At 41.0% G+C, this 72,089-nt stretch overlaps 3 protein-coding genes across 3 annotated transcripts; all 3 read left to right on the forward strand.

Moving 5' to 3' along the window:
- The first annotated feature begins 4,008 nt into the window (after positions 1–4,008).
- Positions 4,009–29,780, forward strand: LOC131254358 (taxadiene 5-alpha hydroxylase-like). Its single transcript, XM_058255348.1, has 7 exons — positions 4,009–4,403; positions 11,317–11,885; positions 13,944–14,134; positions 25,902–26,041; positions 27,380–27,679; positions 29,436–29,517; positions 29,715–29,780. The coding sequence occupies exons 1-7, from the start codon at positions 4,009–4,011 to the stop codon at positions 29,778–29,780; spliced, it is 1,743 nt and encodes a 580-aa protein (XP_058111331.1).
- Positions 29,781–35,425: 5,645 nt separating this feature from the next.
- Positions 35,426–36,820, forward strand: LOC131254107 (beta-amyrin 28-monooxygenase-like). Its single transcript, XM_058255117.1, has 2 exons — positions 35,426–35,687; positions 36,479–36,820. Exons 1-2 carry the CDS (start codon positions 35,442–35,444, stop codon positions 36,788–36,790), a joined length of 558 nt encoding a protein of 185 aa, XP_058111100.1. The 5' UTR covers positions 35,426–35,441; the 3' UTR covers positions 36,791–36,820.
- Positions 36,821–61,684: 24,864 nt separating this feature from the next.
- Positions 61,685–64,980, forward strand: LOC131253594 (phenylalanine N-monooxygenase-like). The gene is made up of 2 exons (XM_058254649.1): positions 61,685–62,846; positions 64,143–64,980. Exons 1-2 carry the CDS (start codon positions 61,800–61,802, stop codon positions 64,773–64,775), a joined length of 1,680 nt encoding a protein of 559 aa, XP_058110632.1. The 5' UTR covers positions 61,685–61,799; the 3' UTR covers positions 64,776–64,980.
- Positions 64,981–72,089: the final 7,109 nt, after the last annotated feature.

Genomic DNA, 72,089 nt, shown 5'->3' on the forward strand with positions numbered 1-72,089 from the left:
TAGGTAAGATAACTGATGGAATTTCCAAGCAACTAGGCAAGAAAGCTCCATTAGCCTTCTGCTTGAGACCCGAGATTCTTCTTAATGGTCTAGTGGTATGATTGTAGACATATGATAGAGGGATATAAACAAATCTAATCAATTCATGTTTTTTTTTTTAGCATTGTACTAACTATCAATGAAGGAGTTAGATCGAGACTAAACTAAACTATATGAAATTAAAATAAGCATCCACAAAAGGATGAAAGATAAAACAAATTTGCATTGGATAAGAAAGTTGTGTTGGATTGGCGTGAACCTTGAGATATTCGGTCTCTATTTTATTTATAGGCACACGGGACGATTAAGGAAGAATTGTATTCAGAATCAATCTTCATAATTTTCTCTCAATTAATTGGCTAATCAATAGACATGCTCGATTATACTACTATCTTAAGGACGGTTTCTTACCATCTTTGTACTTTCGGCAAGTCATGAGTTAAGTGTAGCCAATCACATTCCACCATGTGTTTTAGTATATAAGTGTCAACCAACTACTGGATTGTGCATACTCTCTTTAGCCATTATGTAAGTTATGACTTCTCATATTTCATCATGTGTCAGTGAGATAATTAAGTACTTTTTACTCTGTTTACTTATTAGACACGTGTCCTACGGAGACGACCATCTTAATCGAACTATAAAGCTCTCGTCCCTATGGCGGTGCTACCACATCCCAGCTTTCTAGTCATTAGGTATACCTATGCCAGATTAGGTGTAAACATACTGTCCTTAGTATCTATGGACAAATTTAAAACAGTAGAAAGAAAATGAATGGTGTGATTTCAACTCTAGAAATCAACGGATAGGATCATCACTGAATCGTGATAACTAAAAGATAGCCGCCTATCTTAGCGAGGAAATGGACGTTTCAGGTCCTCGGACCATGAGCATGAAGGCCTGCGATTGGACAGAGCGCATGTGTGGCTGTCTCACCTGATGAGTAGCTTGTTTTTGGTGAGGGGGACATTATGCCGGCATTTTTTATTTATTTATTTTATTTTATTTTTGCGGGCATGAAGAACAACGAAAAGCTCGCACATGCACTTGTATTACCTTGGCACGTGTGGGGTTAGGGAATCTTAAACGTATGTTATGCTCTTGAGAATTGTAATCTTGTACGTTAGATTATCGCCCATAGCCTTCAGTTACAAGACAGAAAGCATAGGGGCTTTTGGAGAGTGTGTTCCAGTCGTAGCGAGGAAAACAAGAAGCGTTTTGTCTCTCACTCTTGTACAAATGGTTTTTGTTTTCGTTTTTTTGGGACACTCCAATCAAATGATCCGGAGCCTCCATTTCCTCCAACCTCATACATCATGGGGAGGATGGTTCATTGAATGTTTGGTTATTCTGTAGTGTCGTGGCATTTGATTAAAACACGAAAACTCGGACTGAGTCGACTCAAAAACTTATACTATATATATATATATATATATATATATATATATGGAAAAGGTACTATGCGCTCGACCTCACGATAAGCTCCCGTGAGGTCGAGGTGTGTGGGCCCCACCGTGACGCGTGTTGACCATCAACACCGTGCATTTGATGGGTCCCCTTTAAATTATGGGACATCCCAAAAATCATCCGTATACGGAACTCAGGTGGGCCATACCATCTAAAATCATGTGAAGACACCGTTAAAATATATAAGAGCACTTGGTGGGGCCCACCTGAAATTTGCATGCGCCTGAAACTTGGTCTGAACCCTCATCCAAGTGGGACACACATAATGGATGGGCTGGATTTGCAAACCACATCTCGGTGGGCCCAAAAAATGATTATGAATGTTTTAATGGTGCACGGCCCCTCTCCACTTCTGTATGTGGTGTGGCCCACACAAGTCACGGATTGACTTGATTTTTGAGACCTAGGCCCACGATGGAATGGTGCATCTGACTGATGGGGTAGATGTTCGAAACGCATCATGGTGGGGCCCACACAGCTCGACCTCATGGGACGGACTCATGAGGTCGAGCGCATAGTACCTTTTCCCATATATATATATATATATATATAAGGAGAGAGAGAGAGAGAGAGAGAGAGAGAGAATAATGGTCTCCTGTGAACCATCCCGCAGGCTACCTTGGTGCGGTCCAATTCCCACCGCAGGCTACCAAGTTCTGTGGACCGCAGTACTATGATGTATGTGTTGTATCTCCAACATCCATCCATTTGGAGATATTATTTTAAGCCATGAGCCAGATAATGAGGCAGATCCGAAGCTTTAGTAGACGCCACCATAGAAAACAGCGGGAAGATTGATGACCACCGTTGAAACCCGTCTAAGGCCCACCATGCATGGTGTTTTTTCGAAATCCAACCTGTTCAAAAGTTAACAAAGACATTAAAGAAGGGAAAATACAAATATAAGCTTGATCAAAAACTTTTATGGCCTTTAGAATTTTTTAACGGTGGCGTCACTCTCACCACTGTTTTCTGTGGTGGGCTCCACTAGAGCTTTGGATGTAACTCATTCTTTGGATATTACCCTAAAATGATCACTCCAAATGGATGGACGGTGTGGATACAAAACATATATCATGGGGGGGCCACAAAATTTGGTGACGTCACTTCTCACCCTTTCAATAGCCATATATATATGGGAAATGGTTCTATGCCTTCGACCTCATGGGAAGTGAGCTGTGTGGGCCCCACCATGATGTGTATAAGGAACTCAGGTGTGTCATACCATTTAAAATCATGTGAAGACATGCCTAAAACATATAAAAGCACTTGCATGGCCCACCTAAATTTTTTATGCATCTGAAACTTGGTCTGACCCCTCATCCAATTGGGACACACATGATGGATGAGCTGGATTTGTGAACCACATCTCGGTGGGCGCAACAAATGATTATGAATGTTTTAATGGGAGGGTAGCCCCTCTCAACCTTTGTATGTGGTGTGGCCCACCAACTCATGGATTGACTTGATTTTAAAGCCCGAAGCACACCATGGAATTGTGCATCTGACTGATGGGGTAGATGTTCAATAAACATCATGGTGGGGCCCACACATCTCGACCTCATGACAAGTTCCCATGAGGTCGACTTCACAGTACCATTTCCTATATATATATATATATATATATATATATATATATATATATATATGGGAAAAGGTACTATGCGCTCTGACCTCACTATAAGCTCCCGTAAGGTCGAGCTGTGAGGGTGCCACCGTGATGCGTGTCGACCATCAGCACCGTGCATTTGATGGGTCCCATATAAATTATGGGATATCCCAAAAATCATCTATATACGGAACTCATGTGGGCCATACCATCTAAAATCATGTGAAGACACCATTAAAACATATAAAAGCACTTGGTGGGGCCCACCTGAAATTTGCATGCGTCTAAAACTTGGTCTGAACCCTCATCCAAGTGGGACACACATAATGGATGGGCTGGATTTGCAAACCACATCTCTGTGGGCCCAAAAAATGATTATAAATGTTTTAATGGTGCACGGCCAACTCCACTTTTATATAGATATATATATATATATATATATATATATATATATATATATATATATATATATATATATATATATATATATATATGACATGAATAAAACTACGATTTAGACCCATCCATGCAAGTGGGCCCATGACTAAGTGATCAATACCGTTGATAAGAATATCCCAAAAGTTCTCGAAATTACATGATCCCAGCCATTTTATCGCTGTTAGCCATCTCCTCATAGGTAACCAAAGGTTAGGATCTCCGAGGTGGGGCCATCCAATCGATGGTCTGGATCAAAAGAGCAGTTAAAGAATCTATCCACGTCCCATGCATTTAAATCACTTGCTTGAGAAATTGACCAAACTGCCCTCCATCAACGTCCTATAAAAGCTCCAGCATGTCTGTGGCTTGAAAGACTGTAATGCATTCCACAACACTAAGTTCCCCAAAAGGCTAACAAACTCCTCCTACTTGCAATCCAACCGTCCATCATGATCATGTTCGGCCCATTCGAGTTCGAATCATCTCTACTTATATTGGCTGCAGTCACTTTGATTTCCTTCTCCTCCTTCATTGTCTTCGTTCTTCGCAAGGACTCTAGAGGGACAAAACTCCCTCCAGGGTACCTAGGACTCCCCATTATTGGGGAGTCCTGGAGCTTCTTCCAAGCTCAGAGAAAGAACACAGGGTCTGAATGGATTAACGAAAGGGTGGCCCAATATGGCCGTGTGTTCAAGACATCCCTATTGGGCTCTCCCACAGTGGTTGTTACAGGTAGAGAAGGTAACAAGTTCTTGTTCACTGCAGGTCATGGAGTGCTCTCGGCGAAACAACCGTTACCAATCAGAAAGGTTGTGGGAGAGAAACAACTCTTTGAGGCCCCGGAAAACAGGTGAAGATGATGATAGTTTAATAGTGTTAGAACTTGGTGCTCGACTCGAAACTCGGCCTAGTCAACTTGACTCAGTCAGAATTCGAGCTGAGTCACAAGGAAATTAATCACTTCTGACCATGATTCAATCTAGTCTCTTGGCTTGATTTCTGGCCGATTTGAGTTAACTCGGCCAAGTTTCAAGTGAAGTCACCTTGTTTTAGAATTATGCCTGAGATCCCTCCGGGCCACCCATAATTCTATGGTTATTATTCATTAAAAGTATTTTTAATTTTAAGTCCTTAAACAAAATTAGAAAGGGAGTATGTGGTGGTGCAATGGTACGACCAATGACTGTGATGATGGCCTAACCATATTGTGATGGGGTAAGCCCATCGCCTTACTACCGCTCATGTGCCTGGTTCAAAGACTCAGCAATTTGAACCAACTCGTTAGGTCCTAAGTTGAGTTTGGACTCAGTGCAAGTTTTGGACTGGACCCTTAATTACCCCAAGTATCAAAATGAATCAGGCCTTACTGAGCCTGAGTCAACTCGAACGAGACTCATTCAAGTTTTAAATGAATCAGGCCTAGCTGAGTTTGAGTCAACCCGAATGAGACTCATTCAAGTTTTAAATGAATCAGGCATAACTGAGTCCGAGTCAACTCGAACGAGACTCATTCGAGTCTTAAAACTATGCTCATGAGTCTTAAAACTATGCTCATGAAATCATGAGCATCATGATGAAAGTTATGATAAAAGTTTCATGCTCGCTGCCAGCCTAACACAATCCTTCTTCGATCGGGCTTGAGATTAGCTAACAAGAGTATCGAAACATTCCTAGGTGTTATGTAATAGTATAGTCGGAACAGGAACACTCGCCCAATTAGTCGAGTGTAACCCTGGTTTGTGATCAGGCCTAACCAAGCCCAACTCAACTCAAACTCGTCCTAATCTTAAAACCATGATCCTATGACCCATGTTTTCTAAGACCCATATCTTGGATTAATGAATTCATCATCATTATTATCATCAAAATTACACCAAAGTTTCAGCCAGCTGCCAATCTAATACAACTCTAATTCTTAAATATAGGCTTGGGGCTAGCAACCAAAGCATAAAACCTCCGCAGGCGTTGTGTGATAGTCTATTACATATATAGGTTGATTAAAATCAACAAATCTGATGGTGAAGTATGAAACGGATATGTGTGTGTGTCACACCTGATAATTGGGATGGATTTTGTTGGGTCTAAACCCAACTCCTTCCTACTGACGTGTGGCTGCAGCCACCAAAAAAAAAACGGAAACCTTTGAAGAGAGGAAGAGAGAACTTGCTGCTATAGCTTTTTATTGAATGAAAACGTATTACAGTGTTGCATTTTATAGGCATTCTTATTCTATGAAATGACTAATTTATCCCTGTCTAGATTCATCCTAGGGGCAGCTAAAGAAAGAAAAAATCTACTGTTTATCTTCACCCAGCTAGCGAACTAAACTTAGAAAAAAAATCTTATCTTCACAGCTAGCTCACACGGTATGCACACGGTTTTGGATTTGCACAATCACCGTATCCAACACTCCCCTTCAAGTCAAAACTAGGTTCATTCCGATCATCGTTCTTAGTCGTTTGAATGCATCTATCGGCAATGCCTTTGTAAAAATATCCGTCACCTGTTCCGTAGTATGACAATACTCTAATTTCATCATTTTCTGCTTCACATGATCTCTCAGAAAATGATATCGGGTATCAATGTATTTGCTTCTTCCATGCTATACCGGATTTTTGGCTAGCTTGATTGCCGACTTGTTATCCACATATATGACTGTAGATTCCTCATGTGGATGCTTCAGCTCCTTCAGTAGATTCCTTAACCAAATTTCCTCACAGACGGTGGATGATGCTGTCATGTACTCTGCTTCACATGTGGACAGGGCTACCAGACTTTGCTTCTTCAAATTCTATGTAAAAGCAGTCGTTCCGAGATAGAATACATAGCCAGTGGTGCTCTTTCTCTCATCTTGCTCACCTCCCCAATCATTGTTTGAGTATCCATACAACATTGTTTCATCATCATATGGATAAAAGAGACCGAATTCAATAGTCCCTTTGATTTACTTCAGTACTCGTTTTGCAGCTAGCCTGTGTGACTCTTTTGGGGCTTCCATATAATGGCTTAGAAGCCCAACACTGTAGACTATATCTGGCCTAGTGATTGTGAGATACCTTAAGCTTCCGATTAGGCTCTTGAATAGGGTTGAGTCGACGTTTCTTCCTTCTCCATCTTTTGTGAGCTTCAGGCCTGTTGTAACAGGTGTACTTATAGCTTTACAGTCGACCATCTGAAACTTCTCAAGAAGTTCCTTTGTGTACTTCTTCTGGGATATGTAAATGTCGTCAACTTCTTGCTTCACTTCAATGCCCAAGAAAAAGGACATCAATCCACCATCAGTCATCTCGAATTCTTTAAACATAGCCTGCTTGAATTCTTCAAACATTGCCTAGCTATTCCCAGTGAACAGCAGATCATCAACATATAAACAAGCGATAAGCATATCACCATGAGCATTCTTTTTTGTGTAGACGGCATGCTCATATGGACATTTGACGAAACCATTCTCTTGAAGATAACCGTCAATCCGTGCATTCCAAGCACGAGGAGCTTGCTTCAACCCATACAGGGCTTTCTTCAGCCGATACACCTTGTGTTCCTCCCCTTGCATGACAAAGCCTTCAGGCTAGTCAACGTATACTTCTTCTTCGAGTACCCAATTTAGTAATACAGATTTCACATCCAGTTGGTAAATCATTCAACTGTGATGAGCTGCAAGGGAGATAATCATTCTTATAGTGTCAAGGAGAGCAACTGGGGCAAAAACTTCTTCATAATCTACCCCATATTTCTGTTTGTAACCTTTTACTACGAGCCTTGCTTGATATCGTTCGATCATACCATCGGCATTCCGCTTGATTTTTTACACCCATTTAAGACCAATGGCCTTTTGGCTTTTGCGGAGTGAGGTCAACTCCTATGTTCGATTCTTCTCGATGGCATGAATCTCTTCTTCCATAACCTTTCTCAAACATTCTTTAATCACAGCCTCCTCGAATGTGAGGGGCTCATGGTCCGCATACGAGCAGAGTAGATTCACTTCCTCAGTTTCTGCATAGATGTCATTGAGGCTTCTCATTTTAATAGGAGCCAAGGGTAAAAGAGAATCGGATGAAGATGTGTTGGATGAATTCTGATTTGATGAAGTACTTCCAGGAGAGATGGAGTGTACTCCTGGACTTCTGCGATCTGAAGGGGGTGATGTGGGTGTCTGCTCTTGCTTCTTATGTCTCTCTTCTTCGTATTCTTTGATCTCAACCTGCTTTTTTTTGGCCGAGTTTCCCTCGTTCCATTTTCACGCTTCTTCCTCACAAAATACCACATCTCTACTCACCACCAACTTATTGGTTAGTGGGTTGTAGAGCTTGTATGCCTTTGACTCTTCGCTGTAGCTGATGAAGATGCACTTCTCACCACGATTGTCAAGCTTTTTCCTTCTCGCTTCTAGAACTTGAGCGTAGGCGACACACCTAAAAATCTTAAGGTACGCCACGCTTGGCTTGTATCCACTCCATGCTTCTTGTGGTATCTGGAATCTAATACTTTTAGTCAGACACCTATTGAGCAGATAGGTAGTACATGCAACTGCCTCTACCTAGAAATTCTTTGGCAGACTTTTCTCCTTCAGTATGGTCCTCGTCATATCGAGAATGGTGCGGTTCTTCCGTTCCGCAATTCCATTTTGTTGTGGCGTGTACGCTAAAGTATGTTGTTGCTTAATGCCATATTCCTTGCAATGTTCTCGAAAAACATTTGAGGTATACTCTCCACCTCTGTCAGATCGGAGGGTTTTGATTTTAAGACTACTTTCTTTTTCAACAAGGGCCTTAAAGTTTTTAAAAATAGTAAAAGCAGCAGACTTCTCTTTGATTACATCACCCACAATTTTCTATTGAAATCCTCAATGAAGGTAATAAAGTATTTATTACCTCCAAGAGAGATTGGCTCCAATGGTCCACAGATGTCAGTGTGAACCAACTGCAACGGTTCTCTTGCTCTTCAGGATACTCCACTTAGAAAGGAGTTCCTTTGTTGTTTTCCAAGTGTGCACGCCTCACACACTTGATCTGGAGCTTCAATAGCAGGTAAGCCATGCACCATGCTTGATGAAGACAGAAGTTTCAGGCCACTGAAATTTAGATGGCCAAAGCGAAGATACCATATCCAGGAATCATTCTTTGCTTTTCCATAAAAACACTTCTCAAGCATTATGTTTATATGGAGAGGAAACATACGAATCTTCGCCATCTGAACTTTCACAATCAAATGTCCATGTATATCTCTTATAGAAAGAGAAGAGTTCTCCATATGTATGACATAACCTTTTTCGAAGAGTTGTCCGAGACTCAGTATATTACTTTTCATGTTGGGCACGTAGTATACATTGGATATATAGTTTGGAACACCATTCTTCTGAAAGATTTTGATTTTGCCTTTACCTTTCACCGACGTTTTTGATGAGTCTCCAAACATTATATCGACATGAACTCCTGTGAGTTCCACAAAGAGTTTCTTGTCGCCGCACATGTGATTGCTTGCATCCGCGTCGAGATACCATACATTCTACTGATCACTACCTTTCTCTTGTGCAAGGAGAAGTGTGGAGCTTTCTTGTTCATGGCCTGATGCTTCGACATAATTGGATAGCTCGTCTTGAGTCATCGGCTTGCTCCAACAATCAGATGCATAGTGGCCAAGTTGTTGCAATTATAGCATTGGATGTTCTTTGTACTTCCTCCTCCACGCATAGATCTACCTCTACCATTTCCTCTTCTATGGAAAGTGGTATTTTTCTGCTGGTTTTGGCCATGGCTTTGTTGGTATCCGCGCCCTCTGCCTCTTGCGCGATTGTTAGCAAAACGTCCACCATGTTGTGAACTTTCACGTCCACCATCGTTATCATTCAGAGTTAATCTTGACTCTAAAGCTTGTTCCATTGGCATGGAACTGGCATTCTTCTGCATTTGTTGCTCGTGAACTTACAACGATCCCATCAACTCCTCAATGGAGAGTTTCTCAATATCTTTTGATTCTTCGATCACCACAACCACATGCTCAAACTTGGTTGTGAGGGATCGAAGTATCTTTTCAATAACTTGAACATCTTCAATCTTCTCACCATTTCTTTTTAAATTATTAACAGTTACAAGCAAACGCGAAAAATAATCAGTAATATTCTCACCTTCCTTCATGTGAGTCACTTCGAACTTGGCTCTTAATGTTTGAAGGCGAACCCGCTTTACTCGATCTACACCCTTGAAGATGGTGCCAAGGGTATCCCATGCTTGCTTGCTTGATGTTGCTTCGACAATCTTTTCAAAGGTTGATTCATTTAACCCTTGATAGAGAAGGAACAAAGCTTTGTTGTCTCTCTTCCTTTGATTTTTTAGAGCGATCTTTTCTTCATTGGTGAAGGCGGCTTCTTCTTCCATAGTGGGTTTTTCATACCCATCGGTGACGATCTCCCATAGTTCTTGCAATCCGAACAATGCCTTCATTTGGATGTACCATTTTTCATAGTTGTCCTTTGACAACTTAAGAACCTGTGGCTGGATTGTGCTAGCCATCTTTTTCTTCTTTTTTTAATAAAAAAAAAGAGAGATGGATTAGAAGAACAAATTTTGTTTTTTTTTTATTGAAAACAAACCGTTGGCTTGACAAGCTGATTTTTAAAAATAATTTTTTATTGTTTTGCTGCAATTTGATTTTTTTGAAAAAATAGATATGTTTTTGCTACAATCTGAATTTTTTCAAAACAGATTTTTTTGGAAAAAAAGAATGATCTCTTGTGGCTGGAAATTGCTGGAAACTTTTTCCGAAAAAAATTCAACCTCCTCACGGTTGATTTGGTTTCGGTTGTTGGGTATTTGCAGACCCAAAACAGGGAGTGCAGGACCTTCTTCTCATGGCTGATGAGGCCCAAGGATCAGCGCTCTGATACCAGTTTGTTGGGTCTAAACCCAGCTCCTTCCTGCTGAAGAAGGCCAACAAACTGGTATCAGAGTGCTGATCCTTGTGGCTGGAAATTGCTGGAAACTTTTTCCAAAAAAAATTAAACCTCCTCACGGTTGATTTGGTTTCGGTTGTTGGGTATTTGCAGACCCAAAACAGGGAGTGCAAGACCTTCTTCTCACAGTTGATGAGGCCCAAGGATCAGTACTTTGATACCAGTTTGTTGGGTCTAAACCCAGCTCCTTCTTGCTGACATGTGGTTGCAGCAATCAAAAAAAAAAAAAAAAACAGAAACCTTTGAAGAGAGGAAGAGAGAACTTGCTGCTATAGCTTTTTATTGAATGAAAAAGGAATGAATGAAAACGTATTACAGTGTTGCATTTTATAGGCATTCTTATTCTATGAAATGACTAATTTATCCCTATCTAGATTCATCTTAGGGGCAGCTAAAGAAAGAAAAAATCTAAAGAAAAAATCTACATTTTATCTTCACCTAGCTAGCAAACTAAACTTAGAAAAAAATTCTTATCTTCACAGCTAGCTCACACGGTATGCACACGGTTTTGGATTTGCACAATCCACGTATCCAACAGATTTAACATTAACATCACCCTAGCCCTCACCCCTTTTATAAAATTATTTTAAATAACTTTTCCTCTGGACATTTATTGTTATTGATTACTTCTCAATTAATGGAACTAGTTGGACTTCCAACTAATTGTGTATGAGCATCCATCTATCCATCTAGCTATCTATCTATCTATCTATCTATATGTGTGTGTGTGTAGAGTAAGGATGCAATCATGGTCCAATACCAGGGTGTATTTTATATTTTCCTCTTCTTTATTTTCAAACTTTTATTTATGCAGGTATAAGCTTGTAAAGAGTGCAATGATGAGCTTCTTAAGGCCTGAAAACCTTCAAGAATACATAGGAATTATGGACGATTTGGTGAAAACTAGATTATTAAGTGTAACGAAAGGGAAGGATATGATCAAGGCCGTCCCTCTTTTGAAAGATCTCACGTTCAATGTTTCATGTTCTCTACTATTCGGAATACACGATGAGTGTACCAAAGCAGCTTTATTTGAGGACTTCTCAGAAGCATTCAAAGCGGTGTGGTCCATTCCTATAAATTTCCCAGGCACCCTCTTCCGGCGGGGTATTAAAGCACGTTCCAGGATAGACCGGCGGATGTTGCCGATTGTAAGGATGAGAAAGGAAATGCTCATGAATGGGTTCTTGCATGCCAAAAGCGATGTGATTTCATCCATGATTGCATTGAAAGACGAAAATGGAGAACCAATCACAGAACAAGAGATTATGGATAATGTCGTTCTGCTGGTGATTGCCAGCCATGACACAACGGCCAATCTCCTGAGCTTGATGATGTGGAAGCTGGCTAGAGATCCCATGATTTACCAGAAAGTTCTCCAAGGTAACGAATTGCACCATCCTCCGTATCTTTCTTTAAGGGTTCATTTCGGTCATGTGTTACCCCAAGGGCCATGTGATGAGATGGTCCCATGATTACAAACGGTCTATCTTCGGACTATCTTCATGATGCTCCGGCAATGAGCTACATGGATGTGTTTGGTGTCCGCAGAAGCACATATAGATGAATCAAGCAAAGTATTCCAATTGCACAATCAAGTCCAATCACAAAAACTCAGAATTTAACGTGTAAAAATTCTTTCAAAATAAATAAATAAATAAATAAATAAAAAGCCATACCTCGAAACAATAGTAATACACTATGAAAGCAGGAATTCCAAGAGATAGAGATTACCCGATTCAAACAAGCCTCGAATCATCCTTACAAGCCCTTGAAATCCTTTGTAATGAATTAGAAAGCTCTAGGATACTGCATATTCCCGATTTTATATATATATATATATATATATATTCTCTATAAGAATCAAAATCAAAATAGAAAATAAATCCCACACTTACGCATCTCTATGTAACTCTACGCAATCGTTCGATGACACTTCGATGGCACTTCGATGGCATTGGCAGACTATCGATGACATCGAACACATTCAATATCATCGAACTAAACACACAATTGTTCCAGCAACTAAACATGAAATTTTTCAGATTTTTTTGATGGCATCAAGCAGCCTTTGATGGCATCGAAGTCTATTTGATGGCATCAAGCTGTCAATATACAAACCTAATAATTTTCAGATTTAAGACATCAACAACAAGATGATCATGACCATCGTTTTTCAAAGTTGAATGCGATCCTTCTTTTCCAACGTTCCACATTTATCTGCATGCCTGGATGGCTAGAGTCATTTCTTATGGGGGGAGATAAATCATTACATCATAAAGATGGACAATTGAACTGATTATTGGATCATCTCACCATGCTATTGACTCCAGAAAAAAATGATTCTTTTATGTAGTATGATAACTTTCTTAGTAATCAAAGAGCGTAAAAATACCTACATAGAACCTATCTACTGTAAGCCTAAGCCCTCCTATCTAGGGTTGTTGATGGGCTGGGCTGGCCCACCTCAGACCTAGCTTAGGCTTAGACCCAAGGGATAGGCTCGGGCTTAAAAGTCAGGCCAGTTTTTAAATAGGGTTTGGCTTGGATCATGTAGCAGCCTGTCAGCCCATACCAGCCCAGCTCATTAGAGTTCACGAGTGCAATTTTATAATACACACCAACATGTAAAAATTCTTATTTATCCTCATGTCATTCCTCCACCCCTCTCTCTCTCTAAGAAGATCAATCTCTGGGCTCGGCCCCAGCATAAACATTTCAGTCTGGGCTCCAGTTAGACTATTTTCATTCCACTGTAGGCTCAGGTTAGACTTGAGCCTATGCTAAACAATGCGAGCTGGATTTGGATAGAGCTTGGCCTAGCCCTAAGTGGGGCGCAGGGATATTCCTACTTGTATAGCTTCTCATAGCATAAATTTAAACCAGGTGAGTCAACCAGGTCCCCGGTTTTTCCTTGAGTCACCCCTAGTTTCTCATTCCTGAAAATTTATCTTCTTTTCTTTATATATATAATAAAAATAACTGAAAATAATTTCTTAATGATTTACCCACGAGTTGTTGGATATTTTCAAACTATCAAAATAACATGGGTTTATTTGTCAAAATAAAAGGTGTAACTTTCAAAATTGGAAATATTTTCTTTTGGAGTAAAAATTTCTTTTCTCACTGTTAAAACTCCTTGGCCAACTTAGCTTACATGCTTTAAAAAAGTTATTCTTTTTTGTAACAAAAGTCACTTATAAGTGATGTTTGTGGAGAAAATCTATAAATCACTTACAAAACTTCATGAGCTGAGAGTGAGAAGTCACTTCCATGTATGTTACTTACAATTGAAAGTCACAACTTAAAAGATTACAGCATCCAAACGACTTTTTTTGTTTTTTTTTTTTTTAAATGAAAGTTAGTTAAGTCAGGGCATTTTTCTGTTGTATACAACAGTTTGAGTTCTCTTTGTCTCTCTTTTTTTCGGGTGGCTACCAGAGCACATGGAGATTTTGAAGGAGAGAGAAACACAGGGAGGAAAGCTTACATGGAGTGAAGTTCAAAAGATGAAATATACATGGAGAGTTGCACAAGAGCTGATGAGACTCATCCCTCCTGTCTTAGGTAGCTTTAGAGAAGCTCTTCAAGACACCAGCTTTGGTGGCTATGACATTCCTAAAGGATGGAAGGTATGTACATCCACATCACATAGTTATTTAACAATCTAGACCGTTGAATTTTTTGTGGATGGAGTATAACCCAACAATTACACTGAAAAATAGAGTAGCCATCTAATTTTGTACTTGAAATTTGGGCCACTTTCTATTTGAATTCTAACCCTTGGTTCGATAACCATCTGATTGAATGGGTAGGATTGTTTGATAGATGTGTTTTCTGGGATGTGTTCCATCCACAATGTGCCGCACAATTTAAAATATCTGGACAGCTATCATATGAATCTAGCCGTTCATATTGTGCATGAGACGTGCTAATCTGTGGTGTGCGTTCGTGACTCATACATCCGTTGGATACATGGCATCCATGGGCATCAATATGGATGGACGGTCCAAACCATAGGCCTGACTGTGAACGGACTGTAGCCCAAGAATCATGCCTGATCTGACGATCTCAACCATTTGAATTGTCTGCTTAACTTAGATCACCTATCTTCTTCCCTTTAACCGTTAATTTGATGGCCGCGAAACAAATGGATGGGATACTTAAAATCTGCGTGGTTTTTTTGGGGATACAGTCCATCTGTGATAGCCCCACGAGTTAGATGGTCTGGATCAAAATACACGTGTGCCACGTGTATACTAAAAGAGTCACCACTATTTCATCTAGTGCATGTGGATCCAACGCTTTATTGTATATGGTTTAAGGTATTCTGGGCCTCATCGCCGACCCACATGGACAAGGACATCTTCGCAGATCCTGATGAGTTCGATCCATCACGTTTCCAAAACCCCTCTAAGCCGATCCCACCGTTCGCCTACATCCCATTCGGAGCTGGGGTCCACATGTGCATCGGCAACGAATTCGCTAGGGTTGAGACGCTCACGATCGTCCATAACATTATCATGAACTTTGAATGGTCACAAGTGAATCCCGAAGAAACGATCACATGCCAACCGATGCCTTTTCCATCAATGGGCCTTCCTATCAAGATCAAAGCAAGGATTACATCCGCTTAGATTTATGATTTAATACTTTGAATTGCTACTCAGCTTGTGTACCAAATATATATTTGGGAAGTGTGTCATTTTTCTTGGATCCTTGATCTTGCTGGGGTGGTAGACTCAGGAGTTTCAACACCCGGTGTGAAATCCCGCTATGGCGTCAGTGTGTGGGGGTGTGTGTGCGCGCGTGTAAAAAAAAATAAAAAAAAAGTGTGTTATTTTCTTGTTTTGATGATTACCAATATGAGTAGGATTCTCGGTTACAGTGGACCATGAATTGGGTTAGACCAAATGGATGGTGGAGATCATTGATTGGACTGAATGTGTTAATTAAGTAGAGGGTAGTTGTAGCCATTGCGGTGGGGCCCACCTTGATGTATTTATTCAAAATCCACTCACTCTCTCCCTTTTGATAGATCATTTTAGGGAATGAGATAAAAAATGAAATACATCCAAATGTGTCTGGTAGACCATCCGTAGGAAACAGTGGTGATTGACCATTAAAAACTTTTTGTGGGCCACCAAAGGTTTGCATCAGCATGATATTTGCCTTTTTTTTCCCCTTTGTCTTGGTTTGTGTGACCTTATTAACATGTTGGATGGAAAATAAACATTGTGGTGGGTCCTAGGAACTTTTTTTTTTTTTTTTTTAATGGCGTGGCCATCAATCACCACTGTTTACTATTGTATGGTCCACCTAAGATTTGGATCTGCTTCATTTTTTGTGCTCATGCCTTAAAATAATCCGACAATTAGAATACATATATTAAGGTGGGCACCATGTTAAGGGCCGCACCATCTTGGGTGAGGCCGGGATGGCATCTAATCCTCTCTCCATTTTAAATGGCCATACAAAGTACCGTCCATTGGGAGTAGAGTTGTACACGAACTGAGTTAGCTCAGTTAACTCGCTTAACTCAACTTGAAAAAGCTCGATTCAACTCCGTTGGAAACTAAGTTCAAGCCAAGTCGAGCTGATTTTTGGAGCTCGAAAAAATTTCAAGCTGAGTTCGAGCTTGTCTGAGCTTGAATTGACTCGGATTGAACCTCAACTCGAATCGAACCAGTTCGGTGACTCGATTATTTTGATATTGATATTGCTCACCAAGTGTTTGATGAAATGACTTAACAAAGTGTTGTTTCGGATGTTTACATTCTCCATAGGATTGGCCGGTGGCAAGGAAGGTATGAATATGAAACAAATCACTACCAAGAAAAGAAACATTACATGATAAAACTACCATTATATCTTGATTTTGATGCCACCTACTGAGTGTTTGATGAAATACCTGTAAATTGTTGTTGCTGTTTTGCATACTGTAAGAAATTAAAGGTGCACTCCATGTGTTTGAGAAAACGCCGCACATGCTCGTACTCAGCTCGAACTGGCCCAAGTTGCTAAGTGAATAGAATTGAGCTGGCCGGTCAAGCTCGAGGACCGAGCCAAGCCGAGTTCGAGCTGGGTGAGCTAGTGGTCGAGCCGAGTCGAGCTATGCCAAGTTTGACTTGTTTCGACTCATGTACAGCTCTAATTGGGTGAGTACCATTCACACTCCCTCTAAGAACATACGAGGACTTGGCCATGTGGGTCTGTTGAGATGCTGGTGAGCCTGAGCCACCCGTTCCATCCACAAGACTTTCTTTATAAAACAATGATGCTGCTCATATTTATGCTATTTTCTATCTTCTAACGATCATTCAGCTACTGCAACAGTTAGGGTTAAGACATGAAAGGGAGGGATGAATTTTATGGGAGGGGATTTTATTTTTTATTTTTTATTTTTCTAAAATGGCAGTAAGGTATAGGGTTGTTTTAAAAGAATAGTCTCATTTTTCTTTTTTACTTTTTTTCTTTTTAAAAGCTTCATGTATGCTTTTTAATTTTTATTGGAGCAAAATGCCATTGTTGCCTTTAAGAGTTGTGCCCGTACCTTGCTTACGAGAGAAGCTTCGTATGTACGTAGCTCCAATCACAATGCATCATCTGATCATCATGTAGTGATTCAGCTCACTTGAAGAGAGATCTAATATGTACATTCTCTTTGTGGCCCATCATTTTGACTGGAAGATTACGAGCTCTTTATAGCCCACAATAATCAATAACGGTGGTCGTTCACTTCCAAATTTTTTCTTGCGGTGTGGTGCTCCTTAGTTGTGGATATAACTCACTCTTTGGCCCATGATGTTGAATTAGATTTCTGAATCCAAGGGATAGAGTGGATTCAATACATACTATACCCCTTAACATATAACAACCATGCCTTTAACACATGACAACCTACGCACTTGACAAATGATAGCCAAAACCCTTAACACATGACAATCACAACTCAAACCCCTTAATTCATGACACCCTGATCTATAGCTCAAGTGGTAGATGAGTGAAAGATATCTCGTTTCAACACTAAGGTCTTGGTATCAATCCCTAGTGGGGGTGGCTAATTGTGAAGTGTGAACTGACACTGGGTGTACTAACAAGCTAACCAAAAAAAGAAAAAAGAAAAAACCCTTAATTCATGAAAACCTCGACCCTATGACAAGCTCGACCCTTAACACATGATAGCCATGACCCGGACCCTTAACACTACAAGGATGTTGTCTATGGGGTGGGTATATATCAAATTCACTCTGTCCATTAGAGTCAGAATTTCACAAAAGGTCACAGGCCAAAGAATGAGTCACATTTATAAATTAGGTGGACCACACCATAAGGAAATAGCTGATAGTAAATGACAAACGTTATCATTTGTTTTGGCCACAAAGAGCTTAATAGTATTAAGCTGAAGTTAGTGTATTCTTGTTGAAATATTAAGCCATGAAGAGAATGAACGGATTGAATATGCTTTCAAGTGGGCTTAATAATCACGTTATGGCCACCTCACACATATCGAGAGTGGAGCTTGAAAGCTTTTCCCACAAGCAAAAGTAAGTACACACTTAACTCTCAAAAAAAAAAAATGGCATTTTAGTACGTGAAAAAAGCTAAAAAGCTATCACAGGCTAGAAAATATGAAAAGGAAGACTATTCTCTTAAAATGGCCATAGAGTGATTTTGGTAAAAATTCCTTTTATGGATATATTACGCTAACTCTACCAATAGTTTTGTCTCTACCTTTCTCTATGGGCTCCGCAATGATGTATGTGTTTTATCCACACCATCCATCCATTTTGAACCATTATTTAAGGGCATGAGTCTAAAATTGAGGTGGATCAAAATATCAAGTGGATCACACCACATGAAAACAGTGGTGATTGAACAATCACCATTAGAAACTTTTTAGGCCCCGCTGTGATGTTTATTTTCCATCCAATCTGTTAATTCCATTACATAATTAAATATGGAGGGAGGGAAAACACAAATATTAGCCTGAAATGATTTGATTCAATCAGCAATTTTTCTCGTGGTGTGGTTTACCTGAGATTTTGATCTTCATCATTTTTTAGCTCATACCATAAAATGATATTAAAAAATTGGATGGATAGCTGGATAAAACATATACATCATGGTGGGCCCAGGGAGCATGGCACTGACATCAGGACATGCACTGTCAATGCAAACATCAGCATAATAATTTTTTTAAAAAAATTAAAGAAAAGTTTACAAAAATTACCTGATTAAAATGGAATTTTACTTTCCAATACCTTTTTCCAATAGTTTTCAACTAGCTACATCTTAATATTTTTACTCTGTAATGCTTTGGTTGATGATACTCTGTCAAACAGCACCAACTTTGGTACTCTGTGCTATTAAAAAAACTCTGTGAGCCCCGCCATGATGTGTATATTTTATCCATGATATCCATCCATTTTGCCAGCCCATTTTAGGGCACAAGCCAAAAAAAAGAGGTAGATCAAAATCTTAAGTGGAACACACACCATGCACGTGAAACAGTGCTGATCTCTCTCTCTCTCTCTCTCTCTCTCTCAAAGAATTCGCTTGGTCCAACGCCTGGTTGGCCTGACCCTCGGTTCTAAGCATAATGGGTGCACCACCGTTGGTGCACACCCGAAGATAAAGTGAGGTCCGCACTAACGATCCGTGCAATCTACTCCAGCCTATCAACTTCTACTGCACTTATTAGGACATCATACAAGCTCAGGGTAAGCCATTCTTTTAAATCTTCAGTTTTATTTGGGGATATCCATTAATCTGACGGTCAAATTCTTCCCTTTGATCAACACATCCAATGGCTCGTAGTCCAGTTCAGGCAAAAGGTTAATATATACTTTTATAATTAGATGTTGGTACATCTTGATTGAATAGATAATCGTGAATTTCAATGGCTGAATTGTTTCAGAACAAATCATCAATGGTCTTAAAAGTCCTTTAAAGTATCTACATGAAATCTAATAAATGATTGTGATGATCAAAACCCTAATCAGATGATGCGAGATCTTAATCTAATGATTGATCTTGAATCTAATGATTGATTTTCAATTTTAACAAGTCAAAGTGATGTTGCAATCATAAATTGATGATTTGTAGGGTTATTTGAGGTTATACTTGTATAAATGTATGGTCAATTACTTCAATAAATCGTCGGATTGAGTATTACAAGATGAAGGTATTCTTAATAAAATGTATAAGGTTAATCTTAATTTCGATGGTTGCTCTCCTAATTTGATAGCTAGTGGTGGATTTCTACATTGAATGATGTGAGCTAAACAAAAGATGTACCTAATGGTCCAGGTCACAAATTTTGGATAAACGGTTAAATACATTTATTCAAGGGTCCACATTCGATGGAATTTGGGTTTTAAATGGTAACATTATACAATCCAACAGTATGATCGCTTCAAGGTTTGATTATAAACAATACCTAGGGTTTTCTATTCTAATCTAAGTTAGATTTTGCAGTTGATTTGAAATAAGATGGTTTAATTGGATATTTAAGTGACGATCAAGCATCAATTATAAATTTTTGGGTGTCATGGCCTAATGAACGCTAGTTTTGATGATCCATGACCTAATATTGAAAATGAACAGCTTGATTCGTCTATTATAAGGTTTTATGATATTTTGTTGGAATCAAAATTCTAGAATTTAACCTTTATGCACACATTTTCAAGGTTTTCCAATGTAAAGTGTTTAGATGTATTCGTATAATCCATCAAAAGTTTTCTACGTTAAAAACCAAGGACTGCCAATAATTGAGTATTGAAAAGTTCGGGTTATTACAATATATACCTTCTTTTATCATTGTTCTCTAACAAACTTTTCTTCTACTTTTAAAAGATAAGAGAAAATTAGATGAAAAAAATATTATAAATATTTTACTTTTAAAAAATAGGTTCTTCTTCTTTCATAAAACATCTACTTAAATGGGTTCAAAGACTCCACTATTAAAATATGGGTTCTTCTTTCTACAAAGATTATTCACAGATGAATTTACTTAGAAAGAAACTGATATAAAGAGATGAGAGAGATCAAAAACTAAACTATTAGAAGTTGAGCTCTTCTTCTTTCTTAAAAATAGATTAGGCTTTAAATTGGTCTTTTGTCAAGGGCTGGACTTTTGGCTACTTTTGAAAGGTTGAAATGTTGTCTAAATGAGATGATCCCAATGCCTACTGTGTTGCTCAAATTATTGAAAGAAGTGCTCCCTGAGGGTGAGATGTTACCGAATTTCTTTTATGAGACTAACAATATTATTGGGGAAGTGGACCTTAATTATAACAAAATTGATGCATGTCCCAATAATTCCTAGTTGTATTGAAAGACTAATGTTACGATGACTAGCTAATGTGTTGTGTATGGTGCATCCAGATAAAAAAGGGCAAAACATAATTTTGATGATGAGGCAAATACTTTCTCTAAAGTTAAGGAGATTCTAGTGAAGACATTGTAGCATTTTTCCTTAATACTAAGACTACAAATGTTGCTCATGGAAGCGTAGAAGGCTAAAGATATGAGATAGAATGACAAAGGCCGAATTAGCGATGAGTGCATAAGGCATCCTTCTGATTCTCCTGCATGGAAATCCTTTGATGAGCAACGCTTGAATTTTCAAATGATAGTCGCAACGTCAGGCTCGAGTTAGCAACTAATGAATTCAATATAATCGAGACAATGAGTATTGCTCACAGTGCATGGCCTGCTGTTTTCATACCATAAATTTGCTACTATGGATGTGCATGAAGCACCCTTACATCATGATGTTGCTACTTGTACATAGCCCATATGTTATAGGCAATAATATTGACATGTTTTTGCAATCATTGGTAGAGGAGTTACTTAAATTATGGGAATTGGCATCGACATTTATGATGCGCCGTTGAATTCAAATTTTCGAATGTGTGCGGCCTTGCTATAGACAATTAGTGAATTTCTTATACATGCGATATTGTTAGGATAGAGCACGAAAGGCAGCATTAACTCTCTTAACTGAAATAAGGACAAACTCCCAATGGTTGATGCAAGGCCATAAGTTCTATTGCATTGGTCATTTGGTTTATACACACACACACACACACACTTGGAAATGAAGTGTGAGCTAAAGTAAATAAAATTAACATAATATTTAGAAAGAAAATAAGAAAATATTTATATAGTGGTCCTAACATGGGCCAAAAAAAGGGGAAAATGTTTCATATATATTTAACAATCTAGATACTTTATCATTTAAACCTCTTTCCTTTTAAGATAGATCAATACCTCCACCTAGAGCTGGGCAATCCTGACCCGATCTAGTGGAACCGATCCGATCTAACCCGTTCCGAACCGAACCGATAGCCTAGATCGGTGCGGATCGGGTAAGACCATTCAGATCCGAAAGATTTTTGGGTCGAATTCGGATCCATACCTACTCAGACCAATCCGATCCGGAATTCGATCCGATTCGATTCGACCCGATCTGGCCCCATTATGATGTATGTGTTTCATCCATTTTAGAGATCATTTTAAGGCTTCATACAAAAAAATGATAGTGATATAAATCTCAGGTGGAATACACCACAGGAAAACAATAATGATTGGATATCCACCATTATAATCCTCCTAAGGCCCATTGTACTGTTTATTTGACATATAATCTATTGATTAGGTCAAAAGGACCCCGATGCAGCGAAACAATAAATCTCAGCTTGATAAAAAAACTTTTATGGCCTCTAAAATGTTTTTAATGGTCAACGTTCATTCAACACTGTTTCCTATAATGTGGTCCACTTGAGATTTCTATATACCTCATTTTTTTTCCTAATAACATAAAATGATTTATAAAAATAGATAGAGGGCATGGATGAAACACATACATCATGGTGGGGCCCACAGAGCACCGACCACCGGCCATTGGCTGGTGGCAGGGGGAGTAGCCAATCCGTTTCCAGTCGAGCTCCGAGTTGTACGAACGGTTCAAAGGAGATCAAAGTTACATGGGACCCACAGTGATGTATTTGTTACATCTACACTGCTCACCTATTTTTCAAGATCATTTTAGAGCATTATCCAAAAAATGAATAATATCCAAAGATCATCTCTACCACACCATAAATAGCAGCAAAGAATGATTTTCACCGTTAAACAATGCGTGTGGTCCACTTGATAGTTAGACCTGTCTTATTTTTCGTGTGGTCCACTTGATAGTTAGATCTGTCTTCAAATTCACCGTTAAACAATTCATGCAAGGCTGGGCTGCAAGTTGTGCTTGCTTGAAAAGCAAGTCTTTGGTTTCGTGCAGTGCACGTCAACGGTCCGGTAATATCGTGAATACGGTAGATGGGAAGCTCTTTCAGAGCCATGTGGGGCCCACCTTGACGTATATGTTTTATCTAAGTCGTTCATCCATTTTGACATATCATTTTAGGCATTGAGCACAGAAAGGCGATATATTAAAGGCTGAAGTGGACCACACCACATGAAATACTTGGATCAAATTCATACGATCCGAATCGCACCCAACTCGATCCGACTCAGTTTCTCTGACCAAGTCGGACTCGGTTCGGGTCAGGCCAACCATGTATCAGATCAGTTCAAGTCAGGTGACCCGGACTCAGTCCTGGATCGGATCGAGTTCAGGTCAAGCCATTAACATTTCAGATCGGATCGAGTTGAACCCGATCCGATCTGATCCAGACCGATGCCCAGCTCTACCTCCACCTACCTTTTTTGGGCTAATTTGAAGATTTTATTGAAAATCACCCTTCCACAGTAAGGCCCACCATATATAGGGCTTGGATCATTTTGACATGAACTAAAATTCCACAATTACTGTCCTAACCTAGAAATAAATGTAATCCGTAGAGATTTACTGTGGAATGGTAGACTCGCTGGCCAACATGACAGACATGAATGACATTCAAGCCATTCATTTGAAAGCCCCACCATTCATGCTCCCTGCCATAAAATCAGGCCAGTCTACTCATCAGGCTCAAATTCATGATTGAGAGATGGACGGCTGAAATGGCATAATATAGCCAACAATTGAAATTCCACGGGGAGTACTCGTCAGTAGAGCTGGGCAATCTTGACCCGATCCGATGGGTCCGACCAGATCTGACCCGATCTGAACTGAGCCGACGATCTGGATTGATGCGGATTGAGTAAAACAGTTCAGATTTGAAGGTTTTTCGGGTCAGATTCAGATTCATGCTTACCTGGACCAATCCGATCCGGAATTCGATCTGATTAGATCCGTTCCGATCCGATCTGACCCGGTCCGGAGCGGATAAACACATGCATTTTCATGGTGGGCCCAACAGAGTTTACTCAGTACCAAGCAGAGGTGGATTTGCTGGTGTACCACACACCAGCTATATAGCTATTGTAGGTATGTGTCGTGTGCGAAGATTGGCTAAGACGGATTCGCTACTCCCCCTGGTCGGTGCTCTGTGGGCCCCACCATGATGTATGTATTTCATCCATTCCGTTCATCCATTTTACAGATCATTTTAGGGCTTTAGGAAAGAAACGATAGGGAAACAAATCTCAGGTGGACCACACCACAGGAAAACAATAATGATTGGATATCCACCATTATAATCCTCCTAAGGCCCAATGTACTGTTTATTTGACATCTAATCGGTTGATTAGGTCATAAGGAACCAGATTAAGGGAAAAAATAAATATCAGCTTGATCAAAAACTTCTATGGCCTCCAAAACGTTTTTAATGATCAGCGTTCATTAAACACTATTTCCAAAAATGTGGTCTACTTGAGATTTTGATATACCTCTTTTTTTTTTGCATAACATAAAATGATCTATAAAAATAGATGGAGGGCATGGATGAAACACATACATCATGGTGGGGCCCACAGAGCACTGACCACCAGCCATTGGCTGGTGGCAGGGGGAGTAGCCAATTTCCACTTTCCAGTACTGGCGTCTGGCACTCCTCGAGCTCCGAGTTATATAAACGATTCAAAGAATATCAGAGTCATCTGGGCCCCACAGTGATGTATTTATTATATCTACACCGTTCATATATTTTTAGAGATTATTATAGAACACCATCAAAAAAATTAATAATATCCAAAGATCATTTGGACCACACCACAAATAGTAGCAGCGAATAATTTTCACCGTTAAACAATTCATGTGGTCCACTTGATAGTTAGATCTGTCTTATTTTTAGTCTCAAGCCTTAAGACGAGCTCGCCAAATGAATGGACAGTTTGGATATAAAACATACCCCATGATCAGACCCACATAACTCGCTAACGTCGATACAAATGTCGTGCTGTGCAAGCTGTGCTTGCATAAGAAACAAGTCATGCCATTTCGTGCAGTGCACATCAACGACTCAGTGAAAACATGGTTACGGTAGATAGAATGTTCTTTCAGAGCCATGTGGGGCCCACCTTGATGTATATGTTTTATCTAAGTCGTTCATCGATTTTTGAAATATCATTTTAAGCCTTGAACATAAAAATAAGGTATATTAAAGGTTGAAGTGGACCACACCACATAAATCAATTGGATTAAATCATATAATCTGATTCGTACCCAACTCGATCCGACTCGGTTTTCCTGACTGAGTCAGATTCGGGTCAGGCCAACCATGTGTCGGATCGGCCCAAGTCAGGTGACCCAGATCCTATACCAGATCGAATTCATTCAAGACATTGAGATTACAGATTGGATCGAGTTAGCCACAATCCGTTCCAATCCGGACCGATGCCCACCTCTACTCATCAGTCACACACATGTACAAAAGAAACGTAAGGTTAAATAGGTACAGACAAAGTAGAAAGTGAATTGGATACTCCCCGCCCTCCTCTATCTAGGAAACGGACAGGGGCTCTGAGGGGGCCATCGGGATGTATGGGTTTTATCAACACCATCCATCCATTTTCCAATATTATTTTAGGATACATGCCAAAAAAAGAGGCAGATCCAAATCTCAAGTGGACCACGCCGCAAGAAGCATCGGTGATAATGACACCCACCGTTGAAATCTTCCTAGAGCCCACCTGATGGTTAATTTCCATCCAACCTGTTCATAAGGTCACATAGATCTAGATGAAGGGAAAATGCAAATATCAAATTGATCCAAAACTTGAGCCCCTTAAAAGTTTCCAACGGTAGGTGTTTAATACCGATTGTGTAGCCCCCTTGAGCCTTTGAACTGCCTCATTTTTGGGTCTCTACCCTAAAATGATATAGCAAACTGGATGGACGGTATGGATTAAAACCATACATCACGATGGCCCCTCAGAGCCCCAGCGGGGTAGTACCCAATCTCGTATTACAATAGCACGTGTGGGGTTAGGGAATCCTAAACGTATGTCATGCCATTGAGAGTTGGATTGTAATGCTGTGCTTTGGATTATTACAAATAGCCTTCGGTTGAAGACAGAAAAGCATTCGGCTCTTGGAGAGTGCTCCAACCGTCGAGAGGAAAGCAAGATGTATTTGTCTCTCCCTCTTGTTCAAATGGATCTTTTGGACACTTCAATGTCATATGGAAGCGGATTGGCTGGTGTATTGATGTCAGCGAGTCCTATGGGCCTGATCATGAGGTATGTGTTATATCCAAACCGTCCATTCATTTGGTAAGCTCGTCTTAAGGGTTTATGCGAAAAATAAGTCAGATTCAACTATCAAGTGGACCACACAGCAAAAGGAAGTAGGGAATTGAACATCTAACATTGAAACCCTTTTTGGGGTCAGAAGTTTTGAATCAATATGAAATTTGTTTTTCTTCTTCATCCAGGTCTTTGTGACCTTATGAACAGATTGGATGGAAAATAAACGTTATGGTGGGCCCTACGAATGTTTAACGGTGAAAATCATTACCTCCGCTACTATTTGTGGTGTGGTCCAGATGATCTTTGAATATGATTCATTTTTTGTATAATGCTCTAAAATGATCTCTAAAAATAGATGAACGGTGTAGATATAATAAATACATCACTGTGGGGCCCATGTAACTTTGACCTCCATTGAACCGTACGTACAACTCGGAGCTCCGCACGACACGTACCTACAGCAGCTATATAGCTGGTGTGTGGTACACCAGCCAATCCGCTTCCCAATCATATTATCTAGACCGTCCATTTCGTCCAACGCCAAGCATCATGGATAGGATGTTTAGTGATTTTCTGGAATCGTGACACAGTTTAAAACACACACAAACTCGGACTGAGTCAGCTCAAAAGCTCGTACGAGTTTTTAGGATTATTTAATAATTAAAAAATAAAAGATAAGTTGTGGTAAATCAAATCTAGTTTTTCTTATGTTTTAACCCGGAAATCTGGCCGAGTTGACTCGATATGAATCAGGTAACTCGATCAACTCATTAGGGCATGAATAATACTACGATTCAGACCCATCCCATGCAAGTAGGCACATGGCTAAGTAATCAAGACCGTTGATAAGAATATCCAAAAAGTCCTTAAAATTACAAGATCCCAGCCGTTTTATCACCGTTACTCATCTAATAGGTAATCAAAGGTTGGGATCTCCATCAGGTGGGGCTCATCCAATCGATGGACTGGATCAACAGAAATCATGGGCCACACCACCTCGCTTAAAAATCTATCAACGTCCCATGCATTAGGACCAGATTATACCCTTTTTACTAATGGCCTGGATCACTTGCCTGAGAAAATGACCAAACTGCCCTCCATCCACGTCCTATAAAATGTCATGCATTCCACAACACTAATTCTCCCAAAAGGCTAACAAAACCCTTTCTCTTTTCAATCCAACCGTCCATCATGATCATGTTGGGACCATTCGAATTCGAATCATCTTCACTTGTATTGGCTGCAGTCACTTTGATATCCTTCTCTTTCATTATCCTCCTCCTTCGTAGGGACTCTGGAGGGACGAAACTCCCTCCAGGGTCCCTCGGTCTCCCCATAATCGGCGAGTCCTGGAGCTTCCATCAATCTCAGAAGGACAACAAAGGATCTGAATGGATAAACGAAAGGATGGTCTGCTACGGTCGCGTATTCAAGACAGCCCTAATGGGCTCTCCCACAGTAGTTGTCACAGGTAGAGAAGGTAACAAGTTCTTATTCACGGCGAGTCATGAAGTACTCGCGGCAAAACAACCGATGTCGATCGTGAAGATTGTAGGAAAGAAACAACTCAACGAGCTACCGGAAAACAGGTGAGAATAACAGCAGTTTAATAGTTCTAGAACTCAGTTACTCGACTTGAATCTCAGTGAGATTTCGAGCCGAGTTGCGTGGAAACTCACTACTGACCATGACTTGATTTTGACTCAGCAAGACTTGTCGAGTCACAGCACGATGACTCAGTCTACCAGATGCTGGTATCTATCTACTCAAATATATGTCATTACTAATCACATTGTAATTTATTTATGAAATATTAGTCCAAGTTAAATAAGCCTCTGAGTCGACTCGAACCGGCTAGATATTGAGTTGAGTTGAGTTTTCAAGTTTCTCAACTATGGCGTGGTTACCTTAAATAGCTATAAATGGGCCTGGTTTTAGGCTGTCTGTCCTGTTTATCTATTCAATCCTGAAAATGGGATGCACCCCCGATGATAGCATCATCTTTAATAAACATTTGGGATATAATGATATTACCTGTGCGTTTCGTATTGCACAGGTCGGATACAAGATACATCGTGGGATATATTGGCTGATATTGTTGATATTTAAAACATTGGCCACAAGAACATTTTTAACAGCTAACCCTTGCCATGTCCCAATTGCCAGCTCCATTTATACAACACAATACTGAGAGCCATCCCTCATTCCATGTGCCACAAATTGATGCACCACTAGTCTGGCCCTCTTGATGTGTGGCATCTAGGGAGGTCAATGGGCAGGGCTCCAGGTGGGCCATGGTCTGAACAAGATTGGCCTTTTCAATTGTCAAGAAAGGAATTTAAGCGTGGACCCTGATCATGGCCCGCCCACGAATTTCATAAGCGGGCCACTCACGGGCTTCGGCTCAGCTTTACAGAAAATTCTGTGGACCTAGGCCTTTTTTTTATTCTAGACCTTGAAATCAGGCCCATTACAGACTCACAGACCTCTATTAGAGGCCCAAGCCCCACCCATATTTGGCAGGCTACCTGAGATCACAGTTTAAAAACTCGAAAAACTTGACTCAATCGACTTGATATCTAGCTGAGTTGGGTTGACTCAAAGACTCAACTCGACTTGATATTTAATAATTAAACTAGGGATTCAATTACACTAATTAGAAACCATATGAATATACAAATTTACAATTTTAGTACAAATGATAGCTGGGTTAGCTTATAAATGTTAAGACTAGCTTAGTTGAGGTCATGAGTTTGAATCACCTCACTTAAACCTCTATTTTTAACTTAAAAGTCTCTTGACTCAACTGAATGACTCGGCTTGATTTCTAGCCAAGTTGAGTGAACTCAGCCAAGTTTTGAGCCAAGTCACCAAGTTCTAGACTCGGCTCATGGTATCAAAATGACCTAATCCAAGTTGAGGGTAACTCCAACTCATGGTATCAAAATGACCTAATCCGAATCAACTCAAACGAGTCTTGTCAAAGTCTTAAAACCATGCTCACATGACCTATGTTTTTCGAGACTCATATCTTGGATTAACGAAATCATTATCATGATAAAAGTTGTGGTAAAAGTTTCACGCCAGCTTCCAACCTAACACAATCCTTCTTTATCCAAGCTTAAGTCTATCTCTACTCTAGCATAGAACTTCCATGGACACCATGTAATTACATCAATTACATAGCTCAATAAAAATCAAAGAGTTGGATAGCGACAAACAGAAAATAATAATAATAATAAGCTACTTAGGGTGCAACCATGGTCCACTGTTGCTGTGGATTTTGTATTTAATTTCCTTTAGTTTTTAATATTTGATTTGATTTTATTATTATTTTTTACGTAGGTATAAGCTTATAAAGGGCGCAATGATGAGCTTCTTAAAGCCCGACAACCTTCAAGAATACATAGGAATTATGGATGATTTGGTGAAAACAAGATTATTAAACAAAACAAAAGGGAAGGAAACGATCAAGGCTGTCCCTCTTATATATGAAAGATATAACCTTTCATATTGCATGCACTCTACTATTCGGAATATACGATGAGTGTACCAAAGCGGCCTTGTTTGAGGACTTCGTCGAAGTGTTCAAAGCATTGTGGTCCATTCCTATAAATTTCCCAGGCACCATCTTCTGGCGGGGAATTAAAGCGCGTTCCAGGATCAACAGACGGATCTTGCCGATCGTAAGGATGAAAAAGGAGATGCTCATGAATGGGTCCCTGTGTGCCAAAACTGATGTGATTGCATCAATGATTGCATTGAGAGACGACAATGGAGAGCTGATCACAGAAGAAGAGATTATGGATAATATCGTTCTGCTAATGATAGCCAGCCATGACACTTCGGCCATTCTCCTGAGCTTGATGATAAGGAAGCTGGCTAGAGATCCCAAAATTCACCAGAAAATTCTCCAAGGTAAGAAATTGCACCATCATCGACATCTTACTTTTAAAGGATTATTTCAGTCATGTGTTACTGTTAAAGCCCCTTGATATACATTAATACACCATCCCCTAACCGCTCGAGCTTTTAGAAAAAGTGGTGATTTGACATGGTATCAGAGCAGATGGTCAAGCATTCGAATTCCAAGCAGAAAATATGCCTCCCTAATATATTCTTTTCGAGGAGACATAAAGCATTACACTTGGTTCACTGGATGGGCCTGAAAATACCTACTAGACCCTGTCAAAGTAAGCCTAAGCCCTCATATCTTGGGTTGTCAATGGGTCAGCCTGGCCCACCAGGCTTTAGGGCTGGCCTTGGGATGAGCTTGGGCTGTAGTATAAGACCCAAGGGCTGGGCTCGTGCTTAAAATTCAGGCCCATTTCTCAATTGGGCTAGGTTTCGATTAGTTACAACAGCTCATTAGCCCAGCCTAGCCCATTAGGGTTTGCAAGGGCAATTTCATAATATACATAACATGTAAATTGTTATTTACTCCTTGTGTTATTTCTCCATCCCACGACCCCATCTCTCATATTTCGGGCTGGACTATTTTAGCTCACCATGGGCCTGTGCTAGCTTGGGCCTATTTTGAAAATTGCAAAGTAGGTTTGGACAAAGCCTAGCCCGATCCTAACCCGGCCCATTGGTACCCCTACTGGTATCACTTCTTATCATCTTTATAATGAGCATAAATTTAAATAAGGTGAGTCAACCAGGGACTCACCTAACTTGACCAGGCTAAGGACCTACTCATTATGTAGGCAAACTGCGAACCCCGTCTTTTGCCCGAGTCAGCCCTAGTTTCTCAGGCCGAGTTAGCACTCTATTGTTTCAATCTCTATAAACCAACTAAGTCACCGAAGGAGAAAAAAAAAGAAAATGAAGATGAAGATATTATTGGGGGGACCGCGAAAGCACACAGAGTTGAATCTAGGATAGCAATCCAAAAGCACTAAGCAAAAGGGAGAAGAACACATCGATTTAACGTGGATCACAAAGTGACAGATGATCATTATGAAAGAATAAATTACAAAGAGAAAAGGCTTACCCGATTCGAACAACCTCGAATCTCACCCCTACACCCTTTGAAACCTTACAACAATTTAGAAACTCTTAGAATACCTCCCCAATCCCGTTTACACTAGGGGTGCACACGGGTTGGTTCGGTCAAGTTCTGGGGTGAAACCGGAACCGAACCGTTCCTAACGGTTCTAGGATATTCGGAACTGAAACCGGACCGTTAGCACCCTAGAACCGAACCGGAACCGGATCGTTAAAACTGGTTCGATTCCGAATTGGTTCCACGGTTCTGGGCTTTTTATAATCCAGCCCAATTGCATGTTTTATTTTATAATCTAGCCCATGTCCATTCGCATTGTGATCCATTTGATGAATGGTTTAGATATTATATAAGGTGTGCAAAAATACATTTATGGAAACAATCAAATAGTGCATGGTAAACCATAAATCATGAGTCAAATATGAAAACAATCAAAGGGTTTCTAGTTCGGTTCTAGGTTCGGTTTCATAGTTTGGATCCACAGTTTGGTTCTACATACCCCCAAACCCAGAACCGAACTATCGTAATCGATTCTTTGATTCTTGGAACCAAAACCAGAACCAGAACCAGTACACTCTAGAACCGTACCAAACTGGACTGTTTGGTCGATTCTGGTCCGATTCCACAGTTCTACCGATTCGATGTGCACCCCTAGTTTACACCTATATATGTGTGTGTGTGTGTGTGTGTGTGTGTGTGTGTGTGTGTGTGTGTATAGCTTGGAAAAGAATCCCAAATGAAATCAGAAATAAATCCCACAAATTCGCAGTTTTGCATAAAATTTGCGCAGAATCCTGTTGATGCCATCGAAGCTCTTTCGATGGCATCGAAGCCCTATCGATGGCATCAAACTAATCATGTTGATGGCATCGAAGCCCTGTCGATGGCATTGAAAAGGTGCCTAGTTGAAGAAAATCCAGAAAATATCAATGGGATCGAAAACTGTTCAATGCCATCGAAGGTGGCATCGAACAGACTGTCAATGGCATCGACAAACCCTATATCTGACTTGATTTAAGACATCAAATACAATAATCTCTACCATGTCTTCAATCTTCAAACACGTAGCTTCTTGTCTTCTTCTCTAATCTCTGCCTTACATCATAGCTTCATCAATGCTTTTCATGCATACTCCGTCCTCCTTTTACGCCATCGCCAAGCCCAGAGAAGTTGTATGGAACTTGAACTTCTCCATACGAACGACCTTGGTGAGCATGTCTGCCGGATTCATAGTAGTGTTTTTCTTCTCCAGAGTTATGTCTTCTTCCTCAAATACCTGTCGGATAAAATAGTGACAAACATCAATGTGTTTAGTACGTGAGTGATAAACAGAATTTTTAGCCAAATTAATAACGCTCTCGCTATCACAGTTAATCGGCACGGCCTCCTGGTGAAGCCCCAACTGATTTATCATGCCTCTTAACCAAACACCTTCCTTAAATGCTTCTGTCACTGTCATATACTCTGTTTCGGTTATAAAAAGAGGCACCACGGATTAAAGCTTCAACATCCAACTGATTGCTCTACCCGCTAGTACAAACGAGTAACCTAAAGTCGACTTTTTGAAATCTACACTGCCTGCATAGTCTAAATCTACATACCTACCAACTTTTCCCGTCTTCTCAAAAGTTAAGACATAGTCTTTTGTACCTCGAATGTATCAAAGTTGTCATTTCACCGCTTCCCAATGTTGTTTGCCATGGTTTGACGTGTATATGTTCACAACACCGATTGCATGTTAAATATTTGGATTCGTACAGACCATGGCATACATTAAACTGCTAACTGCATTTGAATAAGGCACATGAGATATATCATACTTTTCCTTATCTGTTTTGGGACATTGTTCTGAGGAAAGCTTGAAGTGAGCTGCGTGGGGGATGCTCACCGGCTTTGCCTGGTCCATTCCATACTTGATCAACACCTTTTCAAGGTATTCTATCTGTGATAACCAAAGCATGCTCCTTTTTGTCTCTATGAATATCTATGCATGTTGGGAGGACTGTGGAAGCACACAGAGATGAATCTAGGATAGCAATCCAAAAGCACCCAGAAAAAGGGCGGAGAACAGATCGATTTAAAGTGAAAAAATCCTTTCAAGAAAAAATCACGGCATAAAGCAACAGATGATCACTATGAAAGAAGAAATTACATAGAGAAAGAGCTTACCCGATTTGAACAATCTTGAGTCTCACCCTTGCTATACTCTTTGAAACCCTACAACAATTTAGAAACTTGTAGAATGCCTTCCAATCCCGTTTACACCAATATATATAGCTTTGAAAAGAATCTCAAACAAAATCAGAAACAAATCCCACAAATTTGCAGTTTTACATAAAATCTGCGCAAAATCCTGTCGATACCATCGAAGCTCTTTCGATGGCATTGAAATAATCCTGTCGATAGCGTCGAAGCCCTGTCAATGGCATCGAAAAAGTACCCAGTCAGTTCAGCAACCAACTGAAGAAAATCCAGAAAATATCGATGGGATCGAGAACTGTTCGATATCATCAAAGGTGACATCAAACAGACTGTCAATGGCATCGGCAAACCCCGTATCTGACTTGATTTAAGACATCAAATATAACAGATACTTGAGAGAGGAAGACGACAGAAGAATAAAAAGAGATGGAGGAACAAGGATTCTTCAAAATTTTTCTTTTATTATTTATTTATAATAATAATAACCAAAAATTATTTCTTCATGATTGATATGCAATATTAGATATTTCAAACTATTAACTAATATGTGTTTGTGTTAAAATAATGGGTGTAACTTTCAAAATTGGAAAGATTTCCCTGTTGAAATAAAACTTTTATGAAAATTTTGAGATTGAGAGAAATTTTGGGAAATTTTATTTTGTAAATTTTCTTGTGTATTTCATTGAGACTAACATACAATATATATACAAGAGAAATGAACCCAGTCAAGAGAGATTGCAAGCAACCTAGTCACATATTAACCAAAAAAGGAAACATATACCGGAAAAAATCAAATCTTTTTTAATTCTCTCCCTCAAGTTGATATGTGGAGAACAGTGACACCCAACCTACCAAGTAAATAATGAAATTAGGTGATTGGAATGGACGTAAGAAGTGCAAAGAACCTCAGATGTTTTTTTTTTCCTCTAAATAAGGTGACAATAAATCTCTATATGTTTTGTTTGTTCATGAATAATTTGTTAATGAATTGTGGAAGCACATATAGATAAATCAAGCAAAGTATTCCCATTACACAATCAAATCCAATCACAAACACTCTGAATTTAATATGTAAAAACCCTTGCGGGAAAAAACCAAACGGTACCAAGCGACAGTAATGCACTATGAAAGCATAAATTATAAGAGATAGAGATTACACAATTCAAACAAGCCTCAAATCTCCACAAGTTATGCCCTTGAAACCCTTAGGAACAAATTTAGAAATCCTAGAATACCTCTATATCTCTCCTAAAATCCTAATTACACCCATATATATAGCCTCCATTAGAATCACAATCAAAATCGGAAATCAATTCTACACTTACACAATTCTGCGCGTGCGCTCAATGACACCTTTGATGAGAATTCGATGTCATTGATAGACTGTCGATGACATCAAACTCCTTTGATGGCATCGAGAAATCACCAAAACATTCCAACAAGAAAATATAAATTTTTTGAATTTTTTCAATGGCATCAAGCACCTGTTCAATGGTATGGCATCAACAGACTCTGTTGTTTTCATATTTAAGACATCAACAACATAATGGTATGGTGGAGATGGGTTTTGGGTGATATTAATGAGGGACGGTTTTCAATGGTGACTAGATTCGATGATAATGGCATGCGGCTGTCAGATTCGAACAGTAAGTGGGCATGGGTGACAACAAAGAAATGGTGATAATAGTACCATAGAAGATAGTGTATTTCAATAATAAACGGATCCTCAAAATGCCCAACTCATGACGGCTATAAGAAAGAGAATAAAATTAATTGTGGGAAGGGGAATGATGTAAATGAGTGCAAGGTTAGTGGAAATTGTCTATTATCTAAAAATCGCATGCAGTAGATAATGGAGTCCATGAACAAGCATGTGTCTATTCATAACAAACCTGATCTTAGCTCACCAACATATTATTGAAACGTAACAAAAGCCCTTCGGCTATACAGACACAAAAGGCCCTCTGTTCGGGTGGTCCCCCCAAAAAAACGACGGCCCACCTATCATATACGACACACTCCACAAAACAGAAGCAAAAACCCAGATCTTAGCTCATGAGTCACTTGGAAGCTTACATATATATTAACCAGGGTTTAAATTAATGTTGGTTTTTGGCCCAAGACCCATCAAATTTCCTAAGATGATCTTTTCTTGTTTTCTTCTCTCTCTCTCTCTTTATTTGCGGGCACTATCAGAGCATATGGAGATTTTGAAGAAAAGACAACCATCAGAAGGAAAGCTTACATGGAGTGAATTGCAGAAGATGAAATACACATGGACAGTTGCACAAGAGCTGATGAGATTCATCCCTCCTGTCTTCGGTGGCTTTAGAGAAGCTCTTAAAGACACCAGCTTTGGTGGCTATGACATCCCTAAAGGATGGAAGGTACGTACATCCACATCGCATAGTTCTTTAACAATCTAGACCGTTGAAATTTTTGCGGATGGACCATAACCTGAAAATCAGACTAAAAATAAAGTAGCCATCTGATTTTGTACTTGGATTTTGGGCCACTTTCTATTTAACTTCATTTAACTTCTAACCATCAAGTCAATAACTGTCCATTGGATGGATAGGATAGCTTGATGGATGTGATTTTTTGGATGTGTTCCATACACAATGTAATTAACAATCCCGGACTAGGGCTGTCAATGGGCTGGGCCAGGCAAAATGAAAATTTTGAATAAAAACAGACTCAACAATTCAAAATCCAAGAGGAAGAATCACCACCATTTTTAAATTGGTGATGAACTATCATAGCAATCTAGCCGTTCATATTGTGCATGAAACATACTACTAATCTGTAGCGTGCGCTAGTGATTCATCCATTGGACACGTGGCATCCATGGGCATCAATATGGATGGAGGCCCATTGGCTTGACTGTGAACGGAGTGTGGCCCGTAAATCACGCCTGATCGGATGATCTCAACCATTTGAATTGGCTGCTTGAATAGATCACCGATCATTTTCCTTTTAACCGTTAACTTGATGGCCATGAAACAAATGGATAGAATACTTGGATCTGTGTGATTTCTGGTATAAGCTCCATCTGTGATAGTCCCCACGAGTTAGATGGTCTGGATCAAAATACATGTGTGCCACGTGTATACAAAATGAGTCACCACTATTTCATCTAGTGCATGTGGATTCAACGCTTTATTGTATCTAGTTTTAGGTATTCTGGGCCTCATCGCCGACCCACATGGACAAGGACTTCTTTGCAGACCTTGATGAGTTCGATCCATCACGTTTCCAAAATCCATCTAAGCCGATCCCACCGTTCTCCTACATACCATTTGGAGCTGGGGCCCACATGTGCATCGGCAACGAATTCGCTAGGGTCGAGACGCTCACGATCGTCCATAACATGATCATGAACTTTGAGTGGTCAGAAGTGAATCCCGATGAAATGATCACATGCCAACCGATGCCTTATCCATCAATGGGACTTCCTATCAGGATCAAAGAAAGAATTACATCCGAGTAGATTAGGGATTTAACACTTTGAATTGCTACTACGCTTCTTTTTTTCTTTTTTTTTTTGGGTTAGGTTGTTAGTACTCACCCATGTCAGTACACACACTCCATGTTAGCCACCCCCGCTAGGGATCGATACCAAGACCTCAAGTGTTGAAACGAGGTATCTCCACTCAGTCTGCCAGTTAGCTATGGATCTGGGTGTGAATTGCTACTAAGCTTGTGTACCAAACATATATTTGTGAAGTGTGCTAGTTTCTTTCTTCAATGGCTATGATGAGGTAGGATTCTCGATCACAGTGGGCCATGCAGTGGATTAGACCAAATGAACGGTCCAGATTGATGATTGGTGTACATGTCTCAAGTTGAGAGTAGCTGTAGCACCATAGTGTGGTGCATATGAGTTGCACCGGATCATGTTTTTAGGGTAGGGAAGCTTCCTGTCTTATAGTTAGTAACCATAGTGGATGCGTGGACATTCTAATCAATTGATCAAGGCCATCCATTTAATCCAAACAACTCTTCATGAACTTCATTTAAAAATCCCAGCGATTAGATGGTCCAATCCATCAATGGATCAATGTTATTCTCAATCAATGGTTGGAATTATTTATAAACGAAAAAAATCCAAACAACCATCTTTTTATAGGCCCACATCAGATCACCGTTGGTTCTCAATACTCATTCTATTAGACGATCCAAAACATCCCATTTTCATTTTTGAAAATGAAGGGCATAGAATCGTGGTCAATGTTAGGAGTTAAAAATAAAAATCAAATCAAATCGAACAACATCAATTTCTTGTTTAGAGTCACTAACTCAGAAATTATAATATATGTTTCATAAGGTATTTAGTAACTTCAATGGTTGCCACTGCCATCTCTGTTTCAGCCCTTCACAGGCAGTGATCATTCTAGAAGAGAGCAAGAAATTGTTGGAATTGTTGGAAATGAAATGTTGTATTGAAATTAGAAATTGAAATGTGTACTAAAAAAGAAGGAAAAGATTATTGTGTGTGAATCATTCTATTATCTTTTTCTTCTATTTGTGTAATTATTTGGCATATAATACAAGTAGATTACATACCCTCTCTCTCTCTCTCTCTCTCTCTCTCTCTCTCTCTCTCATATAACGAACAAAGGGGTTTAAAATTGTTCTTAAAATTCCGTCTTAAAATCTGACCGTTGGCAACATTAATAAGCATTCAAAATCGTTTCTAAAATTTTTTGCCCAAAATGTGACCGTTGGCACCAGAACGGTTTAAAACCATTCCTAAAATTCCGTTTCTAAAAACTGAAATGGTACCCAAAACGGTTCTGAACCATTCCTGATTTTCTGCAACGCCTCATTTAGGAATGGTATTAAATCGTTCCTGAAGCATTTAGGAACGGTTTAAAACCGTTCCTAAATGACGATTTTGGTGTAGTGTGTAACAATTGTTACCTTGCAAATATATCTTAACTGCAAAAATATCATATTGCAATGTATCATAATATATCTTGAAAAATGTCCTTACTCTTGCTCGGGAGTTTCAACATATGGTTAAGGGTTTGAGTACCCATACGAGGTGAAATCCCATGGCATGAGTGTGACATCGCCTCTTCATTTTTTTTAGGCCCACCATTATGATTATATAAAATCCCCCAACCATTAAATGTCACACAAAAACTTAGGTATAGGTTACAAAAGTCAAGCCCATCCACAATTCAAGTGGTCCGCAGTAAGGTTTACAATTGTGGTTCACCTTATCACTGATCAAGTTGATTTTTGGGCATTATGCATGACATAATGTGATGCACCCAGTGGACGAGGTAGATTTCACATAAACACTATAGTCCACCTATCTGATCTACCATTCTTTTCATTTTGTTTACTTCTCACCTCATTTATTATCAAAAATAATATTAATTATATAATCACCACTTATCAAAGTGGTTGTATGAAGAGTTTTTATGTATGATAAACCTAAAGAGAAGAAAGATAGGCAGTAGAGAAAACCTCTCCTGCAACTTCAACTGTAAGTAAAAGTAATTAACATGCATGGAAGCTTACTTTTGCACTGATGATAGACTCTTAGGAGTTTCCACATTGGGTCAAGGGTTCGAGTTCCCATAGGTGGTGAAATCCCACTACCGCATGAGTGCCTGGGGGTGTGTGTGGTTCAAGTACCCATAGGTGGTGAAATCCCACTACTGCGTGAGTGTGGGGGGGGTGTGTGTGCGTGTAAAAAATTTTAAAAAAATAAATAAAATTAAAATACATGGAAGCTTATTTACCTAATGTTATTTAATTTTTGCGTAAGATCCACTGGTTTTTGAGTATGTTATTTAACTCGTGCATCAAGTGAGCCACCATGATAATTGGACGTCCCATCAAGTCTATATAACCATTAGTTGGACTATACCATGAGATACAATGAACATCTTATTGAAATCGGGTGTCTTTAATTTATGTTGAACATGAATTTTTTTATTGAATTGACACCTAGTCAATTCGATCGAGAAATTCTAGTTTTTCCACAATTTCTTGCTAGAATGTTTAAGTCATGTTCGATTCGATCGAGAAATCCAAAAATATAAGCTCTCTCTAGACGATTTTAGACACTTGATTTGATCAATGGCCCTCGATTAGAGTCAATCCTATCGATAGTTTGCATAACTTTTGTGTAAGTTTGTGGTTTTGTTTCTAATTATGGATCCGGGTTATATATGGGTGTAATACGAGATTAGGAAAATCTAAGGTGATTTACACTTACTCTAGAGAGAGTTAGGGTTTGGAGGATGAGGAGTTAGAATTTTCAACTCTATCATTTGCATGTAAGTTGCTTCCATCTCTTGTAATTTTGTTTTCATAGGGGATTGCTTGTCGTTCTATGCAGTAGTTTTTTTTTTTTTCTATGAGGATTTTTCCACGTAAATCATTGTGTTCTCTGTACATGCTTGAATTTTTTATCTATGTGCTTGTTTAATTCACGTATGGATCACATCTAAGTAACTTTACTTCTGTGGCGCCCAACAAGTGATATCAAAGAAATCAAGTAATCAAGCTGGGTTTTCATATTAAATCTGAAGACATGGTCTCGAAGGGGACGAATGTTAAGTTCAAGACGAAAAATTTTACAGGTAAAAATAATTTTGAATTATGAAGAGTACAGATCAAACCCTTCTAATTCAGCAAGGATTACAATAGGTTCTTTTTGGGAAAGTGAAGCGTCCTGAAATTATGAGCGATGAAGAGAATGATGAATTAGATTAAAAGGCAATTAAAGCAATTTAATTGTACTTAGCTGATGAGGTCCTCTATAATGTCATCACTAAGACGACTATTATACGATTGTGGGCGAAGTTAGAGAGTTTCTACATGGTGAGATCGCTATCCAATCGTCTGTTTCTTAAGAAGCAGCTCTACAATCTAAAAATGGCGAAAGGAACAAGTCTCAATGAATGCATCAGTAACTTCAACAAAGTACTTTGCAAATTAATAAGTGTGTAGTGAAGATCAACAATGAAGATCAAGTCATAATCCTGTTAAATTCCCTTCAAGAGTCCTTCGAGAATCTCGTAAACACTATGTGCCACGGTAGGGAGACCATTGAAGTTGAAACCGTAATCTCAGCTCTTCATTCAAAGCAATTGAGAAAGAAGAACGGTGGTGATGGTTGCTCTATGGATGCGTTGGTTACTAGGGGAAGAACTTCTAAGTAGGAGAAGGGAAATTCACAATTGAGATCTAAGTCTAAGGGCAAATGTAAAACGAAGTGTTAGAATTGTGGAAAAACCATACATATGAAGGATTGTCGGTCCCTTAAAACCCAGAAGGATGAGATTGCATATAATTCTACTAGGGAGGCCAATTCAGAAGAGTCACATGAAAATTCAGATGGTTGCAATATATTATCAGTGTCCAAAACGGGCCACTTCTATCAAAAGTGAATTTTGGATATAGGGGCTTCGTACCACATGACCCCTCACCGGAGTTGATTCACCACATACAACAAGTATGATAGTAGGTTGGTTGTTATGAGCAATGATCATGCATGTAAGATGATTGGAATTGGATCTGTTCTCATTAGAATATTTAATAGGGTGGAGTGTACTCTGACTGATGTGAGGCATGTTTCAGATTTAAAGAAAAATATAATTTCTCTAAGTATTATTGATGTAATAGGATGCAATTTCATCGACCATAATGGTGTCCTGAAAGTTTTAAAAGGCGCACTCACAATTATGAAAGCACAAAAGAGTGGCAATCTGCACAGGTTGATCAAGAATATTGTATCAGGTGAAATTACAATGTCTGTAATGAAATCCATATCAGCATGTGTGTGGTATGCGAGCCTACGCCACATGTGCGAGCGCGATATAAAGGTACTACCCGATCGTGGTTTAATTTCTTTTTTTAAAATTTTTTATTCAAATGTATGTGATCATTGCATATATAGTAAATAGTCAAAATTATCGTTTAAAACTAGAAAACATAGTGGTAGGAGATAATTAGATTATATGCACTTTGATGTGTAAGGGTTGTTGCCTGTGGTTTGGAGAGGATGGTTATTATTCTTTATAGTATTTATTGATGACTTTTGTAGAAAGGTGTGGTTTTATTTTATGAAGAATAAATTATACACATTTTCGACTTTCAAGTCTTGAAAGGTCATGGTCGAAAAACGGTCAAGGCGACAATTGAAATTACCGAGGACGAACAATGGTGGAGAATTTACTTCGAAGGAATTCAATCAATTTTGCAACGATGAGGGTTTGTGAGGCACAACGCAGTTAGGCACATACTAAAGCTTAATGCATGGTGTGGTAGACCGTATGAATCAGACTCGTTTAAAGGGGGCTCAAAGTATGTTAAGTAACGCTACATTGGGCAAGGACTTATGTCCTTAGGCCATTAGCACAACTTACTATTTAGTGAATCGGTCCCTGTCAACGACTATTAATTGTAAAATTCTCAAAGAAGTATAGAGTGGTCAGGAAATAAACTACTCAGAGCTGCATGTATTTGGTTATGATTCTTGGTCTCATATACCATCTATTAGGAGAGATTAGCAAGACCAAAGGGCAAAAAAGTATACATTTGTCGGTTATAGTGATGGTGGTAAGGGATATATGGTGTATTACCACATTAAAGGTACATTAAGTTCTTGAAAGGTTCTAAATATACAAGGAAAAACATGTCGATGCTACATATGTATGTCACTTCAAGTTAAGTAGTCACAAAAGCCCTTCAAGTGAGAAAGAAAAAGAAAAAGAATAAAAATGAAGAAAATTTCTTATGCATGCATCAGCAGCAACTGAAAGTTTGATGTGTTATGGACTTATGGTGTGCACGAGACCCAACATCGCACATGCAATTGGCATTTTTAGCAAATTTATTAAAAATCCTACCAAAGAGTAGTAGGAATCAGTTAACCGCATTCTCGAATATCTTAAGGATTCTTCTAGGATGTATTTATCCTTTAAAGGTCGTAAGTATATATTAGATATAAGATCCGTGTCCTAGTCCATACCGTTCCATTAGCTTCGGCGGTCCTTCCAGTCGAATTCCGGCAACCTTCGCACCATATCCGACGATTGCGTGCGATCCTAAGCCGAGTCTCGCTTACCGAAGTCGGCTCGAACCGAATCTTGTATCATAGCGACAGCGCCGTCGCCGTTGTTCCAACGCCTTGACTTGTGCACCGAACCAATACTCAGGCTAGGAGATGTCGATCTGCGTTTATTCCAAAGAAACGCCGCGTGTTGTAAATATCGAGAGAATCTCTACGATATGTCCCATCGATCAATGTCAAGTACAAGCCTTACCTCAAGTACATCAACCCATCCCTACTTTTTCAAAAGTCCACTCTCTTTCCACCTCACCCATCCATATCACTCCCATCCTCTCATTCTCTCTCTCATTTCTCAAATCTCCTAAGCAACATCCCACGTCCAAGCTTCCTCTCTCCCAAACCACAAGTGTGGCCCACCCTCTCATCTCTCATCCACACCATCAATCTCCCATCAACCTCTATTAAAAGGGAAGCTAAGGAGCATTGGAGTCTAAGGGGACCAAGAAGAAGGAAGATAAGGTGGGTGATCTACCGTTGTTTTCAAATTTTAAGGGCCACTTGTTGTGGGACCCACTTGATGTATGAGTTGTATCAATGGAAGGCCCATAGTGGCGGGGTCCCTCCTCTCTATCACCGTATCTCTCTCTCTCTCTCTCTCTCTCTCTCTCTCTCTCTCTCTCTCTCTCCCTAGAATGGAGTGGGCCCCACCAAATCATGTTAAATCCACTCCATTCATCAATGGTGAGGCCCACCACATTCACCGTCCGGTGGGAGGTCCCACCTACAATATATATATAAATATATATATATATATTCAATATATTATATTTATAATATGCTATTATATAAATATACTTATATATATATATAGTTGGTGGGCCACGTCCATGTGGGACCCACCACCACGCATGTGTTTATCCATGCCGTCCAGCGTCCCTGGACGCTGGACGGGCAAGGCTAACATGGAGTGTGTACACTGATGTGGGTGTGTACTTGCCAAAAAAAAAACAAAGAAAGAAGTGGTGGGCCACTTATGCAGGCCCCACCTTGATGTATGTAATCAATCCAAGCCATCCATCCCCTTCCACAGATCATTTTAGGCGTTGAGCCGAAAAATGATCTCAATCCGAACTTATGGTGGGCCATAACATAGTGAACAAGTTCTCTACCATTGATATACACCCCAACGTTATTATACGTAAAAAACCCATTCAATATTGGTCTTGATAGGTTTGTATCGAGCCAGAGGGACCCATGGCTGGAGTGGATCTTGCTGATGCGGGTCCCATCTACAAAAAAACTGCAGAAAATCATAAAAAATAAAAAAAAAAACTCAGACAGCAGCTGCTGCTGCTGTCAGTGCACGCAGCAGGCGCTGCCTGCGGGTGACGGACGAGCGGACGGGCTAGGGCTCATGGCCCCAGCTGTGGGCTCCACCGTGATACGTTTCAAACATCTACTCCATGCATTTGATGGGTCCCCTCGAACCAGATGACCACCCCAAAAATCAGCTGTATACGGAACTCCGGTGGGCCACACCATTTAAAATCATATGAAGACATGCCTAAACATATAAAAACACTTGGTGGGGCCTACCTGAAATTTGGATGAAGCTGAAACTTGGTCTGAACAGTCAGCCAAGTGGGACGCACCCAATGAGTGGGCTGGATCTGTGGACCACATCGCGGTGGGCCCCTGACTGTGACCTTATGGTCAGTTTGGATGGCAATAAACATTACCGTGGGCCCCTGGTCCACACGAACCGTGAACAGCTTGGATGGTAAACAAATAAACATTCCAGTGGGCCCATTTTAGACGGAAAATAAATATTACAGTGGGCCCTATCCAGGCCTGCGTGACCTTATGAATAGTTTGGATGTCAAATAAATAGCACAGTGGGCCCTATCCAGGCCCACGTGACCTTATGAATAGATTGGATGATAAATAAATATTACAGTGGGCCCTACCCTGGTCCACATGACCTTATGAACAGTTGGTTGGAAAATAAACATTATGTTGGGCCCTAGGTTGCTTGGAAAATAAACACTACTGTGAGCCCCGGTCTGAATGACCTTATCAATGGGTTGAATGGGAAGTAAACATTATGGTAGGCCCCACATGGGACCCACTTATGTATGTATTGTAAACCATACCCTCCATTAAAGTGGGCACCATCATGATGCATGTGTTTCATCCAACTGTCCAACCATTTTGGAGATAATTTAAGGCCCACCTTGATTTGTATAGGGCCCATATTATGAGGCTCATTTGATGTATTGGAGGCCCAATGGGATGTACATGAGACCCATACCATGATTTATGTGTTGACCCTTATAGCGGCAGTGCCTTGGGAGCAATGATGGTTTGATGCCCACATTGTAAGGTTAATGTTGGTTAAATGTCCGCATTACGACTCTCCCTAAGGCCCATTAATAGGCCCATACCTATAGTATATAGGCCGTCTAGGCCCATCTTTATGTTGATCAGAACTCATCACCACATAACATGTATAGTATAGATCCATGATTCATGATCATACGCATCATATGTATGCCTGATATGAGAAGTGACTGATCATAGCATATGCCTTCGGACAGATCGTTAGGGGCTCCCTGATAGGCGGAGTCCCCCCACATGAGCGCTCAGTACGCACAGAATTGTTGCATGTTTGGTAGGGTGATTCATGCACTTGCATTTGTGTAATCATGATTATTGTATGCCCTAGCAACATCAAGGCCATAGCCTCCACAGACACATCGTGGGTGGCTGGGTTGGATACTGGAAATGTTTGGTTCTAGCATACGAGCGTCATAAATGTCTCTGGGTGAAATTTTCTAAACCCGATGGTACCAGAGGATGACTCCAACGTTGAGACCGAGTGGATATATGAGCGCATGAGGGCCGAATACCAAGAGGCCGCGTCTCCCACTGTGTCGTGGTCGGTTGGAAAGGAGTGTAACTTTACTCGCCCAAGGGTAAGGGGCAATACTAGGCTGAGTTTGACCAGCTCGCGAATGGGTCCGCTATCGACGTGCTGGATAGGTATTGGCAGACTATTGGTCAGGCGGATAGTAAGGTTTCTTACGCTCACTTAGACTCTGCGGCTAGGAGAGCGACAGTGCTATTTGGAGTGTATTGAACCCCGGTGATTATCCAGAATGAAAACTGTACTGATATATGATGAGGATTGGCATGCTTGAGTTGTATCTCACATCACATGGCCGTGTTATGGCCGATGGCATTCACATCTTGCACCGCATAGCCTTGGTACGGCTGATTGCATTCATGTACTCATCACCATGATTCTGCATTACTCTGACATTACGTTCTAAGCACGCTTATATTGCACACACACTTACCCTACCCTCTAAGCTTCTATAAGTTTATGCACGATTGATGCGTGCAAGTGACGCCAGGGCGCAGCCATAGCATAGTAGCAGCAGGAGCATGCAGACGAGCTTTGGAGTTTCTATCTTTTGCATTATCTTGTATTTTTCCCTTTCAGACGCATTGTACTCAAAAGTTTTTGATCATAGTGGATTTTGTGGTGGTGTTCTTGTGGTTATTGTTCGTGGGTTATGCTTTTGGTTATGCTCATTATGAATCAGACTGATGATTATAAATCCTCCTTATAGTATCCCAGGATCGGAACCTGGTGAATGGGTGCCGGGAGTCGAGAATGGGGTTCTACGGAGGCGGTCGGCGTCGGATTCGGCGATCGGAAATTTTGTGAGCCCAGTTTCCGAGTTCGAGGCATGACAGAAGTTGGTATCAGAGCATAACTTGGGAATAACCGAGAACAACATCACATGCTTGCTATGAGTTTAGGGCGATTAGGTTCCGAGTGCAATTCTCAAGGGTGATTGGCTTCATTGTTCTTTCCTATAGGACATGCCGCCCAGGAGAGTGACCCGAGCGCACCCCGCTCCACCACCCGAGGCTTCACCTTTACTACCTGCGCCTCCCGTTCCACCTCCAGAGATCCCTGCTCCCCTGCCTGAGGATGTCGTTCCTCCAACCGAGGTCGGTGCGGACTCGACCGTGCCTGTGAGTGCCTCGCAGCTACAGCAGATGTTGCAGGCTGTGACGGCTGCACTTCAGGGGCAAGGCAGGCGCCCAGTTATTTCTCCAGCCCAGGCCGAGCAGGAGCGCACAAGTGCCTTTCTTCGAGAATTCAGACAGCTTGATCCTCCGCGTTTCTAGGGCGAGTCAGATCCGACTGTAGCTGAGAGGTGGCGCTCCGATGTGGAGAAGATTTTTGATACCATGTCATGTACGACCGAGCAGCGAGTCCGGTTGGCAGTGTTTCTTTTCCAGGGCGAGGCCGAGCACTGGTGGACCTCCGTTACCCGCGTCGCAGGACCTGACTATGTCTGGACATTGGAGGACTTTATCGACCGATTCGAGGAGCAGTATTTCCCTGACCACATTCGACACCAGAGGGCACTAGAGTTCGAGACTCTGGTGCAGGGGGACATGACCGTGGCACAGTACGTGACCCGTTTTGTAGCGCTATCGAGGTTTGCCCATATATGGTTGATGATGAGGGGCGGAAGGCCAGCCATTTCGAGAACGGCTTACGTTACAGTCTTCGAGGCCGTGTGATTGGGCTTGAGCTCCCGACTTTTCAGGCAGTAGTGCGGAAGGCTCAGATTTATGAGACAGAGTAAGCTGGCATGCAGGCCGACAGAGATCAGAGGAGGGGTCAGAAGAGGCAGGCCCCCTCCAGTAGCTCCCAGCAGCATCGACGGCCACAGAGGTATAGGAGCCACCCACCTGCTAGAGCACCAACAGCCCCAGCAATACCTCCAGCGCCACCCTAGCAGCCGTTTACAGGGACTTGTTTTGGATGTGGTAGGACAGGGCACCGCCATTCTGAGTGCCCTCGCCCTCATCTGCAGTAGTCAAGAGGGTCACAGCAGCCGAGAGCACAGTAGCAGCTTCCAGCACAGCAGAGACCCCATCAGCAGCATCCACAGCTACCTCAGCCGCCGAGACCCTAGCAGCAGTATAGGCAGCCGCAGAGGCAGCAGCAGCACCAGGGACCTCAGAGGGGACAGGCACCTCCCCAGCCAGCTCAGGCTAGATTTTATGCGGCTCAGAAGGACCCACAGACCTCCGGAGGAGTCGTTGAGGGTACACTTCCAGTCTCTTCATGCATCACCCGAGTATTATTTGATTCTGGTGCTTCTCACTCATTCATATCCGAGAATTTCTGCCGATCGACTGGATTGCCGACAGAGTCTGCTCGCGAGGAGTTGACCGTATCGACGCCCTTGGGGAGGACCACAGTATTGGGCCGTTTCTGTTCATCTTGCCCTGTTCTGATTAGTGATATCTTTTTGCCCGCTGACTTATTTGTGCTGTCGATGACAGATTTCGACGTTATCTTGGGCATGGATTGGCTTGCCGAGTACCACGCTATTTTGGATTGTTCTACGAGGACAGTCACGTTCTGCATACCAGGCTTGCTGCAGTTCCAGTTCATTACCGAGCCCATAGGAGAGCCGTTGTCATGCTTGATGTCCTGCGCAGTCGAGGAGCCTATTGTCTTGTGTATTGATCGGTTGCCGGTGGTCTGTGACTTCCCCGACGTGTTCTAGGAGATTCCGAGGTTGCCGCCGCGCCGTCATATTGAGTTCCAGATCAATCTTATGTCTGGTACCGCGCCTATCTCGAAGGCCCCGTACCGTATGGCACCGATGGAGTTGCGTGAGCTGCAGTGACAGTTGGACGAGTTACGTGAGTTGGGATTTATTCGTCCGAGCAGTTCTCCGTGGGGAGCGCCGGTACTCTTCGTTAGGAAGAAGGATGGCTCGTTGAGGCTTTGCGTGGATTACCGCGAGCTCAACTGGGTCATGATTAAGAATAAGTACCCGCTCCCGAGGATAGATGATTTATTTGATCAGCTGCAGAGTGCATAATTTTTTTCGAAGATTGACCTGCGTTCTGGTTATTATCAGATTCGTGTCCGAAAGAAGGACGTCCCGAAGACGGCTTTCAGGACGCGTTATGGTCATTTTGAGTTTCAAGTCATGTCCTTTGGACTGACCAATGCACCCGCGGTCTTCATGCAGTTGATGAACGGGGTCTTTCGTCCATATCTCGATCAGTTTGTTGTGGTCTTCATCGACGACATTCTGATATATTCGAGGACCCGTGAGGACCATATGCAGCATCTAGAGATCGCCTTGCAGACCTTCGTGCTCACCAGTTATATGCGAAGCTGGAGAAGTGTGAGTTCTGGCAGGAGGAGGTAAGATTCCTCGGTCACGTGGTGACGAGGGAGGGTGTCACAGTGGACCCCTCGAAGGTTGAGGCAGTGCGTCAGTGGTGTCAACCCACGACTGCGTCCAAGATCCACGGTTTCCTTGGTTTAGCGGGATATTATCAGCGTTTCATTGAGGGCTTCTTCCGTATTGCAGCCCCGTTGACCAGGTTGACTCGGAAGGGCGCAGAGTTTATTTGGAGTGACGCCTATAAGCGAGCATTTATGGAGCTGAAGGACCGTCTGACGTCCGCTCCTATCCTCACTCTTCCCTCTGGGAGTGATGGATTCGTGGTATTTACTGATGCTTCGCGTATTGGATTAGGTGCTGTCCTGATGCAGGATGGCAAACCTATAGCATTTGCGTCTCGTCAGCTCAAGGTTCATGAGCTGAACTACCCCACGCACGATTTGGAGCTGACAGCAGTCATCTTCGCATTGAAGGTGTGGAGACACTATCTCTGTGGGGTTAGATTCGAGCTCTTCTCCGACAACAAGAGCTTGAAGTATCTATTTTCTCAGTCTGAGCTGAACATGAGATAAAGACGCTGGATGGAGCTTCTGAAGGATTATAATTTTGACCTCTAGTACCACCCAGGCAAGGCGAATGTGGTGGCAGATGCCCTCAGCCGTCAGCTACGAGGCCTAGTAGCACATATGATTATTCAAGAGTGGAAGATGTTCGAGGATATAACAGAGTACGACTTTGATTTTGGTCTGCAGTCTTCTATCGTTCAGCTATCGAGCCTGTCGATTCAACCCTCTCTTGTCGCAAGGGTAATCGAGGCTCAGCAGGCAAACGAGTCGTTACAGGATTACCGAGCAGAGGCAGCATTTGAGAGTCAGTCAGATTGGCAAATTGGTTCTGATGGTGGACTTCGCTTTAGAGGCCGATTGTGTGTCCCGGATATTCCCGAGTTGCGCATAGATTTTATGACCAAGGCACATCGATCGCGGTTTTCTATCCACCCTGGCTCGATGAAGATGTACCGTGATATGATGAGATAGTATTTTTGGGCAGGGATGATGCGCCAGATTACCAATTTCGTAGCCGAGTGTGACACATGCTAGCGTGTCAAGGCCGATCATCAGAGACCCCCTAGTCTATTGCAACCGTTGAGCGTCCCGGCGTGGAAGTGGGAGCACGTATCTACAGATTTCATTATTGGTTTGCCAAGGACTCAGCGCGGTCATGACGCCATCTGGGTTGTTGTGGATCGCCTAACAAAGTCGGCACATTTTCTTGCGATTCGTGCGACTTGGCCTTTGGACCGGCTTGCGAGGTTATTCATTGAGGAGATTGTGAGACTGCACGGCGTACCAGTCTCGATCGTTTTTGACCGAGATCCGAGGTTCACGTCTCAGTTTTGGAGGAGCTTTTAGAGAGCTATAGGCACTGAGTTGTAGCTCAGTATCGCGTATCATCCGCAAACCGATGGCCAGACCGAAAGGGTCAACCAGATCCTTGAGGATATGCTTCGGGCTTGTGTGATTGACTTCGGTGGTAGTTGGGATGAGCATCTGCGATTGGCTGAGTTCGCATACAACAACAGCTATCAGGCAACCATTGGCATGGCTCCTTTTGAGGCATTATATGGCAGACCGTGAAGATCTCCGAGTTGTTGGACCGAGGTTGGAGAGCGGAGTCTCCTAGGTCCCGAGCTTGTGCAGGAGACATCAGAGGTTATTGATATCATCAGGCAGAGGATGCGCACAGCTCAGAGCCGGCAGAAGAGTTTTGCTGATCGCCGGCGTCGTCCCTTAGAGTTTGATGTAGGGGACCACGTGTATCTCAAGGTCTCGCCCATGAAGGGCGTAGTTCGATTTGGAGCGAAGGGCAAGCTTGCCCCGAGATTCATAGGACCTTTCGAGATCACTGAGCGCAATAGCGCTGTGGCCTATCGGCTTGCCTTACCATCTTAGTTGTCTGGCGTCCACAACGTTTTTCACGTCTCTATGTTGAGGAAGTGTGGGTCAGACATAGCTCCTGTTATTGATTGGCAGCCGTTGGAGGTTCGTGAGGATGCTTCTTATATTGAGCAGTCAGTACGTATCCTTGATCGGAAGGAGCAGGTCCTCCGAACCAAGGTCATTCCCTTGATGAAGGTTCAGTGGGGTCACCATTCTGTCGATGAGGCGTCATGGGAGCGCGAGGCTGAGATTCGAGAGCGCTATCCTCATCTCTTTGATGATTGATTGTGTATTGTATCCTTTATGTTGTCTTCAATTTGATATGTCGATGTCTTGCTTCTTCTTCTATTATGACTTATATTTTCTTGCGATGATTGTGTAAATTTCGAGAACAAAATTTTTATTTAGAGGGGAGAGCTGTAAGACCCGTGTCCTAGTCCGTACCGTTCCACTAGCTTCCGCGGTCCTTCCAGTCGAATTCCGGCAACCTTCGCACCATATCCGACGATTGCCCGTGATCCTAAGCCGAGTCCTGCTTACCGAAGTCAGCTCGAACCGAATCTTGTATCATAGCGACCGCGCCGTCGCTGCGGTTCCAACGCCGTGACTTGCGCATCGAACTGATACTCAGGCTAGGAGATGTCGATCTGCGTTTATTCTGAAGAAACGCCACGCGTTGCAAATATCGAGGGAATCTCTACGATATGTCCCATCAATCAATGTCAAGTACAAGCCTTACCTCAAGTACATCAACCCATCCCTACTTTTTCAAAAGTCCACTCTCTTTCCACCTCACCCATCCATATCACTCCCATTCTCTCATTCTCTCTCTCTCATTTCTCAAATCTCCCAAGCAACATCCCACGTCCAAGCTTCCTCTCTCCCAAACCACAAGTGTGGCCCACCCTCTCATCTCTCATCCACACCATCAATCTCCCATCAACCTCCATTAAAAGAGAAGCTAAGGAGCATTGGAGTCTAAGGGGACCAAGAAGAAGGAAGATAAGGTGGGTGATCTACCGTTGTTTTCAAATTTAAAGGGCCACTTGTTGTGGGACCCACTTGATGTATGAGTTGTATCAATGGAGGGCCCATAGTGGCGGGGTCCCTCCTCTCTATCACCGTATCTCTCTCTCTCTCTCTCTCTCTCTCTCTCTCTCTTTCCTCTCCCTAGAATGGAGTGGGCCCCACCAAATCATGTTAAATCCACTCCATTCATCAATGGTGAGGCCCACCACATTCACCGTCCGGTGGGAGGTCCCACCTACAATATATATATATATATATATATATATATATATATACACACAATATATTATATTTATAATATGTTATTATATAAATATACTTATATATATATATATATAGTTGGTGGGCCACGTCCATGTGGGACCCACCACCACGCATGTGTTTATCTATGCCGTCCAGCGTCCCTGGACTCTAGACGAGCAAGGCTAACATGGAGTGTGTACACTGACGTGGGTGTGTACTTGCAAAAAAAAAAAAAAGAAGTGGTGGGCCACTTATGCAGGCCCCACCTTGATGTATGTAATCAATCCAAGCCGTCCATCCCCTTCCACAGATCATTTTAGGCGTTGAGCCGAAAAATGATCTCAATCCGAACTTATGGTGGGCCATAGCATAGTGAACAAGTTCTCTACCATTGATATACACCCTGACGTTGCTGTACGTCAAAAACCCATTCAATATTGGTCTTGATAGGTTTGTATCGAGCCATAGGGACCTATGGCTGGAGTGGATCTTGTTGATGCGGGCCCCACCCGTGAAAATCCACAGCAAAACTAATTTTTTAGACAGCAGCTGCTGCTGCTGTCAGTGCACGCAGCAGGCGCTGCCTGCGGGTGATGGACGAGCGGACGGGCTGGGACTCATGGCCCCAGCTGTGGGCCCCACCGTGATGCGTTTAGAACATCTACTCCATGCATTTGATGGGTCCCCTCGGACCAGATGACCACCCCAAAAATCAGCTGTATACGGAACTCCGGTGGGCCACACCATTTAAAATCATGTGAAGACATGCCTAAACATATAAAAACACTTGGTGGGTCTTACCTGAAATTTGGATGAAGCTGAAACTTGGTCTGAACAGTCAGCCAAGTGGGACGCACCCAATGAGTGGGCTGGATCTGTGGACCACATCGTGGTGGGCCCCTGACTGTGACCTTATGGTCAGTTTGGATGGCAATAAACATTACCGTGGGCCCCTAATCCACACGAACCGTGAACAGCTTGGATGATAAACAAATAAACATTCCAGTGGGCCCATTTTGGACGGAAAATAAATATTACAGTGGACCCTATCCAGGCCCATGTGACCTTATGAATAGTTTGGATGTCAAATAAATAGCACAGTGGGCCCTATCCAGGCCCACGTGACCTTATAAATAGATTGGATGATAAATAAATATTACAGTGGGCCCTACCCTGGTCCACATGACCTTATGAACAGTTGGTTGGAAAATAAACATTATGTTGGGCCCTAGGTTGCTTGGAAAATAAACACTACTGTGAGCCCCGATCTGAATGACCTTATCAATGGGTTGGATGGGAAGTAAACATTATGGTAGGCCCCACATGGGACCCACTTATGTATGTATTGTAAACCATACCCTCCATTAGAGTGGGCACCATCATGATGCATGTGTTTCATCCAACTGTCCAACCATTTTGGAGATAATTGAAGGCCCACCTTGATTTGTATAGGGCCCATATTATGAGGCCCATTTGATGTATTGGAGGCCCAATGGGATGTACATGAGGCCCATACCATGATTTATGTGTTGACCCTTATAGCGGCAGTGCCTTGGGAGCAATGATGGTTTGATGCCCACATTGTAAGGTTAATGTTGGTTAAATATCCGCATTACGACTCTCCCTAAGGCCCATTAATAGGCCCATACCTGTAGTATATAGGCCGTCTAGGCCCATCTTCATTTTGATCAGAACCCATCACCACATAACATGTATAGCATAGATCCATGATTCATGATCATGCACATCATATGTATGCCTGATATGAGAAGTGACTGATCATAGCATATGCCTTCGGACAGATCGTTAGGGGCTCCCTGATAGGCAGAGTCCCCCCACATAAGCGCTTGGTATGCACAGGATTGTTACATGTTTGGTAGGGTGATTCATGCACTTGCATTTGTGTGATCATGATTATTATATGCCCTAGCAACATCAGGGCCATAGCCTCCACAGACACATCGTGGGTGGCTGGGTTGAATACTGAAAATGTTTGGTTCTAGCATACGGGCGCCATAGATGTCCCTGGGTGAAAATTCCTAAACCCGATGGTACCAGAGGATGACTCCAACGTCAAGACCGAGTGGATATATGAGAGCATGAGGGCCGAATACCAAGAGGCCGCGTCTCCCACTGTGTCGTGGTCGGTTGGAAAGGAGTGTGGCCTTACTCGCCCGAGGGTAGGGGGCAATACTAGGCTGAGTTTGACCAGCTCGAGAATGGGTCTGCTATTGACGTGCCGGATAGGTATTGGCAGACTATTAGCCAGGCGGATAGTGAGGTTTCTTATGCTCACTTGGACTGTGCGGCTAGGAGAGCGACAGTGCCATTTGGAGTGTATTGAACCCTAGTAATTATCAAGAATGAGAACTGTACTAATATATGATGAGGATTGGCATGCTTGAGTTGTATCTCGCATCGCATGGCCGTGTTATGGCCGATGGCATTCACATCTTGCACCGCATAGCCTTGGTATGGCTGATTGCATTCATGTACTCATCACTATGATTCCGCATTACTCTGACCTTGCGTTCTGAGCACGCTTATATTGCGCACACACTTACACCACCCTCTAAGCTTCTATAAGCTTATGCACGATTGATGCGTGCAAGTGATGTCGGGACGCAGCCATAGCCTTGTCACAGTTGGAGTGTGCAGCTGAGCTTTTGAAGTTTCTATCTTTTGCATTATCTTGTATTTTTCCCTTTCAGACGCATTGTACTCAAAAGTTTTTGATCATAGTGAATTTTGTGGTGATGTTCTTGTGGTTATTGTTCGTGGGTTATACTTTTGGTTATGCTCATTATGAATCAGACTGATGATTATAAATCCTCCTTATAGTATCCCAAGATTGGAACCTGGTGAATAGGTGCCGCGAGCCGAGAATGGGGTTCTACGGAGGCTGTCGGCTTCGGATTCGGCGATCGAAAATTTTGTGAGCCCGGTTTCCGAGTTCGGGGCGTGACATTAGAAGGTTACATAAATGCAGATGTAGCAGGAGATATTGACTCCAGGAACTCCACATTGGGTAGATGCTTACTTTTATAAGGAGAGCAGTGTCATAGTAGTCCAAGTTACAAAACTGTATGGCCTTATCTATTACAAAGGCTCAATATATTGTAGTAACAGAAGTTAATTTATAAGGAAATGTTATGTATGAATAGATTCTTTTAAGAACTTAACTTGATGTAAGATAATTATATTATTTATTGTGACAATGAGAGTGTCATCTACCACAATAAAAATTATAGTCTCTATTTCAACTCCAAGCACATAAATTAATGTAAAGTATCAAAGGTATTAATTTGAGATGCTCTTGAAGAAAAGTTGTTACACCTTGAGAAGATTTATACTAACAAGAATGTTTATGATACAATGACCAAGGTCTTATTTAGAGAAAAGCATGAATTTGAGGAAGCACGACAAGTTTGAATGTGATGGAGCTTGGATCCGCCTAATATTTGGGGTGTCCTATTTTTACGATAGGATGACTCAACACTTAAAAGCCTGGACTCGACTAACCTGTAATTCGGTCCTGAGTTGAGTTGGGCGACTCAGCCAAGCTGGGCTGAATCTGACTAACTTGCCCGAGTCAGCAGTGACTTGTGTTGCGGAACCTGATCAGGTGCCACCAAGTCTGAGTTGACTTACACGATTCACATCAAAGTCGTCCTATAGGCGACCCAATTGAAAAGGTTGGATGAAATACAAATGCAACAGGTCGGCCTGACATGGAGTGTGTGTACTGACATGGGTGTGTACTAACAAGCTAACCCAAAAAAAAAAAAAAAAATGCAACAGGTCGGCCTGACATGGAGTGTGTGTACTGACATGGGTGTGTACTAACAAGCTAACCCAAAAAAAAAAAAAAATGCAACAGGTCGGCCTGCTCACACATTTCTGCCACTAGCTAGTTGCCAATTAGGCATAGCTAAACCATCATTGCTTCAAGATAACAGTTCCAATAGAGACTGGTCACCAGATGATGATTGGATTAGCCTGGGCCTATTTGGTTGGATATATTTTATGAAGACTGTAGTATATTTTATATTTTTTTACGCATTAATTACATACTACACACGGACATCAGCAGTGGAAAATGAGATGAATTCTGTGAATCACCACGATGTATATGTTTTATTTATGTTGTCCGTTCATTTGGCCAGATCATTCTAAGGTATACTTCCAAAAATGAGATAGGTCCAAAGGATAAGTGGACCACACCATGGGAAGAACATTTAAATGATTAGCCAATCTCCACTATTTTATGTAATATGGTCCATTTGATCTTCAACTTTGCCTCATTTTTTGGCCCATGCTGTAAAATGATCTATACTAATGAATGAATGGAGTGGATATAACACATATTTCATAGTGGGCCCACTAAGCTTTGGCTTCCAATTATCATGAAATGTGATGGGACAGCTCATCTTCCCTTTCAAACGCATGTCGGCATGTCGTGTTGATGTATGAATTTAATGTTAATTTGAGAGAAATTACGTGAAAATACATTTAATTACATCCAACCAAACGGGCCCTTAAAATCAGGTGTCCCACTTCCAAAGTTGGGAAATTCATCTCGGGGGCTTCAATGCCCTACATAAACCACAGTGGGCCCCACGCTCAAGAGATATAAAATAAACCTATTCTATAAACGTTGCTGGGATCCACCCTCAAGTAGATGCAACTAACCCTTAAATGATTAATACCTGCGTATCATCTATCACACTTTGCCGGAGTACAAAAAAATTCTCGTTAACCCACGGATTTCACGCCGGCGGCTCGTACTGTTTCTCCACTCCCACGCATTACAGATCTCTTCTAACTTCATACGCGTGTACAAGTCAGCTAATGCACACGCCACAGACGCCAGTGTGGCAGACAGGTGCAGTATCCAAGCTATCCATCTCAAGGGTACCACTATTTATCTTCCCTTTCCAAAGCAAACTGAACATATATACGGTAATGAACAAATCAGGTAGGCAAAAACAAACTGAACATATATACGGTAATGAACAAATCAACCAAATCTTTTTAACCGTCCGATTACTTCTAAAATCATGGCACACTTCCTCATTAGACCTTCTTTATTTTTTAGTATTAGCATCTACACAATGAATTCTACCTGATGGATGGCCTGGATATTTACGCTGTCAGCCACGTTGGCATATGTGGAGGCATGTGCGTTAGCGAACTTATACAGCGTCTGGGCTTATCAAAGCTCTCCAGCCTCCAGGACCTCATTTTGCCTCTGTCGCGATTCAGGGTCCATCTGTGTGTCACCGATCACAGGAGTCTACATGAAGAGTATTTGGATGATCAGAACCGTCCATAGTGTGGAACATATAGATTATATTGTATATATAATTACGGTGGAAGGATGATTTTGACCATCAGTAACTGTAGATACAGCCAACCTTTTGTAGAGTTCGGAAATGCCAACCGCTGTACCTGATTGCTCACTTTCCCACTGGTGCGGATTGTGTGTGCTGAAGGTACATGAGAATTTTGTGCCCTTCTTCTCATTTGTACATGTCATCATTGATGACATCAGCTCACAAACCGCACCCATTATCTCCCAACGAAATCGGATTGCGTACTAAGTTACTCAGTACGCTCTTATCGTACTGAGAAACTCTGTGGGGTTCACCGTGAATGTATGTAGTCTATCCACGCCGTCCATCCGTTTTTACATCTGATTTTAGTGGTTGAGACAAAAATTTAAGCATACTCAAAGATCAAGTGGAACATACCATAAGAAACAGTTGGAATAATGACTTCCACCATTGAAACCTTTCTAGGGCCCACAGTGATGTTTATTTCTCATCCAACCTGTCATAAGATCAAAAAGACATAGATGAAGGGAAACACAAATACAAGCTTGATCCAAAACTTCCGTGGCCCCCAAGATATTTTCAACAGTGGATGTTCAATTCACACTGTTTCCTATGGTGTGGTCCATTTGAGGTTTGAATATAATTCATTTTTATTCTAAATCCGTAAAATTATCTGGTAAAATGGATGGACGGAGTGGATAAAATACATAAATCACGGTGAACCCCACAGAGTTTACTCAGTACGCTTAGTGTACTGAGTTACTCAGTACGCAATCCGCTTCCCCTCCCAACCTTACACAACGCAACTTTCAACTCGTGGAAGATCTAGGTATCAAATCCACACCACCTATCGATTTTTTATGTGTGAAATTAACTTGAGCTTTGCTATGTTGTATTTCTTAGATTCACACCGTCCATTCATTTTTTGCATGTCATTATAAGATAAGAGCCTAAAAACAAGGAAAATACAAAGCTCAAGTGGACCCCACCAAAAGAAATAGTAGGAATTGAACGCCTACTGTTGAAACTTTATTAGGGCCACAGAAGTCTCTTATTAAGCTGATATTTGTGTTCTTCCTTCATTCAGGTCTTTTTTACTTCATAAACAGGATAGATGGCAAATAAACATCGCAGTTGGGGTTAGAAAGTTTTCAACGGTAGTTCGTTCAATCCCTACTAATTTATGTATTACGGTTCACTTTCGCTTTAAATGTGCTTCGTTTTGAGCTAATGCTCCGAGAATAATCTGAAAAAATCGATGAGTGGTGTGGATCTAACACATAAATTATAGTGACAGTGGGCTCAGAGAAATTCCACACGTGAACAGATGTAGTGTAGTGCATGGTCGATTCGAGAGGAAGAAAATCTGTGTTTGGTAGCAGGGCGAGGCTTCGCTGTATCCTCGAGGTGGGTTGGCCATCCACGCCGTCCATCCATATTGAAAGTTCAATTTAGGGCATGAACCCAAAACTGAAGCTGCTGACCACATCACAGGAAAACAGTCGTGATTGAATTCCCGCCGTTAAAAACTTCATTGATTCCACCGGAATTTGTATATGCCATCCAACCTGTTGATAAGGTCACAAATACCTAGACAAGAGATCACACAAATATCTTCTTCTTCCAAAGCTTTTGTTGCCCACGAGAAGTTTTAATGGTCAATTACCACTGTTTCCTGTGCTGTGGTCCATCTGAGATTTGGATCTGCCTCATTTTCTGGATCATGCCCTAAAGGAGCTTTTAATACGGATGGACGGCATGGATGTAGTCATATGCATCACTGTGGGCCCCACATTTGCTGATGTGGGTTGGAGGCTAGTAGAGACTGAAGAGGTAAATCGCAGGACACATGCCAACGTGGCGCAAGTATATGCAATCTGGACCAACGAGTAGGTGTACCGGAGAGTGTTCCCCATGTTATATCAAACCGATCTACCAACCATCAACGGCCTATATTCAAAACACGTGTGGAAACCCTAATGAGTAGCTCAGATTGGATGTTGGGACAGTGCACGTTCATGTAAAGCTCACTTGTATAAGCCCATACATCTGTGCCACATTTTCACACGTGCCATAATTCTGGTCTTTGATATTTCATTGTGGCTTGTGCAAATACTTTACCATTTATCATGTTAAGATAGTGACTCAGCCACCATCCATCACGCATCAATCCAGACCGTCCAAATTGTGGATACCAAAATGAATGGATCATATATAACCCAAAATCATGGAGCGGATGATCCTAACCATCTGACCTCAGCAATTGTATAGACACAGATTGGATGATCTTGATCATTTGATAAGTGTGATGACCAAGATTTGTAAGGTCCAGATCAAACATGGACGTCAGATGAATAGTCGACATTTAGGAGATGGTGGAAAATATCCAAACCAGCCTAACCCCACAGCCGCCAACGCGTACCTCCTGAATCCGGGGGCTGTAGCGGATTCATGAAGTCCTAAGGTCTGTGGGGCCTACCATGATATATGTTTTGTATCCACTCTGTCCATCCATTCCGAAAGCTCATTTTAGGACACCAACTCAAAAATGAGGCAGATCCAAAGTTCAGGTGGACCACACCATAGGAAACACCAGGGATAAAGATGCCCAACGTCGAAACGTGCCCACGTGATGTTTATATGCCATCCAAACCGTTCATAAGTAGATTCCGACCTGAATGTAGGTAAAACATAAATACCAGCTTGATCCAAAAATTCTGTTGCCCCCAAGAAGTTTTCAATGGTGGTCGTTTAATACTCACTATTTTCTTTGTGGTAGCTCACTTGAGTATTATATCTGCCTAAATTTTGTTCTCATGTCCTAAAATGAGCTCACGAAGCGGATGGACGGATTGGATATAAGACATACATCAAGATGGCCCCCACAGAGTGGTGTTGACTCTTAAACGGCACAAATGGCGTAGCTGTATAGCCATCCATACCGTCCAGGGTGAAACATGACCGAAGACTTCATAAGATAGCATTAACCAACTTACTTTTCCCTTCCAATTTAGGCTACTATTTTATTTTTAACTGTCCATTTCATAGGCCATTAACTGGGTGGTTAGTGTTGCTTGATCAGTATATTTTCAAACATATGCTCCATCCATGATGGGACCCATAAGTTGAATGGTTTAGATAGCAGTCAAAAAGTGCCACGTGTGAAAAGTATAAGTCAACACTTACGTATGACTCAAGCCCACTATCATCGCTCGCCCCTCGTGTGCATGTACTTATTTCACGTGAAGTCCGTGTCACCTTTTATCCTCCCCTGGAAAATTCATGATTCAAACCACCTCCACATTTTCTCCCATGCATACTTCCTTGGTATGTTCGGACGCGGATTAGCTACTGAAACCGACTGGAGCACGACTCCCTACTGAAGTGACGTCACCAAGTTCTGTGGACCTTTCTATGATGTATGTGTTGCATCCACACCGTCCATCCATTTGTAGAGAGCATTTTAGGGCATAAGTAATTAATGATTCATATCCAAAGCTCAAGTGGACCCCACCACAGAAAACAGTGGGACAGTGACATCCACCGTTGAAATTAACCTTCCCAGGCCTACCATGATATTCATTTGAGATACATGATATTTATTTGAGATCAAACCTGCCCTTGTGTTAACATAGATATGATAGAAGGAAAAACACAAATGTAAGCTTGATTGAAAATCTCTATAGACCCTAAAAAGTTTTCAATGGTAGGCATTCAGTCCCGCTATTTTCTGCACCTGGCCTTTGGATCTGACTCATTCTTTTGGTTCCCTAAAATGATCTCTTCAAATGTATGGACGGTGTGGTTACAACACATACATTAGGGTAGGGGCCACATAACTTGGTGACGTCACTTTAGTAGATAGTCTCGGTAGTGTCGTGTTCAGTAGCTAATCCACGTCCGGTATAATCAAACCGCTTTTCGTTTTCTCTCAGGGCGCGGATTGCGTACTGACAGTGTCAGTAGCGAGGTGGCTACTGACAGTGTTATGTGGACTTATCATTATATATGCGTCCTATCCACACCTTCCATCCATTATTTCAGATTATTTTATAACATGAGTCGAAAAATGAGGTAGATCCAGATCACATATAGACCACACCATAGGAAAGAATAATAATTGAACACTTACCGTTAAAAAACTTCTTAAGATTCACAAAAGTTTTGAATTAAGCTGATATTTGTGTTTCTCTTCATCCACACGTGTGTGACCTAATCAAAAGGTTGGATGACAAATAAACATTATAGTGAGCCCCAGGAAGTTTTTAATGGTGGGAATTTAATCTCCTCTATTTTCTTGTGGTGTGGACGACTCGAAATTTAGATCTCCCTCGTTTTTGGCATCATGCTCCATAATGATTTGGAAATATAGATGAACGGCTTGATAAAACACATATATATAATGAGGGGCCCACAGAGCACTGTCAGTAGCTACCTCTCTACTAACGGTGTAAGTACGTAATCCGGTCCTGTATCTCAGTGCTTTCTTTCTCATCTTCAGTCTCTATATAACATAGACAAACGCACAGCCACCTCTTAGGGCTCTCTCCATCTTCCCCCGTATATATAAACATGCACTGCCACCTATTCTCTTAGAGCTCTCTCTCTCTCTCTCTCTCTCTCTCTCTCTCTCTCTCTCTCTCTCTCTCTCTCTCTCCAACACTAAGTGGCCATAATGAACCACACCTCTACCCTCTCATCCTCAATCTCAGCCCTTCAATGGGTGGGCAAAAATGCAATCATCCCTACCCTCCCAAAGATCCTGTTGGACCCCACACACCCCACCACTCTACTCCTCCTACTTACCTCCCTCTTCTTCTTTCTCTACCACATCCAATCAAAAAATCCTAACAAAAAGCAAAATGTAGCCCCTCTCCCTCCTGGCCCACTGCCCTGGCCCATCATCGGCAGCCTCCCAGACCTCACCTGTAACAAGCCAGCTTTCCGTTGGATTTTATCCCTAATGAAGGAAATGAATACAAGCATTGCATGCATCCGTCTTGGCAACACTCACATAATCCCTGTAACATGTCCTGAGATAGGCCGTGAGTTCTTGAAAAAACAGGATGCAATCTTCGCATCCAGGCCACTCACAATGGGGACCGAGTACTCCAGCCGTCGATTCCTCTCCGTTGCAACCGCTCCTTCAGGTGACCAATGGAAGAAGATGAGACGTGTGGTGGCCTCTGAGATCTTAAGCCCGGCGAGACTCCGATGGCTACTTGATAAAAGGACCCAAGAAGCTGATAACCTTTTACATTACATCTACAACCAATGCAAAACCAACTCCACCGGTGCAGTCGTGGACGTTAGAGATGCTGTTCGGCAGTATAGTGGAAATGTCATAAGGAAGATGATGTTCAACAGGAGATATTTTGGGGTGGGCCGTGAGGATGGTGGGCCCGGCATAGAGGAAGAAGAACACGTCGAGGCTCTCTTCACTGTACTCTCTCTTCTCTACGCCTTCTCTGTCTCTGATTACATGCCTAAATTACGATGGCTGGATCTGGATGGCCATGAGAAGATCATGAAGAGGGCGATCAAGATCGTTAATAAGTATCATGATCCTATAATCGACGGTCGGATCAAGAAATGGAGAGGTGGCCAAGGTGGGGTCCACGAGAAGGAGGAGCCGGAGGACCTACTCGACCTTCTGATATCTGTGAAGGATGCTGATGGGAAGCCGTTGCTAACACCAGAAGAGATTAAAGCACAAACGGCGGTAAGATAATCACATCACTAAGTCGTTTATAGTCTTGAAAATGCATTTAACAACGCATGCATGCCAGACGTACGTTATAGCCCGGACCGGAATCCTGTGCGGGACCTGTTTTAAGCAGCGGGTCAAACACCCAAGCTTGTGGGACCCACCATGATGTGTATGTAAAATCCATTCCGTCCATCACGTTTTATCCACGATTCTAGAAACTTGGGAAAAATATCATCGAAATCCACGACTTAGATGAGCTATACACAGGGAAAAATGGAAAATGGAAAGCCAACCATAGGTTTGTTTGTGACACCAACATGATGTGTATCTTTCATCGTAGCCGTTAATCAGGTGTAACTTACCTGAATGAAGATAAAATACAGAAATCAACGTGATCTAAATATCAGCCGGGCCACACCGTGTGAACTTAGAGGTTTTAGGAGTTTTATATTGCACCCATTGGTGTGGCCCATCACAGATTTTTTTCAGGCTGATATTTTCTATGTATGGTTCAAAAATGGTTCTCTCCCGATGGACGAAGTGGATTTACTAATAAAACATGGTGGGCCCACAGAGATTGGTTGTTTTAGGTGTTGTAGATGATTCCAAGTACCTATACATGCTAGTGTAATTAAATGGTCAGATTTACTTATAAAACATTGGATCCCATACTTATACATAGGGAGCTGTTAAGAACCCTAAACACATCTACAGTCCAAATATTTTTACAATTTTAGAAAGTTCACACGATTCTACCGCATGATCAAGTGGAAAGCATTCTGACACGTGTCATGTATAATAAGATAACGTCACAAAAGGGCCCCATCAGCCTGCTCATTGTCTATGATCAAACGACAGGATTTGATTGGGTGTGATTGTAGATTGCTGATCTATGATGGCCCACTAAATGAAATAAAAAATAAAAAAATTGCAGATGGGATATGTGTCAAATATTCTCAACCGTCTATTTGATTGTCAACATCGAATTTGGGTCACTCTGAAAATCTCCTTTTTGAAATTTTCAAACTTTTCAGACGTATTTTATGGAACATTAATCCAAGGGTTAGGATCTTCCAATCTTGAATTTTTATTTTTATTTTTTTCTAATAGACCCACGTCAACACTACATCTTACCGTGTGAACGGTTTGGATCACTGAACAATGTCTCCATGTGTACATAATCACCCACATCCGAAAACTGTATGTTTGATGAGATCAGGACCATGTAATTCTTCCTATCATGTCTACTTGTTTTAGAAGAAATCTAGGAGTATCGAATCATTCCCTACCTAAACTTGATTGTTGCAGGATCTGATCTACGCATCGGTCGACAACCCATCAAATGCCGTCGAGTGGGCCATGGCTGAGATGATCAACCAACCAGATGTTCTCAAGAAAGCAGTGGAAGAGGTGGACAAGGTGGTGGGGAAAGAAAGACTCGTCCAAGAATCCGATTTTACTCATCTCAATTACATCAAGGCCTGTGCTCGCGAGGCGTTCCGGATCCATCCGATCGCACCGTTCAATCTCCCCCACGTGGCGACCGCTGATGCAACCGTCGCGGGCTACTTCATCCCAAAAGGCAGCCATGTGCTGCTGAGCCGGATCGGGCTGGGCCGCAACCCTAAGGTGTGGGATGACCCGCTCAAGTTCAAGCCAGAGCGCCACCTGAAGGATCCAACGGCTGAAGTCGAGCTCATGGAGACGGATCTACGGTTCATATCATTCAGCACGGGCCGACGTGGCTGCATGGGCGCCCCACTCGGATCGGCGATGACCGTCATGCTGCTGGCCAGGCTTCTTCAAGGATTCACTTGGAGCACGCCACCTGGCGAGCCACGTGCCGATCTTGCTGAGTCAGCAAATGATCTGTTTCTGGCTAGGACTCTACGTGTGCGTGCTGAGCCACGCTTGCCAGCGCACATGTATTTGGCACACTAGTGGGACCCTCTCATATATGAATTTTTCTTTTCTTTTTAGGTGTGTGAAAAAGAATACAAATAGTTGGGAGGTTTCTAGATGTTGATCAGCATCTTGTGGTGATCGGGTCCGTTCATCTGGTTGGGCCCACTGTGAATGGGCCCCTAGCTAAAAATACTTACTGATATTACATTTTCATAATAGATGCAAAAGATGGCTAAAAGATTTGTTTCGTATTTCAACGCATTTTTTTTACCGATGGGGTGTTGGTGGAGATTTTTCCACATGGTCTATTTACGGTGAACCCTCTTGATAAATGGCCCCAAGTTATGAATGGATTCTGGAGAGGTTTCAAGATGTTGATTGACATCTTGTGGCTTCCCGTGTGGTGACCGAGACTGTCACCTGGTTGGGTAATTTTACGAATTTAAGGATTTGTAATTTCTATAAAATAATATAAGAAATCGAAAATATTAAGGATAAATTAAGGCACGTGTGATCATATGTCTTTAAAACGTTATTCATACATTTTCAAAATAATTTAGAGGCAAATAGCTTATAAGATACGATGAGTCTGTATGCGGTTTAACGTTCAGCAAACACGAATAAATTACTAATGGATGTGTAAGTAGTTTGCTGGTAAAAAAAAAAAAATCTCAAATCAAAGATAAAGTCAAAAAAAAAATTGTTGGCTTACCCCACTACATTGGTCTATTTCTTGAGGGCTTGCTGACTAATGGCTAAGGTCCATATTAAACCTTGGTGGCTGATCAAAGAACATTGAGTTGTTGCTGATTGGTTCATGTGAGAAAGTAGTTCGAGTTGTTGGTGATGGTCTAATGAACCATCAAAGTCTTATTTATATAAGCTAGGGTTGTTGGACGTTTTAGTCGTTGGTCATAATTTTAAATGATTGTTTCTATCTATTGGTGAGAAACTAGTCATTATTTAGCAATTTCTGACAGTTTTATGTGGGAACTCCAATTGTATGCTAGCCGTTTAGACTCAGTGGCTAGCTATTTCTAACTGTTGGGCTAGCCACATGTAACAATTTTTGCATGGTTTGGAGTTACACCACCTCTTAAATGGCTAGTTCTAACCCCTATATAAGTCAAATAGGTCGCTTTATGAAGGATCACCAAGCTAGATTTAAAGAGGTATTCCATTATTGACCTGGAACTGTTACACAGATTTGTACACAATGACAACCTCAGCAATATCACGGCATATGATTGTTAGGTACTTCATATACCTACCCTATGAAAACATGCAAGTCCCATTAACCTCGGGCACAAATATGGCAATGATCAATTTTTAGAATATCTAGCATCTGTTATGTGTAAATGCTTTGACTGGCCGTAAATACAATGATCTCAAACATCACTACAAATGCTTTCAAGAATATGTAAATTAGTTGCGTTATCCGGCGAACGTACACCGACTGCACTTCATTGCAAAGTATACTTGTAAAGTCAAGTCGGAATTTTCACACTAATCCAACATAGAGTGTAACAGAGTTTCAACCAAATATATAATCAAATTGATGGGGGAGTATTTCCTATGATTGGCTTGGAAATAGCAAATGCTTCAAAGATGAGCTTATTTTCCGAACGTATGAAAAGCTCGTAAAGAGTGAAGAATGATCAAAGTCATTCACCTCATACATAATTTCATTTAAAATGTTCCCACCATATTCAATTTTCACATTAACCTCATTAAAAGGCTAAAGCATGCGCCTTTAAGATATATCATAAGTTGATATGGTCATGACTTTAAGATATATCATAAGTTGATATGGTCATACATATGACTGGATTCAGCAGTGATGACATCTTTAAGTTCTATCAAGGGGTTGATAGCGGAGATTATTAAGAGTTCAAATCAAAATCGTAAAAATCAGAAATATTAGAAATTGCAACACTGATTTTCATCTCTATCATCTTATAGACAAAACATGTCATAAAAGCCTTGTTTTCTAATATTTGTCAAAATCTAATCAACCCCTTTTTCCTTTTTTATTTTCATTTAAAAAGACTTAAACTACACATTATCATTCATTAACAAATAAAACCAAAATATCATAATTCAATTTTAAGTTAATCTGTTGAAAAAAAAAAAAATCAAATTTAAATGCTAATAAGGCCTTCGTTGAACAACTGACCTCAAGTTCTCACCATCTTTTGTTTCTTCTCTTTTTATTATAGAACTTAACACGGGCAAAACAAAACCCAAATATGAGAATTCAATTTCAAAATACATAAAAAACAGAAATGATTCTAATACTATGAATTAACCCATCACCATTCACAGAACAAAACCGAAAATTCAAAATCTGAATCCAAATAAGAAAAGATATAAAAATAAAAAAATAAAAGAAAAGCCCAAAAAGAAGAAATATCATCCATACTAATATTCTCCGTTTCTTCTATTCGTTAAACCCATTTGCAGTCACATTACAAGATCAAAACCCAAATCCCAAAATTCAATTTTATAGCAAAAACAAGAAGATAGTATCATTAGATAGAGTGAGAGAAAACACAAAACAAAACAAAACCCATACAACATAACGCTAATGCTTCAACATCAAATTTCTATCCCTTAAAAAAAAGTTAAGAAAATCAAAACCTAACAGATTCTCCAACACAAAAAGAAGAGATTAAAGCTCCCATTTACTAACAATTGGATTTTTCTTGAACATTAATTATTATTTTTTGAATTTCAATGATTGCAATCAAAAATTAATATCAAATGACGGTTGAAAGAAAAGGGGAAAGTTTTTATATAAAAAAAAAAAATCATAATGACGGCCAATTGAAATTGTCGAAAAATGCATTTCATATATTACATGTAAAACCTAATGAGCATAAACATCGATTTTAGTAATTCACATGGTGTAATTATCCCTTATATATCCTCGAAATGATTTATGGTATATGAAATAAATCCTTAGAAATGTGATTTATGAATATTGTTTGTTGTGTTATCATCTCTTATTTATTAATTTGTATCAATGCACAATTCATATTCACATTTTCCTAAGAAATTAATCTCACAAATTAAGGAGAGATTTGAATGTAATTTATTTGCAAATGCCACAAACGTAACTTACATAAGGCATAAGATTTTTTTTATCGCTAACATCTTCATCTGATTGATTATTCGAATTGACGATATATAGCCATGATTGATGCGGGAATGCTTAGTTTACTCCAATGTCCCATTATCAATTATGTGTTGATTTTTCCTATAAAACGAAATCAAAGTATTAAATTTTAACTTCCCGTATTTCAGCTTATTTCATGTCATGCTTAATAGATGTGATTCTACACCCTTAAACCTGATATGTCATGCATAACGCAATAGGATATCTAGATTGATAATCCGGTGAACTATACCATATATAGTTCTTCTTGCTCAAAATCATATGGATAATATAATCAAAGCCATCCAATCACAGGATTTTTCCTAGTGATTGTGAGCGATTATATATTCATCCATACTAAATCGAATGTTGTGATTGTAAAATTAAAGTGAATTTTAAGCCATGAACCAAACTCATCAACAAATAAAGTTTCTACCCATGAAATCATGTGTTTGCCATGGGTATGAGATTTGGATTGCTAGTGACCAGGTGGGTCATGCCATGTATATTTATATCTCTAAGGCACCATCCAATCAAAGGACTTCTTACCCAGTATTAATTGTGGGCCACTATGTATTTGCCTTTTAATATCCTGACTGATTGGAAAGATAGAATTGTCTGATTTTTAAGCCATGGACCCTCAACAATTAATAGGCCCACCTAATGAACAGTCCAGTGATCATGCACGTGGCTACATGCACACTTGTGAATCAAGGATGATCAATGAGAATGTGACTTTTCCATGTGACCCATGGATCATTTGCACTGGTTCTAATGACCAGCCCACAAGCTTAATCATCTCTCTTTGATAGCCACACATTGCAATATGATACATGGAGACTATAGCCATTGGATCTGGGTCATGTTTGGTAATCGAAACTGTATTTGTTCAAAGATAGTCTCCTAGGCCATTTTTCTAGGACATTGATTGAAAGTTAGATATTTCAATTTTAAAGATTCTTTAGGCAGCATTGTATCAACATTTCGAATGACCATCGACCATGACCCACCAACGGCTACAATCACGATGTATCGTATGCAATGCATTCTACCTAAATTGAATAGATTTTACCTTTCCTATATCAATTGCTAAGCTTTAATAATCCTGTTTTGAGTGTTGCATTGGTATTACCACCCAATACTCTTGGTTGTAGCCATGTATATACACAGTCTTTTCCCATTATCACAAGGAAAATTCTCTACATATCATGCAAAGAGAGTTGTAGCCTTGTCACAATCTTTGTGTGATACTTGTAACACCAACCTATTCGTTTTGGTGGAGCATAGTAATACTATCCTTGTGAGCTTTGGACTTGAATCTGGTGTGGCCCACCATTAAGGCTCATAGCTCAAAATTTGCACTGATCGAACTGTACTAACCATCGGTTTTGAGGTTGTGGACCATTTGTTTATTAGGTGCGCTCTGGTGGTACCGGACAGATATGGTGCCCACGTGGTACATGAATCATCCAATCAAATCACACCTAAAAACCTCTACATTCATGTGGAGTGGCCCACCGTTTGAATGATTTTTTGGGATGTCTCTTCATCCTGTTGGGGATCACATGATGAACAAGTTGGATGCCATTTAAACACCATGGTAAGCCCTTGGAAGGTTGCAGCGGTGGGTGTCTCCAGATTGATTGGGTGTGATTGTAGATTGCTGACTTATGATGGCCCACTAAATGGGAAAAAAAAAATGCAGTCCGGATATTATTCAATTTTTTTTATTTTTTTATTTTTTATTTTTTGAAAATACACACACACAAAACGACATTTATGTAACAATGGTCCTACTTGATGATCCAAAACCAAATGATAAATAAAAAATTAAAAAACCCACCAGATTGTCAACATCGATTTTGGGCACCCTGAAAATCTCCTTTTTGAAAATTTCAAAACTTTCATTTATGAACTATTATCCCTTAACATACCGTGTGTCCTCAGACGTATTAGGGAACATTAATGGAAGGGATAGGACCTTCCAATCTTGAATATTTTTCTAAGAGACCTATGTCAACAGTACATCTCACTGTGTGAATGGTTTGAATCACTGAACAACGGCTCCATGTGTATATAATCACTAGGGCTGAAAGTTGGGCAGGTTCAACCAGACCAACCCATGACCCACCCGACAATGGGTTGGGCTTTGGCAGGATGTATAGGGTTTGGTCTCGGGCTTGGGCCATACAAACGCCAACCCGATAAAACTTGGGTTGGGCTCGAGTTAAGGTCTCAGGTTGCCCAACCCAACCCGAACCCGATCAATATATAAGTTCCTTATAAATTAATTATAATTGAGTGCGGATCATCTATGTTGAAGGCACAAGAAATTTCAATATCATCAAGTTTCATTGGTCCACGTCATTTCCAATGACTCAAGCTAACAAGATACACTGGATTTCTCTCTCCCAAATAGATTGCTTGATACACAATACGACTTTTGAAGGAGTAATTGTCCTATATTTTAGCTTGTTTGTTTAAAAAAATGTTCCTTATGATAAATAACTACATATATAATTAATACAATTATAGGTATAAAAATAAAACTTGTACTAAAAATATAATAGACTAAAGTAATAATGAAAATATTAGCCAACCTGGCCAACCCGACCGAACCCGCTTGGGTTAGGCTTGGGTCGAGAATTCCCAACCCGAGCTTGGATTGGGTTGGGTTAGGGTTGAGGTATAGGAAGCTTGGGTTGGGCTAGGGTTGAGCACCAACCCGACCCAACCCGCCCGACTTTCAGCCCTAATAATCACGCACATCCGCAAACTTTATGTTTGATGAGATCAGGACATGTAATTCTTACTATCATATTCACTTGTTTTAGAAGAAATTTAGGAGTATCTAATCATTCCCTATCCAAATTTGATTATTCCAGTATCTGATCTACGCATCCGTCAACAACCCATCAAATGCCTTCGAGTGGGGCCATGGCTGAGATGATCAACCAAATCGTATGTTCTTAAGAAAGCGGTGGAGGAGTATGCAACCGTCACGGGCTACTTCATCCCAAAGGGCAGCCATCTGCTGCTGCTACTGCTGAGCTGGACCGGCTGGGCCGCAGCTCTAAGGGCTCAAGTTCAAGCCAGAGTGCCAGCTGAAGGATCCAACGGCTGATGTCGAGCACACAAAGACAGATCTACGGTTCATATCATTCAGCACGGACGACGTGGATGAATGGGCGCCCCACTCGGATCGGCGATGATCGTCATGCTGCTGGCCCGGCTTTTTCAAGGATTCACTTGGAGCGCGCCAATAGTTGGGAGGTTTCTAGATTTTGATCGGCATCTTGTGGTGATCGGTTCCGTTCATCTAGTTGGGCCCACTATGAATGGGCCACTAGCAGAAAATATGTACTGATATTACATTTTTATAATTGATGCAAAGGATGGTTAAAAGAAATGTTTCATATTTCGACGCCATGGTGGAGATTTTTCCACATGGTCCCTTCACGAAGGACCCTCTTGATTAATGGCCTAGATCACCAAGTTATGAATAGATTCTAGGTAGGTTTCAAGATGTTGATCCACATCTCTTGTGGCTTCCATGTGGTGATCAAGACCAGTATCTCGTTTGGCCCACTGTGAATGTGAAACTAGTGAAAACAAGCACTAGTCCTAATAACCGCGGGCACGAATAACTCGATACTCAAGATTTAGAATATCTAGCAACTGCTGTGCATAAATGCCGTAAATACAATGATCTTGAACATCCCTTCAAATGCTTACAAAGAATATGTAAATTTAAGTATCTTGTCAATGATTAACATACACTAACCAAAGTAGACCTAAAAAAAGTGAAATCGGCATTTTCAGCACACTAATACAACATAGAGTGAATAAGAGCTCCAGCCAAATATATAATTACAGTGATGGGGAGTATTTCTTATAATTGGCTTGGAAATAGTAAATGCTTCAAAAATGCCGCGATTTTTGTAACCTATGAAAAGCTTTTAAAGAGTAAATAAGTACCGAAGCCATTAACCTCATCCATAATTCCATTGAAATGTAGCAAGTATATTCAATTTCCACCTAAACCTTATTAAAATGATAAAACATGCGTCTTTAAGATATATCCAACACCGCTTACAATTTAACATAGTTGTAAATAAGACTGTATTCAGAAATTATAATTCTGTCAAGTCGTTGGTAGCAAGATTATTAAGAGTTTGAATCAAAATCACCAA

This window comes from Magnolia sinica, chromosome 8, assembly GCF_029962835.1.
Source record: "Magnolia sinica isolate HGM2019 chromosome 8, MsV1, whole genome shotgun sequence".
NCBI lineage: Eukaryota > Viridiplantae > Streptophyta > Magnoliopsida > Magnoliales > Magnoliaceae > Magnolia > Magnolia sinica.

What these genes read in the sequence shown, in the direction of transcription:
- LOC131253594 (XM_058254649.1), top strand. Translation starts at nt 61,800, where the DNA reads ATGAACCACACCTCTACCCTCTCATCCTCAATCTCAGCCCTTCAATGG. An exon ending in AGATTAAAGCACAAACGGCG is followed by an intron (nt 62,847 to 64,142) that starts GTAAGATAATCA and finishes TGATTGTTGCAG; the next exon opens with GATCTGATCTACGCATCGGT.
- LOC131254358 (XM_058255348.1), top strand. Translation starts at nt 4,009, where the DNA reads ATGTTCGGCCCATTCGAGTTCGAATCATCTCTACTTATATTGGCTGCA. An exon ending in TTACCAGAAAGTTCTCCAAG is followed by an intron (nt 11,886 to 13,943) that starts GTAACGAATTGC and finishes GGTGGCTACCAG; the next exon opens with AGCACATGGAGATTTTGAAG. An exon ending in ACATTCCTAAAGGATGGAAG is followed by an intron (nt 14,135 to 25,901) that starts GTATGTACATCC and finishes TATTACAAATAG; the next exon opens with CCTTCGGTTGAAGACAGAAA.
- LOC131254107 (XM_058255117.1), top strand. Translation starts at nt 35,442, where the DNA reads ATGATCTTTTCTTGTTTTCTTCTCTCTCTCTCTCTTTATTTGCGGGCA. An exon ending in ACATCCCTAAAGGATGGAAG is followed by an intron (nt 35,688 to 36,478) that starts GTACGTACATCC and finishes ATCTAGTTTTAG; the next exon opens with GTATTCTGGGCCTCATCGCC.